The sequence below is a fragment of the Miniopterus schreibersii genome (genome assembly GCF_964146895.1).
Source record: "Miniopterus schreibersii genome assembly, chromosome: 14".
Classification (NCBI taxonomy): domain Eukaryota; kingdom Metazoa; phylum Chordata; class Mammalia; order Chiroptera; family Miniopteridae; genus Miniopterus; species Miniopterus schreibersii.
In genome coordinates, this window is record NC_138114.1 from 32290058 (window position 1) to 32353591 (window position 63534).

At 37.9% G+C, this 63534-nt stretch overlaps 2 protein-coding genes across 2 annotated transcripts; both read left to right on the forward strand.

Annotated features, from left to right (window-relative positions):
* Nucleotides 1–1018: 1018 nt before the first annotated feature.
* On the forward strand, nucleotides 1019–19850 carry LIPK (lipase family member K; the record flags this gene model as incomplete). Its single annotated transcript, XM_081158685.1, has 9 exons — nucleotides 1019–1123; nucleotides 3106–3220; nucleotides 5126–5324; nucleotides 6503–6612; nucleotides 7801–7937; nucleotides 11926–12072; nucleotides 13901–13972; nucleotides 16516–16587; nucleotides 19043–19850. The coding sequence occupies 9 exons, from the start codon at nucleotides 1019–1021 to the stop codon at nucleotides 19274–19276; spliced, it is 1191 nt and encodes a 396-aa protein (XP_081014811.1). The 3' UTR covers nucleotides 19277–19850.
* An 11682-nt stretch (nucleotides 19851–31532) lies between these two features.
* LIPN (lipase family member N) lies at nucleotides 31533–47871 on the forward strand (the record flags this gene model as incomplete). The annotated part of the gene is made up of 10 exons (XM_081158609.1): nucleotides 31533–31608; nucleotides 32861–32976; nucleotides 33579–33696; nucleotides 35827–36025; nucleotides 37600–37709; nucleotides 40249–40385; nucleotides 42198–42344; nucleotides 43971–44042; nucleotides 44584–44655; nucleotides 47638–47871. The coding sequence occupies exons 2-10, from the start codon at nucleotides 32869–32871 to the stop codon at nucleotides 47869–47871; spliced, it is 1197 nt and encodes a 398-aa protein (XP_081014735.1). The 5' UTR covers nucleotides 31533–31608; nucleotides 32861–32868.
* Nucleotides 47872–63534: the final 15663 nt, after the last annotated feature.

Below are 63534 nucleotides of genomic sequence, written 5' to 3' on the forward strand. Positions count from 1 at the left end.
TCATATATGATTTAGTCTGGATACTTGAGGCTAAGGGTCTCACCTTTAAGAACTGAGAGTCCCCTGGAATTTATAATGTCTGCTCTCTTCTTAGTCTAACAGCCTTATATGCATTAGTTTGAATCAGCAGGGTGTCAGTGTGAGACGCATTCATCAGGGTGCCATCATAGAAACAGGTCAAAGAAATTAGAGGACTCTTGGAGTATCATTAAGGAGAGATACCTGAGTCAAGCAGACTTACCCAACAATTACAGTTAATAATGTGAGGCTCAGATAATGCCAAGCAGGTAAACACACCCCTGGAAAGTTCAGGCAAACACGACCCTGGTGAGAAGTACCTGAAGAAAGGCTGTTTGGTTAGGACCTGCTACTCCCACACAATGGACCACACAGACTCCTTTTGCCTGGGTGTGTCACCCTACCAGAGCCAGATCCATTACACAGAAGAATGAAACTAAGGCAGTGGGATGGGCTCTCTGCCAGGGCCGCGAAACACAGCCTGTCGTGAGCAGGACACTCTTGTGCTACCTCTCGGGACCAGGCTCAAGCAGCGCATAGTGCTAGCTACCTAGTTCTCCCCTGCGCCATCATTGCAAGACACGCTAATAAATTCCTTTCCATGAAGGCCGTGCCAATGCTCACTCCCGCCGTCAGAAGAAAACTACTCATTTATTTCATAACTAGAGTTATTAAATCTCCTTTGATTAATATATTGGTCATTATATTTCTTTTTCTGCAAACTATCCATTTCCTTCTCCTGTCCAGTTACCTTTGGACACTTAATTGATGTTGGTGTCTTCCTTTCTTCCTCCTTTCTTTCCTTATGAAAAAGTTACCATTTTAGATTTTTCATGGGATGAGTCTTGAATAATTAAGCATTTTACTTGTTAAAGGACAACTAGAAGTCTGTTTCTACTCCCTCCCACAGTAGTGTTGTAGAAGAGTACACCAAATTTCACTTTGATAATGCTCTTTGCTGACAAAAGTATTGATATTTCCGTTCGCAGGAAGATCCCAAATGTGGCAGCTTTTAGCAGCAGCGTGCTGGATGCTTCTTCTGGGACCTCTACATGGTTACCCCAAGAAAGGAAGCACCACAAACCCTGAAGCTCAGATGAATATTGTAAGTCATTCATTAAGGAAAAAAATTAAGATAAGGAGTTATGAAGCTATCATCCTTTTTGTTATAATTGGCGTGCTTGCCTAGTTTTCAGCAGTTTTAAATGGACTGGGTCTGTGCCTGCCCCTGGTCCCTGATGCGAATAAGTCTAACGGTTGGCAGATCTGGTTCAAGTTGGGGGGTAATTGTCCCTCTCCTGGTGGCTGAGCTGCCATCTGAAGGCGGCCGCCTGAAGAAGTTCTGAGTTCACGCTGCTGGTCTCTGCAGCATCCCTGAGTTCCCCCCGGGCTTTCCGCAGGAGCAGTGTCTGCCATCTGTCAGCTCTATGACTGTGCCCTTCAGGTTAGTAAGCCAGGGCTGGTTTCGGTGGTTTTCAACCAAAAGTATCTCAACATGAAGGAATTGATGCCAGAAGTGGAATGAAACGCAGCAGAGTGACAGAGTGGAATAGAGCTGGGGGAAGAAAAAAGACAAGTGACCGAGGCCTGCTCTGGCTCTCTTCTAACGGGATACTCCACACTCCTGTACACGCTTCTACATACTGATGCACCCACACCGGTGTGTTAGAAGGTTAAGGACAGAACTGTCAAGGTTTTAAATGAGCGTCTCTTCTTGTCTCTCTCTGCACCGTATCCGGCAGGTACCCCCATCTTCTACCGCCTGCTGAACTCACAGTCTGTGAATATATGTCCTTAATCCAAGTTCCCCCTTTCCTCCCATATTCACACACATGTTCTTCTCCAGGGTCTAAATGCTTTTAGGTTCTTAATTATTCTATAATGATAATAAAAATAGACATGATCAAGCACTTACTTTGTGCTGGGCACTGTGCTAGGTTCTTTATGTATAATCCTCACAACAAATTCATGAAGAATTACTGCTATTATCTTTATTTTACAGTTGAGGGAAATGAGACACAGAAAGGTTAAGTAATTTTCTAAAAGTTGCACAGCTGATGAGAGGAAGAGTTGGAATTCAGTGTCATGCTGTTAGTCTCTAGAGTCTGAGCTCATAACCACTGCTTCACATGGCCCCATAATGTATGCCTGGCATGGGCAAATGCATAATTTTGTGGTAAGGGCATGCTTTGGAGCTAAACTTACTTTGGCTTTAATTTTGTCTTTATCTTTTCCTAGTTATACAATCTCAGACAGATTTGTTAATCTTCCAGAAACTTAGTTTTCTCAACTGCAAAAAGGGTATAATTTTCTCTGAAAGGCCACCTATTAAGATGAATAAAACAGGAGAGATGAACTGTCTTCTATGCAATAAACAATAGTTCCCCTCTTCCTTGCATGGCTGTGGCTCGTATATCTTTTGTTTACCCCTCTAGATACACCCTGTATTCTTTCCCACCATTTTCTTTGTCCAAGAGGCTGATCTGTAAGAACTAGGTTGGCAAATTCCCTCGAGCTTTGGTTTTCAGTTCATTTCATCCAACGGAAACCTTGAGCAGGAGATCAGAAGGGAGGAGGAGAGTGACGTCAGATGAGTTATTGTCCTGGAGGTCACCTTAGGCAGGCCGTCTCCCTCCGCTAAAGGTCACACTCCCCTCCCTGTGGCCCTCTCTACCTGACTTTCTCGTTGTGATTCTGGTAGCCACTTCCTCGCATCTCCTTCCAGGTAGAAGGGTGGGAACAGCTCACTTGTCACTAGCCACAGGGCACTACACAGTCCTCTGTGGTTTCCCTCATCAGATGACCATATAATTTCTTGTCAAAACATTTTGAGAATGAGCTAGGGTGTGTTAATAATGCCAGGCCGGGAAACCCAGGGTGTGTAGCCGCCCAGCCTCGCCTCGCCCAGGCCTTTGCATGCATCCATCCCCTTCTGAAACCCTCCTTCAGCTCTTCTGACTTCCCTGCTTTATCTGTCTCAACACGCAGAGGAAGCTAGGCTGTGACTGAGGGCGCTGCATTGCAATGCAGGAATAAAAGTCAAGAGGTTACATCATAAACACATGCAATTTCTTTTCCTCTTTTCAGAGCCAGATTATTTCCTACTGGGGCTATCCTTGTGAAAAGTATGACGTTGTGACAAGTGATGGGTATGTCCTCGGAATTTACAGGATTCCTCACGGAAGAGGGTGCCCGAGAACAGGTAGGGTTTATTTGTTATGAAAGGGACATTGGCTAAAGCAGAGACCCCTAGATGCGCCGATACAGCAAATCAGCTTTTGCTCTGAACCTGAGCCCGGGGTCCCCCAGGAGAGGAGGAAAACCATTGCCTCCACCTCTCCCACCCCCTTTCGTGGGTCTAACCCTCTGGCAGTTGTTGGGAACTGTCAGCACACTGCTTAGTTAGCCTTTCCTTCTTCACTTTGTCCTACCTCTTGAAAAACACAAAAGGGGAAGTTGGTCTTACTGTAGCGATGACCCCTTTCCAGCTTGCAACCAGAAACCGAGAGGTCCTTGTGATGCTCTCCCCGACCCCTGCGCACGCCAGCCCTGCGGGCCTGTTCCCTTCGCCTCGCGCGTCCCCCGGCTCCACCGTGGCTCAGGCTCAGGCTCGAGCGTTATTGTCACTTCTTGTTTCAGCTGGTACAATAGCTCTCTAACTGGTATTCTGTCCGTCATAGCTAGTCCTCCACCCGGGTCGGTGGGATTTTATTTCTTAAGTAAATCTGCCCCTATTAGTTCCATACTTAAATTTAATTCAAGAGCCATTTCTAGCTCCCTACAATATAGGTTGATATCTGTAGAGAAAAGAGAGGTCCATCTGGTAGGAACTCGACTTTCTTTTCCGATTTTTTTAGTTCCCTTTGTTCTTTGGAATGTTGTACAACAAACTCCCTAACATCAGAAGCATTAATTATTTAAAGAGAAAATCTAGACCGGAGTGGTGTTGACGTAACAGACCCATCGATTCCCCAGAATAACTCTATTTTCTTTATAAATGCTCATGAGAACTTTGTTCCCACAAACTTTTATCTTATGGACTCTGCTAGGCAGCTGCCAAAATGCATGGGATGGAAAGCTGTCTCCAAATTGAGAAGCTGCCTGAGGGCTCAGATCAGAGAGGGGCCATGGACTATGACTGCTGTTTGGCCGTACTCAACTTTAGTAGAATTTGGAATACCTCTTCTTTCTGTTTTCTGAAAAGGTGGACAGAGGGGCTGAGTTCCTCGTTCCAGATGGCTGAAGGCTCTCTGAGAGTCCATTCTAGCGCCCCCAATCTCAGGAAGCTGGTGTAGCACCAAACATAACCTGAGGGAGCGTCACAAACGGTTTATAAAAGCCCCCCAAAATCCCCGTCACTCCTGTCTCCTCTCTGAGTTTTCAACACCATTTCCCAGCTTCCTTCTGTTTCCTTTCTGTTTCTTAGTCAAACTGTTTCAATTCTACATTATGAATAGGATTTTTATATCAAATTAACAATTTTACATTGCATAACATTTCACTTCAGTCCTTGAATTTTTGCTCTCTGAAAGGACAAGTCAAATTAAGCAGTGTGTGTAGAATCTAGCATAGTGCCTGGCATTCAACAAATGGCCTTCGCATGGTTTTTGTTGTTATTTTGAGAAAAAGTTAGCTTTGTTATGAGATACTTCTTGAGGAACAAAATACTATTAATATGAATAATAATAGAGCAAATATTCACTGTGCTGGGCAGTCTTTTACGTATTTTAACTCTAACTTAATTCTCGTGACTACACTATGAGGTAAGGTGTTTTTGTTACCCATTATGCAGATAAGCGAACTAAGTTAAGCATAAAGAGGTTAATACATAGTAAAGTAGATTTTGAACCAGGACACTCTGACTTCAGCACCTATAGAACAAAACAATGCATTACATATAATCCAAATTGTATAAAGAGAAAAATAAGACACAGAGAAGATAAATAACTTGCCAATAAGTAGTTCAGAAAGGACTAGGACCTAGGTTTGCCTGGCACCAAATTTCATCTCTTAATGTCTCTTCTATACAACAGGAAGTCAGGAAAGAGAATTTTCTTGTAGACACTGAGGAAGCTGAAGTGAAATTCTTGTTGCCTATGTTTTGCAGCTCCAAGACCTGTTGTGTATTTGCAACATGGCTTAGTTGCATCTGCCACTAACTGGATTTGCAACTTGCCCAACAACAGCTTGGCTTTCCTTCTGGCAGAATCTGGTTATGATGTGTGGATGGGGAACAGCCGGGGAAATACCTGGTCCAGAAAACACTTGAAATTTTCACCCAAATCACCAGAATTCTGGGCCTTCAGGTAAGAAGATACATAGTAATAAAGCATGTACTTTATTCATAAATATGAATGAACACCCTTTGATTTTTCTCTTTCTGTCCAAATGCATCCAATGGAATTCACAAGAAAGAAACAAACAGTTCCTCCTCTACCCAGACTTTCTTTACAGGCTCTGAAAAAAATGCATTTATTATTGCATTTATGTTTGTTTTTAAAACCCCACTTGCTGGTGGATGTGTGCATGTACATGTGTGTATGCAAAGTATATATGCAAAAAAATAAAAATGCAAAGGTCAGCTTTAGAAAGGTTGCTTCCAAGACTACCACTTTGTCCATGTGGACCCCAAAAGAAGTTGACATGGTACTCTTATTAAAGAGGAAAAATGAAATTGATTAAGAAATGGGACCCGAAACAAGGTTCTAGTTGAAAAGCCTGAGAACCACTCATTCATGATAAGCCAAGAGTGAGCCTAGTCCTTGTACGCAGATGACACTCAAATGTTTACTCAACAAGTAGTGAAAGAACTCTGCCCTCCATAGGCTGGCAGTGCTGAAACCTGCCCCTGGAGCCAGGTCTTAGTCATGGAGTCAAACTCCTGCCTTTGCATAGGAGCTAAGAACCATTCCTTGAAGGTTATTAAAGCTGTTTGTTCTTTCGCCTCATTCCTGACTTATTCCTGGAAGTGATTTTGCATTTCCTAATTCCACCCCCAGTGCAGTTGTGTCATTGAACTATTGCAAATTACAGGATGATTCCCTAGGTGAGTGTTTTCCCAACTACACACATGAAAAGAAGCACCCGAGGGGATTGATAAATGCTCAGATTACCAGGCGTCTTTCCTGTTTCAGCCTTTCTGGGCTGAGGTCTGCAAATCTGTTTGCTTTATTCTAGGTAATTGTTCTTTTTAAGGGAGTTTGGTAAGTCTGCTGTAGAATTTAGTGAAATATGACTAGCCTTTTAAGAAAAGCCTTTGTAGACCTTTGCAAGTCAGATTTTTCTGATTCCATTTTCTTAATAGTGTTACTCTTGCAATTAAGGTGACATCCTCAAAAGTCACAGAGACCTATAATATCATATATTCATTCTAGTCTTATATTTAACAAAGCTAATGTCTGCAATGAATGTTTGAATTTTGCAGGCTTACCCATGAGAAGTGTTTTCCCAATTTTGTTGTGTTTTTTTTTTTTTTCTTTGGCAGTTTGGATGAGATGGCTAAATATGATCTTCCAGCCACAATTGATTTCATTGTAGAGAAAACTGGACAGGAGCAACTCTTCTATGTGGGCCACTCCCAAGGCACCACCATCGGTGTGTTTGGGGCAAGTGTGATCTGAGAGTGTCAGAGGATCTTCTTCCATATTCATGAAGGGGGTCAGGATTTCTTCCCTCTGTGCAGTCTCTTGCTTGGGGAGTTGAGTTAGGAAACCATCTCCTCTGACTGATTTCTGAAGATTAAATTAAACGAGGACCACAACAGTGATTTCCTTCCTGTAGGACTGAATCTGTAGATTAATAAATAAGCCAGAAGGAGAGAGAATTATTCATTTGTGTACACAACAAGTAATTTTCAGACACTGGGTTAGATGCTGGGAAAGCAGAGGTAAATATGGTATATACATCTTTCCTTTAAAGAACTCGCAGTCTAGCGAGGACACCAAAAAGAAGACAGAGAATTACAAATCCCAAGGGCTATAGGTCACAGTCAGTGTGCCTTTCATTTCCCAGGGTCACTCAGGTAGGCCGGGTGTGGAGGGGGCCTTGTTGACAATACCAGGAGGCACTTCACGCCCTTCAGTGCTCCCCTGCAGACTTCAACAATGCCAACAGCATTTCCACCAGTCTCTTTTCTGTATCTTAATCCTAATCAGGTTTCTAGTATAAAGTAGGTTTCTCTATACCTGAACTATACTGTGCACCTTACATACATTCTCTCATTGGGAACTACAAACAAGTGAGACCATCATCCATATTTTACGAATGGCTGAATATAGAAATCCTTTGTCGGGGTGATCCTGACAAATAATACCTCAAGTTATATATATATGTATATGTATTTTAACCTTCAAAAGAACCATTCTATGAGAATTCTATTTTCCACATTTACAGACTAAGAAAACTGAGACACACAGGGGAGGTAACTTGCCCGTCTTCACACAGCTAGTGAATGGGAAGCCAAAGTTATAGCTCAGTTTTGTCTGATACTAAAGACTGTGGTTGAGCGAGAATGGCCCTAGGAGTTTGCCTAGACATGCCCCACAAGGGCTGTTTGAACCCTCTCTGCAACTCTTGTACTCTCCAGGGACAGAAAGCACTTTATTCTGAATTAGCCAATTCCATTCTTGAGAAGTTTAGAAAATCTTTTCCTACAAATGGTGTTAACCCTGAGTTATTTTGTGTTTGTTTTGTTGTTGTTTTTAATATAACTACTTCTGTCATTGTTTAAAAGAAATTAAGAATTGTTTTAAATTTGTAAACTCGCGTCTTCTTCCCTTTCAGCTTTCATAGCATTCTCTACAAATCCAGAGCTGGCTAAAAGGATTAAAATATTTTTTGCACTGGCTCCAGTCATTACAGTGAAATACACCCAAAGTCCTTTGAGAAAATTAACAACTCTTTCCAGAAAAGCAGTTAAGGTATGTGACCTTCCCCAAGTTCAAATCTGTAGTAACTAAAACTAGCTCTGTTCCCACTAATTTCAACAGAAGAAAACCAAATGACACTTTACAAACCTCTGATACTGTAATAGGTGCTGGAGATATCCATGTAGGGTTACTGATGCTGTGCAATTTAAACAATAGAGTTCAGGAGGCCCACTCTGATGCCATTCTACCCTATTGTGTTCATCAACGTCTTCTCTCCTGTATATCATTCCTCAATTACAGACAAAGAAAATGCTGATTTGAGTAACTGATTTCTTTAATTGAGTAGGTTAAATTTCTCTCCAATGGCCCCTGGTTTCTGAGGGGCAGTATAGAGTACTGGCTAAGATCACAGCATGAAGCCAGATGCCATGGTCTTTGGCCCCAGATGTTTCTGCTAGCTGACAGCTAACTAAGCTGATCATTTACTCAGTCAAGGAGAATTGGTCTAGGCAGGCTGGTGTGTTTTCCTGTTGCATATTAATATGGGCTTCTCCCATAGTAGACAAAAGGTAATCATAGTGTATAATTGAAATCAGTGATTTAAATTAAAGCAGATAAAACTGAGACCATTTTTATAGAATCCAGGGATTTTGGTTGGTAAGAGGTAAGCAAATTAGCTTATGGTGAGTCAATTCCATACCTATGTAACCCAGAAACGCAGCAGCAGGAAAACCACCAAACAACATGGAAAATGCTCACATTTTCCTCTTGGTACTTTGGCCATAGAGATTCATTCTAGCCTGGTCCCCTGTATTGGGAAAATAACGCAATTCAGAGATATTTTGAGCTGGTGGGCTCTTCCTATTTTTCTCAGTTTGCAAAACTTTGCTTCAACCTTTCACGTGCTTTGATAAGCCTGTGGTATACTGCAGTTCAATTCAATTCTGTGAAAAGATGTCTAGGAGCTATTATTTCAAAAGCATAGCATCAGGAAACAGCTATGTCTAGAAAGTTATATTTCAGCTGATTCATATGACTGAAAATTAGGGTGCACGTGAGAGTTGTGGGAGACTTGACTAAGGGGAGAGTAGGGAACAGTAAATAGAAAGCAGTTACTCCATGTTAAGGAGTTTAGATTTTGTTCTGTTTGTAATGGGAAGTCAGTGAAAAATGTTAAGCAGAGAAATGGCTTGATCAGATTTGTACTTTTAAAAAGGCTGCCCTGAAAGAGCTTTAACTGCAATAGAGGAACTACCATATGTAATCCACTAATTCCTAGTAGAAATTCCAGCATTCTAATGACAGAGGCAGGGGCGGGAGGGGGGGAAGGTAGGCAAAACCAGAGAAAAGTGAAAATGTTTCTAGTTTTTGGAATTACATAAGACTTCTTGGATGAGGTGGCATTTGAGTTTGGGCTTAAGGGCCAGATTTCAATATATAGGGTGGTGTAGGACGTCTTTCCAAACCAAAAGGATAACATGAACACCATTGAAGTAGTAAAGCTCAAGCCATGGGAAGCCACATGTAACTGACTTTATTAGAGCTTTACATTTGTAAAGAAGGGAATGAAAAATAATATTGAAAATGTAGGAGTAAATTCTGAAAGGATTTGAATGCCAAGTTAGTAAATTTGGAATTTATTCTATAAGTAATGGGTGACCAGGATAAATATTTGCACGTGGGGAATGGCATGTATAATGCTCTTTTTAATGAAGTTTCTCCTCATAACCAAATGGAAGTAGATGGGAGTAAAGGACATCAAGAGGGGCAAAAGATAAGGAGAGTGGTTATGGGATTATTGCTACACTTCAGCTGATAGATGTTGAGAACCTGAGCCAGAGTTGTGCAAAAAAAAAAAAAAATCTACAGGATTTGACAATCAAATAGGCATTGTATAAACTTTGAAGGGATGGAGCTTTCTTTCTCTTCTATTATTAGCCAATGTTCTCAGGCGTATTTGGAGAATGGCTTCCTCTTTCAGTGGAGAGCTGGACTGAGATGACTCTTTCCCTACCTTTAGAGAATTTTTTTTATTGATCTATGAGTTCTTTTCAATCACTCTTTCATTTCAATTCAATTCAACTCAATTTACATTAGACACCAGCTAAAGGACTTGAGTCAGATAGAACCAAGTTCACATTCTGATAAGTGGTTAATATCCAAAATATTCTAAGAACTCATATAATTCAATAGCAAAAAGCAAGTAATTTAATTTAAAAATGGGCAAAGGACCACAAATGTTTTCAAAGAAAACATACAAATGACCAATAGGTATATCAAAAGGTGCTCAACATTATTAAGCATCAGGAAAATGGACATTAAAACCACAGTGAGATATCACCTCATACCTGACAATAATAACCTCATACCCATTAGAATGGCTATCATCAGAAATAACAAATGTTGGTGAGAGTGTGGAGAAAAGAAAACTCTACATACTATAGTATTGGTGGACGTGTAAATTAGTTTGGCCCTTATGGAAACAGTATACAAGTTCCTCAGCAAATTAAAATATGAAAATGAAATAAGAACATAAAAATGCCAAAAGAAAAGAAGAAATACTTCTATCTGCAACAACATGGAAGAAACTGGAGGGCTTAATGCTAAATGAAATAAGCCAGACAAAGAAAGACAAATACTGTATGGAATGACTTAGATATGGAATCTAATTTTTAAAAGCAATTTTGTACAGAGAATAAAATGGTAGATGTCAGCACTCTTTTAAAAAATAGGTTCTATTATTAAATTATCATGTAGGTAGTTACATAGGAAGAATTACAATGTGTTAAGTGGATTAAATAAATTTTCAGATATGATGTCCAAGGGTCCCAGTGATTGTGACAAAGTGAGTAAGAGGCCAGAATAAATTAGATAATTTCTGCAATAGTTAATTATTGCTTTCCAGACATAAAGAAGTATGATTTGAACGAGTTTAACATATCGTAGCCTCTCCCTCCTTTACTTGCTTCCTCCCTCTCTCTCGCTTCCTCTCTCTGGCATGAAGGGTTATATTAAGTCATGACATATCATATACTTCATCAATATTCCATGGAATATAAAATATTCCATTAAATGAAGATTACCTTTGACTGCATAAGATAACTATTTTTCAAACTCAGAATTTAACACATTGTAACCGGTAGGAATTCACTAGATCTAGTTTACCAACGATAGTGTAAGATATTGTAGTGCATTAGTGCAATAAAAGTAAATGCTAAGTACTGGTCTTTAGTTGTAATTGCCAGTTAATGAAGGATTCCAGAATATGAGATATGACAGTTTTCTACTATAAATGGGTGTTTCCAAAAGTTTTAAGAATCAAAAAATATCTTTTCAGCTTTATATCTATATTATTATCCTAAGATTATAAAACTAAGTTATTGGAAAACAAAGGCAAGATTGGACTTATAGCACAGGAATTATATACTAATTTATGTTTTAATTTCAAGGATTCTTAAATTTTAAAAGATAAGTCTAACTTACTTGCAATATTGCTTGAAATTCCACTAGTAGAGATTCACTTCTTTGAGTTAAGCTTTTGCCTCTAAAAAGAGTTTATTAAAAGATTCTGGAACGAATGACTCATTAAGTCTTTATCAGTCACTAAATATAATAATAATAATATTGTTTTTGGAGTGTTTACTATTATTTTCACAACAGCCCTACTTAGGGCATGTTAAGTTTCTATTTTATAGTTGAGAAAATTCAGGATAATAGAAATGAAATACTTTACTAAAGTATAAGAGACAGAGTCCAAAAATCAAACCAAGGTATCACTGACTTTAAAGCCTTAACAGTGTTCTATGGGGACTAGTATCTTAGGGGGTGTTAAAAAATATGCTAAGTAAAGGATCTTGGGAAAAAGAGGTGAGTTGGGAGAACTACAAAGACAAAACTTAACAGGCCTCTCATTTTCACTGAGGTCTAAGTTGTAAGCAGATATCATCTTCTGTCTAGTTCTTGTCTGAATTACCACTCATTTTTCATTCTTGACATGCACATATATGGAATTATATCATGTCTTAAATTGAACTTGCAGGTGTTATTTGGTGACAAGATGTTCTCTCCTCATACATTACTTGAACAATTCATTGCCACCAAGGTGTGTAACCGGAAGCTATTTCATCGTATCTGCAGCAACTTCCTATTTTCTTTTTGTGGATTTGATCCAAAAAACTTAAATATGGTACGTGTAAGTAGTTGGATCCAGGAAAGCAATTGTTTTGTTAAACAATGGTTAGGAGATTTCATTCTAAATTGCAGAAAAAACACGTTCAAAGTCTGCTTTTTGTCTCCCGAAGTGTAATTAGCACATTCATGGCTTCCAACCAAAGCTGAGAGTCCACTTGCTTTAGTAGGAGAACTTTGGGAGGAGGTTCCTTGCTGAAAATTCTCATCAACTCTTGCTATTGGCCTAAATGCCACATTGAGAAGCCCTTCACTTGGTTTATAGCAATCACTTTGAAATTTATCTTGCTGTGCTTGAGCCCTATCTTTGACCTACTGAAGTAGACTTTCAGGGTGTGAGCTCAGGCATCCCTATTTTTTAAATCAATTTTCTACTTTCATTGGTGATGTGGAAATAGCCATTTTGTGGGCCACTTCTTTAATCCAAAGGGACAAAGGGGTAGCTCTTCAATGACAGCTACACATTCCCTGTTCAAGGGATACTGAGAGGAATAAATGTCAGGGCTCTCGTCCAGTCCTCTCCAGCTTAACTGAGATCCTTTCCTTTTTTAGTTACCACTAGCTGACCCAAAGAGGAGGAATGGGAAGGAGAGTAAGTTACTGTTTACTCCCCACCTAGAGAGGAGATACGTTTGAAATCAGAGAGAAAGCTGAAGTTGATTTCTGCCTATGTCACAGATTCCGCCCAGAGACTTGTATCCCTCTGTCAGTGGAAAACACTGATTAACACTTTCCTTGCTCTCAAGCAAGATTTATAAAAGATCTTTTATGCAAAGCATGCCTTAGCCACGGCCTTTGCACATTCCTAAGAAAACTATGCTTGCCTATCACTTAGATGGAAGCATTTCATGCAGGCAAAGGTAAGTAAAAAGATCTTTAAGCAAACTCAATAGAGATCATTTAAAAAGCACCCTCTCAACAGGGTTTAAGAGTTTGCTAAAGAAAGACTTCACAAAATAACACAGTTGAACATGAATTGGGGGCCCTCATTGTACATTTATATAGTCAGATTGACTTTTTTTTTTTCAATGTTGAGGGCCGGACTATGGAGTATTACAATGCCTGCAAGAACTTTTACTTTAGTAGAGTATAACCAAGAATACCTAAGTAGAGCATTTGTAGAATTACACATGTCCAGAATTCAGCCCTAGAGATTTTAATATTGATTCATAGATTTGGGAAGCTCATAAATAGTTGCTTTTTTTTTTAAGTTCCAAGATGTTTCTGATGTTCACTTTGGTGGAAAAATAACTTTTTGTATACTATAAAAACAAAATGCAATTGAAAATATGAAAAAAATCAAAGGTTTTTAATATTCAGAATAAATTTAAATGTTAATGGCAGTTAAAATATTGGATGGATTACGTCCCACAAACTTTCAAAGGGCCCTGTAGAATATTTACCACATTTTAAAAATCAGAAAACAGAAAGGAACATTCAGATCTGTTCTCAATGTCTTACAATGAACGGCTTTCTCTGAATGTCCTTTGGGACACAACACTGGGTGAAGAAGGTCAATGAGACTTTTATTCCATGACTTTCTTGTCCACTTAGACCTGTCCCAAGTGAGGCTGGAAATAAAAGGTGGGATGTCTTTGACCCGTGGGATGCCCTCTGTGGGCTTTATGAAGACACTGCTCAGGACAGAAGAACAAAGCTAAGGGAAGGGAAAGTTCCTAAAGATGGGTTTCTTTGGTTAATAAGTCTTCAGAGGGTATGCTATATGTTTATTTCTAAAATAAGAACAGAGAAAAAATACTCAAATTGACTTGTGATGTGATTATATGATGAGCTTCCAAATGAGACATAATCTCTTTACTTTGCAGAGTCGCTTGGATGTTTATTTGGCACAGAGTCCGGCAGGAACATCTGTTCAGAATATGCTACACTGGGCCCAGGTACATGCTTCCTGTTTCTGATATGATGCAAACATATCTCTGCAAGACCCCCAAGGAGTGCTCCCAGAGAGCTCGCCACAGGGTTTTGCAAGCACCTGCCACTGTCCAGTTGATGTTTCTAGAATCATCATCAACTCATGTTGATTTTCTTTACTCCCCTTTTGTCTTCATGTCTTCAATGTCTGGAGTCTGGGCCTGGTTCCCAGATATTCTAACTGAATTCTGATTCTTAGATTAATCCAAACTGCTTTTTCTAGAGAAAGTTTGTGTGTCTTCTTCTGAGAAACCACTAGCTCTAATAGAACTTTATATGTCATGGTATAGGCTATTTCAGAAAGCCCTCATCCTCCAATGGACATATGCACCATTTCAGAGTGTGAAAATAAGGCTTTATTCAGAGAAAATTAAATATCAGGGAGGGATTAAAATAGACATGGTGTCTATTTTTACCCTCAGTTTAAGTTTTTTCTTTGTTTGTGTATTACTCTATTACTCAATATTTGATAATCTCAAAGATAAGTCAAATTCTATTAGTAGAGTTTCCTGACCCAAGTATGTATGACAGTGTGTGTGTATGGGGGTGGGGGAGAGATAAGTACTTCCCAAAGTTTTACTATATCTGAGATCTCTAGGAATTTGCATTTTAACCTTTACTCTGATACATTTGTTCCTTGCTTTAAGGTTTAAGATCACTGCTATAGGTAGCCTGAAACACTAGTTGAGGATTTCTGAAATTCTTTTTTTTTAATATGTCTTTATTGATTTCAGAGACAGGAAGGGAGAGGGAGAGAGAGAGAAACATCAATGATGAGAGAGTCATTGATCGGCTGCCTCCTGCACGCCCCCTGCGGGGCTTCGAGCCCGCAACCTGGGCATGTGCCCTGACCGGGAATCGAACCAGGATCTCCTGGATCATAGGTCGACGCTCAACCTCTGAGTCACGCCGGCTGAGCTCTGAAATTCTTTGAAGAGTTCCACCTCCAGAAGATAAGCCTTCATGTTTGTATAGGAAAAAGGATGTTGGATACATAGGGCCTCTTAATGGTGAGGAAAGACATTCTCTGATGGGCATGACCTTCCAGGCAATACAACTTTAACTTCATATTTATTGAGCACTTACTATGTGTTCTTCTGCTATTTATATACATGATTTCATTCAGTATCATCAAATTCATTCTCATAACCATCTTTCAATGAAAACATTGATATCCCCATTCTACAAATGTCATAGCCAATCCCTTATACATCTCACAGCTGACTCCTCTTAAAGAGCCCCCTTCTCTGACAGGAAGTCCTCTTTAGGATAGAAATGAAGATAAGAGGGTAAAATATTTGGTCATAAGTTACATAGACAAGGATGAAGATGACGGTAGTAATATCAGTAAAAAGAGACTTGTTGAGCATTTCTGGGTCCTACATGTTGTCATGCGTTGCCCTATTTAATCTTCACAACCTACAAGAAGAATGTTATTGTCATTCGTATTTCACAGGTGAGAATACAGGTTTAGAGAAGATAAATATCTTGTCCTGGACCACAGATTAAATATCTCGTTAGACCTCGTTTGAACCGGGTCTATTTGACGCTAGAATCCAAGTTCCTAACTAGTACACTCTATTGCTTCCCATTGTTGAAAATTTGCAAAATTTCGATAGCAGAAGGCTTCTGCCTCTGTCAATATAAATCTGGTGGGAATCATTTAAAGCTAAAAGTCAAGTTTAAATCAATGAGTGCGAAAAAAAGAAACCCTTAGAGTAGTCTGAGGATAATTTAATGAAGTGCTTGAGGTAAAGGTAAAAATGATCTGTCTCTTCAAATCGGCATGTGTGGCAAATAACTGGAAAAGGAACCACTAGGCGTCTGAATGTTTCTGTTCTAATATCTGAAGTCTAAAATTAAAAAATGCAAAAATGGGCATGCATGGTGTCTCAGACATGCAGCCTGTGGCCACGTTACTGATAACGTGGCAGGATGTTTGGTCCTGCAGACAGGAGGCAGACACAGCCCTGCCACATCTCCCACAGGAAGCACTGGGAGTGTTCTGTGAACAAATGTTCCTTTCAATAGTAACACAATTGTTTAAGAGTAGGGAGTATAATTATAATATCCTAGACCACCTGGTAAGATAATAAGGTTTAAAGCTGTTTAATAATAAGGGCAGTCATTTTTTAATGTAGGAGATGTATAGATGGTGCCTTTAAAATATACATAAAAATTCCTTAAGCCAAGATTTTTAAGAATCATTCAATTCAGCAGCTTTTTAAACTTTTCTGTGTACAGCATTGTAACATTTAAAGGCATTACTGTCTAAGGATTTTCATTGGAAAATTATAGGGGGGAATAAAAGCTTGATGACCAATTTCATTCATTAGTATCAACTTGCATCATTTTTATTATTTGGCTTATTAATCTTTGTTGAATTTTAGCTCATGTGCTAAAGAGTGGGGCATAATGTCAATCTTTTCTATATATTTCTTGTTTACTGTCTTTAAATGTATGTTTTTTATATCATTTTAATGTGTTTATTCTTTTTATTTTATTATAGGCTGTTAATTCTGGTCTGTTCCAAGCTTTTGATTGGGGAAACCCTTATCAGAACATGATACACTTCCAACAGGTAACGTAATAACAATCATCAGTTTCATACTGCAAATGAACTGATAGATACAGGGTGGGGCAAAGTAGGTTTACAGTTGTGAGTACACAAAACACAGTTTATTCTTGTATTATTAATTGTTGTATTATTTTCCATATGAATAACTGTAAACCTACCTTTGCCTCACCCTATATAATATCCATTCATTAAGCACTTACTAGGTTCCATTCAAACTATGCCAGCTATTTTATATAGATCAGGTGTGACTTATTGGTTTCTTAGCATGTACCATATCATTATTTTTTATCTTCACAATGACTTTGCAAGGTTCAGAGAGGTTAGGTAAATTGTCAAAATTATTTAGCTAGTAAAAAACAAGATACGACCCAGGAGTTACTGGATCTAAAGTCCATTCTTCTTCCACTATACTTACTCCTTCTAAAAAAAAAAAGAAGCACTTGAGACCATATTTTAGAGAGACATAAAGACACATAATTTCTGTTTCTAGAGCATATTCTCTACTTCATATCCATCTCTCATAAAATGAGCTAACACTGTCTTATTAGTTCTTTGGAAAGTTGTTTGCTACTAATTTTTTAAAAACAGTACAGGATCATTGAAGATACAACAGACAGAAATATCCCCTTTAGGAAGAAGCAGTGCTATCAGCCAGAGAATGGTGTGTCAAGATATTTCTTGACATTATGAAAACTGGTCAGGGTACATGCCTAGGTTGCAAGCTAGATCCCCAGCAGGGGGCGTGCGGGAGGCAGCTGATCAATGTTTCCCTCTCACATTGATGTTTCTCCTTCTCTCTCTCAACAACCAAAAAAAAAAAAAAAAATCAATTAAAAAAAGAGATACATGGCTTTTACAAATCATGGATGTAGAAATTTGGAAATTTTTTGAAAAGCAAATTATCAGTGCCACCACAGTAACTACAATAGTAAAAATGCATAACTTCAACTGGTGTAAAAAATCTGATTTTTCTCCTAAACTGTTATAGTTATATGTGTGTGTGGGTGTGTGTGCCCAAACACACAAACATGCTATGTCAAAGTACCTTTTACTTTTGTAATTAACCAATTCCTTGCTTTAGCAAGAGTATATACCTGCTTTAGGAAAAGCTGTCAGATGATGGCCTCACCCTGTACGACTCAGATACCTGTTTGGATGAGACTTGACTCATAGGCATTAGCTTTGTCATATGCTTGCAGATTCTATTTTTTAAAATGGTGATTCAGGTTTAGCTATGACTGCTTTACTTAGGACTTTGGGAGAAAATCAGAAAACCCAAACAAACTGAGGGTAAACTGTATGCTTGTTTAAAAAGCAATAAACACAGTCACAACGATAAGTAACAACACTATAAATTAGACAAGTGTAATTACCGAAGTAATCACCAATCTTTTATTACTAAGAAAGTTAAAAAAAAATCTTGGCCAAAAGACACCATGTATCACTTGGACCCTAATCTTAACATTCATTTTTGCTTTGTCACCTTTCTAGGCTCCCCCGTTCATCCTTAGCAGGACATTAAATCACTGCAGGATAGGTATTCGGATTTCAGGAGCTCCTCAGATCCCCTTTGTGCCCTAGAGCCTGCTAATATTTGTAGCTGCCTCTGTGTTGTGTCGTCATATTTTCTTTCTCTGTATCTTTGCATTTAAATATCTGTGCTTTGTATCACTCTACTGAAAAAGCTGTAGAGTCAGGAAAAGCACGTTCTTTCCTCGGTTGCACTCTGCATTTGGGCCCTGCGTCAGGCGGCGCTGAGCGCATCCTCCCCTCGCATGCAGTGCCGGTGGGAGCTAGTCTGCACCCACCTCCTTCTCTGCCCCTCGCGTTGCCTCGCACACCCGCACATTCTCATTGACCGCTTGGCCCCGGGCTCAGGGCCGGCGCCTCCCAGTGCTACGGGCAGGGGCGATGTGCTTTAAATACTCAGGGACGCGGAGACTCAGACACCAGCCCGTCAGCTGGCAGTAACGCCTGCCTGAGTGTCCCCTGCAAAGGGAGTGCGAGCTGCACAGTCCCTGAGTCGGGGCTGCCTCGGGCCTATTTCTGGTTCTCTAAGAAGCCTCTCCCTAACAAAGGTCTCCGTGGAAGAATATTTATATTTGTCCTGTCTTAGCTTATTCACAATTTTGTTTGAAAAGGACACACTCCCAGTCCAACTGCTCCCAGAATGATGATCCCCCACAGAAATAACAGTCTCTTTTCTCTAGGATTCTTTTCTATTTTCCCAAAAGTGCAAATCAGAAATAGAATGGTTGCCTTTTTAAATTTACAACTCATATTGTTGCACCAAAGTGTTTTCAAGTAAACTGAATATTTTAATGTTTACATATCATTAAGTGTATCCTGATTGAACATTTTTAACATTTAAAGTGCATGCTTAAAAACTGATATTGTTACCTCTATAAAGTGAAAACTCTTTTTTTTTTTTCCTTTCTGTCTCTTTCGTTGTATTTAGCTTACACCTCCCTTATACAACATTACTAAGATGGAAGTTCCAACAGCAGTGTGGAGCGGTGGACAGGACAATGTGGCTGATCCCAGAGACATCGATAATTTACTGCCTAACATTACCAGACTTATTTATTACAAATTTATTCCACACTACAATCATGTGGATTTTTACCTTGGACAGGATGCACCCCAGGAAATTTACCAAGATCTAATTAGAATGATGGAGGAATGTTTCTAAAATTAAATACACTTATCTTTTTCTAAGCAAGCAAGTTTTCATGATAATAATGCCGCACACAGACCCGAAGGTGCCCTTTCCAGTAATTTTTACCTCCTTCTGTCCATGCCTTTGGTTAGTTCGCACTCCTTGAGTTAGGGAGGATCTGAGACTTGCTTCTGGAATTGGCAAAGGTGCTGGGATGTCAGTTCCTGATTCTGTTATGTAAGAAACCATCTTAGCAGGCGGGAGCAAGAGCTTCTCCTTGTTGGCTTGCTGAAGGAAGCAGATATGACAAGGAATCCCACCTAGAAAGGAACTGGGTCCGGCTTCTAGGATCTGCAGGGGGCCACCAGCCAATAACCTCCTAAGAGTCAGGACTCCATTCATCCAGCTGGAAGGCAATGAATTCTGCCTAAAATCCGAGCGAGCTTGGAAGCCCCTTCTTTCCCAGGAAAGCTTCCAGTTGAGAAAGCAACCTGGTCAACACTTGGATTACAGCCCGGTGACACCTTGAGCAGAGGACCTTGTATGCCATACCCTGAGTACTGACCCGCAGAAACAGTGAGGTAATAAAATAGATTGTTCTAATGGCTGCGTTTGTGGTAATTTGTTATCAGCAATAGTAAACTACTACTACTGTTAATAATAATAAACTATTATTATTGCTATTGTTATTATTATTATTTAATCTCTTTGGTTAGAAGGTTGAGAGACTCTGCCCTTATTTCCCTTTGTCTTAGTTCCCTTGGCCTGAGGAACTTCCCTCCAACATTGCTTGCTTTGCAGATCTGCTAGTGATCGATTTTTTTTAGTGTTTGTCTGAGAAAGTCTTTAGTTTGCCTTCATTTCTTCATTTTTTAAATTGTGGTTAGGACATTTAACAGGAGCTTTGACCCTCTGAATGGATCTTTAAGTGTATACTACAGTGCTGTCACCTATAGGTACTGTGTTGTACACAAGACCCCTAGAACTTATTTTTCTTGCGTAACTGAAACTTTACACCTGTTGAACAACCCTTCTTTTCCCCTCCCCCAGCCCCTGGCAGCCACCATTCTACTCTTTATATCTACAAGTTTGAGCATTTTATGTATTTCATATACATGTAGTATTTGTCCTTCGGTACCTGGCTTATCTCACTCATTATAATGTGCTTTACGTTCACCTGTGTTGTTCATATGGCAGGATGTCTTTTTTTGAGGCTGACTAGTGTTGCATTGTATGTATACACCACATTTTTCCTTAGGTTGCTTCCATACTTTGGCTATTGTGAATGTTGGAATAAACCAGGAGCACATATATCTTTTCAAGGTCCTGATTTTATTTCTTTTAGATATATGCATAGAAATGGGATTGCTGGATTACATGGTAGTTCTATTTTTAATTTTTTGAGAAACCTCCATACTGTTTTCCATAGCAGCCACACCAGTTTGTATCCCCACCAACAGTGTATAAAGGTTCCAATTTTTCCACATCCTCAACAACACTTGTCTTTTGTTTTCTGTTTATAGCCATCCTAACAGGTATGATGCCATATCTTATTGTGATTTTGATTTGCATTTCTCTGATGATTAGTGATGACTGAAAGAAGACTTACAACTGTGAGACTCCTTCCCGAGGAGGGAGGGAGGAGAGGGGAATGTGCACATCCTTAGAAAAGGTTTGAGAGGCTCCCAGAATCTCTGGCTGGGCTGATTGGTGAATTATTATTTTGCCTTCATTTCTGAAAGATATTTTTTTCTGACAATAGACTTTTAGATTGACCTGCTCGCCGTCTGACAACTGTTGTTTATTATTTTCGCTCCAATTTTCTAACTTTTATGGTAGGATGATAACTCCAAGCCCTGTTATTATTCTCTCATAGCTAGAAGCAAAAGTCAAGATTCTTTTTAAAAATTATATCATTCTGTTAATCTGTAACCAGTATAACTTTACATAAATTATAAAGAAAATGAAATAAAATAATATATAACTTAAAATTTTTAAGTTTTCTCTGTTTCATCTAAAATTGTCTATTTTACTATCAGTATGTCGCAAGAAACTATGATTGATTTAACCTTCTGAATCTAGATATAAGTAGGCACAGTCATAGAGAAGTGACTTGCCCAAGGCATATAAGTTAGTAAGATACTATTAGAACTATATTTTCAGAATGCTGATCAAATGTAGTATTTCTAGAACATACTTTCTCTGCAAAAGCTTTACTGCTTCCTCCTTAATAGTTTTAATTACAAATGTTTCCAACGACCCATCTTCCCTGTTATTTTTTTAAATGGGGTTTTCACCATAAAATATCAACATATCAGAATTTACAATAACTCTGCTTTTTATTTTATTCCATCAAATCCTAACTCCCTTATCTATCTTTGAAAATTTCCCATAATCTGAACTTCACCTGCTTTTCCAGTTATATTTTGCCTCTGCTTCCTTAACCAGATGCAAATCTTTTGTTCAAAAAAGATTTGTATACTCAAGTCTTCCCACACATCTTTCTCACTCTCATTGACAGAATTTGTCCACACCGTTTGCCTTAAACTGAATGGAAATATAATTAAATCATAACATTGCATTTCTTAATCAAGTAGGATTTTCTTGTTTCTATTGCTATATCTTGAAAATATTTTTTTAATTTATAATTTATTTTCAGTAGGAATCTCAAGGTACATCACCATTGCTTTCATCAATTACATCAATTTAATAGTTTTAGTTTGGTTTTGTACTACATGCTCAGGATTCTGAACACTGGCAGCTTGTAGAAAGGAGAAAACTTTCCCATGGAATCATTTTTCAGTTCAACCATAAGCCTACTTTGTGCAGGACTTGGGATGTTGGACGTCTCCTTAGAGATGGGTAGTCTTTGTAGTCCCTGCCAAAGAAGTTTCTGAACAACTCCTCAAAGTTACAGGTTATTAATTTAAAATTTTTACCCTGCATTTCTTATATTTTGGGGGCCAGAAATATGAGCTGGAAGAAGGAAAACATGGCTCTTACCCTTATGAAATTTCCCATCAATTTCCCAAAATATGATGGAAAATTTCAACCCAGTAAGGATAGTAATTAAAATAATGAACATTATTTAGCACTTATTATGCACTTATTAACTTATTTAGCTTTTATTAAAAATATGGCCTAAGTCATTCATCCCTGTCCATATCTTTGAAATACAGGTACTGTGCTTGTCTATTTTGTAGGAGACCACTGAAGCTCAGAAAACTTAAATACTTAGTTTTTGTAACTCAGATCAAATATTTAAGAATTTTAAGCAAATCTGGGTATTGAGCCCAGAGTTTTCCAAAATCTGAATCCTAGGCTCTCAAACTTTCTTGTTTTTTCTCCCAATAAGAAGTCTAAGATATGTTGTCCAGTCACAAAAGCGCCTGCTTATTAGAGGATTTTCGAGGCTCTGCACAGTGGACATGACCAGAATTTAATACAGACAAAGTAAACAGAGTAACTAAAACAAAATCTGTGTTACCAGAGCTACAAAGAGGGAGGGACTAAACCAGCAACAGGGGCAGGGAATGAAATGGGCAATGCCAGACAAAATAAGAGTGTATGGAAATATGTAAAGTAGGCCATCCAATTTGCTGAGTCAAAACCAGGTCGACAGCTTGGCTGATATTCATCTGACAAATCTGTTGTGATGGCTTTTGCATCATTAAAATGCTACACCATTTTAAGGTAGCAGCTAGGAGTCATCCTCTTGACCTTTCCTAGTGTAACTCCTCTCAGTAAAGAGCTGCCCTGCAACATCAGAGAATTACCACCCAAGCCTCAACAGAACACTCCTCCTTTCTATATTGAGTAAATCAGAAACTTTGAAAAGTCACTATCCTCTATAAGCAAAGGCCTTTCATTTATCTTCACACCTGAGATTTCTTACATGTGACTAGACATTTTCACATTTTTGGTTCCATCAACCCAGTCCTTTTACTGTTGGTTCCATCTGTTGTATCCTGCTCACCAGTATGGTGTCAGATGGATACATTGGTTTAGTGAAATGAACCAGTTCTCTCTTAATCCTTCCTTTTAAGGATATTGTAGGTACTACCAATAGTTATAAAGATCATCCATAGCAGAAAGTCGCCCTTATTTCTATGGCTCTTCATGTTTGTTTCAAAGTGTTTTACAGGCATAATTACCTTTCCTCTTATGGATTGAGAGGTATGATGGAAGCAATATAGAAAGAATACTCATGTTAGTGCTAAACTGGAAGTTCTTGATCCAGCTCCACTAATTATTAGCTGCGTGACCCTAGAAAAGTTCTTCATCACTAATTCTAGCAATTTCCTTTTCCACAAGATGGAGGCATTCATTCCTGCCTACCCCACATGCTGTCATGAAGACCGAAGATATTCATGAAGAATATTTATATAGCACAGCACTCCAACATGGGCCTTGAAGTCCAAATTGTTTAGGTTTAGTTCCTAGCCCATTATAATATTTATAACCGTAGACAAGTTAATCACTCTAATCCACATTTTACCTATCTGTAGAGCGGAAATGATGTTAGTACCTCTATTATTGGGTTATTGTGAGATAATGCATTAAAAAAATTGAACACAATGCCAGTTACATAGAAACGGGTTAATAAGTATTACTTATAAAGTGCTATGTAAAGATAAAAGCTTAATATTTTTAATCATGACCAAAGACCTACATGGAAAAATACAATGCTTACCTGGCTGGGGGCGGCTCAGTGGTTGAGCATCAACCTAGGATCCAGGAGATCGAGGTTCAATTCCCAATCAGGGCACATGCCTGGGTTGTGGGCTCGATCCCCAGTTGGGGGCGTGCAGGAGGCAGCTGATCAATGACTCACTCATCATTGATGGTTCAACTCTCTCCCTCTCCCTCTCTTTTCCTCCCTCCGAAATCAATAAAGATATATTTTAAAAAAGAAAAAGAAAAACATAATGCTTAATTTACATGGGAATTAAGTACAGTATGCCAAGACATTAAATAACATACTTAAAGTCATATTTAATTATAAGACCTATTCCCTTGTCCTCTTTAGACTTGGATATATTTGTCTTAATAACATTATTAAAAATCATCTCTACCTATTATTTTGAAACACATAACATTCTTCGGGCACTATGTTCAATACTTTTGTACATTTTCTTGTTTAATTCTAATAATACTGAAGATGGACTCCATATTTCCCCATTTTACAGATAAAGAGACTCAATATTTGAAGAGTTAATAACTTTCTGAAATGATGGAGCCACCTTTTTGGGGGGCTGGGGGAATGTACCCAAAGCTGTCTCACTACCTGAGCCAGCACTGCTAATTAACCATGATACTATATTACTTCTCACAGTGTAATATTGCCAAAATAATAGTATCTGTTAATCAGTTATTCTCTATATTTCAACAATCAATTAGATAATCTCTAATGTTTTATCCAATGCTGTACTATCTGCTATGGGGAGAGAAGGGGAAGAGGTATTGAGTGCATGCATGGAGACGGAAGATTAATATTTATTATTTTTTATTAAATTTATTGGGGTGGCATTGGTTATTAAGATCATATAAGGTTCAAGTGTACAATTCTATGATACATGATCTGTATATTGCATTGCACGCCCACCACCCAAAGTCAAATCTTCTTCCGTCACCATGTATTTGACCCCCTTTACCCTTTACTACTCCGGTAACCACCACATTGTTGTCTGTGTTTATGAGTTTTTACTTGTTTGTTTTTCTTATTATTTGAGTGCCAAGTACTATACATTATCTCATTTAATTTTCACAACAGTTCATGAATTAGATACTAGCATACCCATTTTACATACGAAGAAGATAAGTTCCAGAAATAATTAAGGCACCCAAGGTCAAATAGCAAATAACTAGCTTGTTACCCTAATTCCCAAGAGCACTTCCATACGCTATCAAGGTTGTGATCTGGGTATGGATAAAATCGTATGCTTATGAAAAGTAAGAGAAGCCTTGGGGTGTCCGCAGACAGAAAAAGGGCCAGAGAGTGTGGGGTTTATCTGATTTCCAAATGAACTTGGGTGGGAGACCAGCTGCCTTATGGCAGTATACCGGGCTGCCTCATTTATGATTGCGCTCACCATCACCCAGGCACAGTCAGGGATTAATAAGTAGTTGTTAAATGGTTGCTAGTAACCTCTCCGTCTTACAAGCACTTGATTGGGTCCTGTGGAAATTAGGGTACTTTTAAGAAGCAATTAATATATATTTGGCTGACTCATTTCTCAAGAATTCCTTGGCATAAATAAGGAGCTATAGATGTAAAGGGGAGGGAACTGAATGAGGTCTGAGCCTTGGCAGGGGAAGGCCGGCTGACAGGGCACCAAAAGGCTTCCCAGGGAGGCATCTTTTGAGGACTATGGCATATCAGACTGGCATATCGTGATATTTGATCTTGTTAGTGCCTTAGAAATGACTACACTTACACATGCTGAGTCACATAACTGAAATTTATAAGTTACAAAGCATAAACCAAAAACATACTTTTAATTTACATTAAAAACTATAGCTGTCAAAAAAAACCTATCAATTTGTATGCCAAACTAATGGATTCTTTCCCTGTAGTAAAACACATAGGAAGTCCTAGTATAAAAATGTTGCTTGGTGTATAAGGGGACCCAGCTAGAGATGAAGGCAGTTTAGACTATTTGGAACCACAAAGCTAGCCACGGATAAATATTTTCTCAGTTCTACATTAAGGACTCAGTCCTCTTAGAGACAAGCGGTGAGTTTGTGCTGATACCCATGGTCTCCAAGCAAAACCACTCAAGAAAGTTGCTATGTTAGTTACACGCGTATGAAACCACTATTACTTATACAATCAATACTCAGAAGATTTAGATCCAGGAAGCTGTCAAACTTGTAAATGATTTTAAATGCTAGCATAATCATCTTGGTGACATTTTCTCCATGGGAAAATCTTAAATCTTTAAGAAAAACTTTTAAATGATAGTTGGCATTTGTTGTTGGAGGAGAGTCAGTGTAACAAGCTGTTCTTCTAGATTTGCTGACCTTGAGAGCATTGATGAATATTGTGCTTTTGAAAAAGGACTGTAGCTAAATTTTTGTGCCCATGTCTTTTCTGTTAGACGGGTCATACTCAAAGCTCAATTGAGGAGCAGAGGCCAAGTACTTTTGAAGTTATGCTTGATGATTCAGATAGTAGGAAGTTTGGTAGGCAGATATTTAATTCAGGTCAAATATATGATACAAAGTAAGTCTCTGGGGTGAGTACTATACAAAAAAATAAAGAATCTGGTTGAAGTAAAGTTTTAGAAAAAACAAGGGTAAGACTGATAGAGCTACTAGTCAAATGTGGCTATCAAAGACTTATATTGTGATTAGTCCTAGTGTATGTGCTGTAAGTATAACAATCATCACATTTCAAAGACTCGGTGCAAAAAAGAAAAAAAAGAATGGAATGGAAAGTCTTTCAATAATAATATTGATTACATGTTGAAATGATAATATTTTGGATTTATTGGTTTAAATGAAATATAATGCAAAAACTAATTTTGCTTGTTTCTTTATACTTTTAAAAATGTGAGTGTAAGTAAATTAAATTATGTATGTAGTTCACATTACATTTTTATTGGACAGCACGGGCATAGAGAACCAAGAGTAAGGTTATTATTGCCTAAGAAATCTGGTTATTTGTAGAAAAACTTGAGTAGTTCTTCATTTATAAAATTTTTATTACGGTATGGAGAAATTAGAGAATATAGTGTGTGTGAAAGATCAGATCGTGCCATAGTAGTCTTCAAGTTTGAGGATAATTGGAAGGCTGAAAAGCAGAAAAACAATGGTCGAGTAGTGATTTTTTTATATTGTATTATTGTACAATGCAATGTGAATTTACTTTCCTGTGGATTTATTTTCTCCTATTAAATTTACTATATAAAAATGTTAAGAAATAATGTCCTTTGAAAGATACAGAAGAGGAAAGAAATCCATTAGAATTTATAGCCAAGCTGGTAGAATAATATCATTAGTATTCCTTGTAAAGTAATTCATTCATTCATTCATTCATTTATTCATTCACTCAGCAAACAGTTTTGATGTTGACAGTAACTAGGAGAGAGATAAAATCAAGATACTGTAATACTAAAAGCCACCTACCCATTTTCAGGAATGCTAGGGGAGATTTGAAGGTGATTTAACAGCAACTTAACAAATAGAAAATTAACTCCGGAAAGAAATAGGAGCATGTATCAAAAGAGCCACTGTTATCTCTTTACACATTCCAATCACCATTTATTTACCTTTGCAATTTGATAACACTGTCTAAAACTAGATCCAACTTGAATTTCTGGCTGTGTGTTCTGCGTGTGATTTTTAAAAACAACCCCCATTTGAATATACCTCCTACAGGAATTCAAACACAAAATGAGCTCTAGCAAATACCATACCACACATTAAGTAAGCAGCCAGGCAGGCAAACCGGCTTGGAGGAATGGATGGCGTGTTTCCTCCCATTGCATGGTATGGTCCTTCCTCTTCATTCTCACAAAGCTTTGACCTTTGCCATTGATAGTGTCCTGATCCTGCCACTCCAGACTGTGGATGTCATCAAAGGCAATAACCAGCACTTTCGGTAATAACTTCTCTTTAAATGTAAGTGATCTTTCTTTTGAGCATTTTGGTTTGGGGTTGGTAAATGTTCAATTCGCTTATTATGGCCTCTTTTCAAAAACCTTCAATATTGCACTCACGATGGATAGAATTTTTTATTTGTCATTTCTCTCTTCTACCTCTTTGTCATAGCTATACTGTATTTGAAGATGGGTCTAGTATAGTGGAGCTGAAACGGAGATGCATTGATACCAACACTAAAGAGAGAATGCTCCACTCTAATAGGTAATCTCAAAAACAACATTGTTTCTTATAGATATCATGAACATTGACAACTCTGCTTGTGGGTAAAGAAATGAAAATTTAAAATGTAATTTAAAGCGCCTTTCCTAGAGCCAAAATGTGCTAATCAATCATTTTACACACACACACACACACTCTCTCTCTCTCTCTTATGGCTTTATGAGCACTGTTTGAATTTTAGGATACATAACGAATTACATAGATTTTCTGGTGAGCTAGCAACAAATTCTGTGGTTCTGTTCATACAAAGTCCTTTCCTCCAAGGCAAAATTTGTCTCAAGGGTATAAGGTTTCAAGTTATTCCTTTTTCCAAATTCTTATTTGTTTCTATTTTGTTGGTTATGCTTAAAATTTTTTAGCTTTGAGTTGTGTTTGAGGGAAAACTATGCCCCCTTTGGTACAGTCATGTTGGCTAATAAAAGGCAGTCCTTGGAGAGAAAGAAGCAAACAAACAAACAAAAAGATGAGACTTAATAGCAAATGGGTTTTGAATTAGAACACTGGAAGAAAATAGTAATCATTTTAACAGGTACTAAGTTCAAGGATCTGTGCTCAAACATGTATTTTTAGCTGTCTTCGTCATCAAATGGGCAGCCGTCATGAAACAATTTGCTGAGGCTGTGATATGATCCTTGGGTCACAGGACTTCTGAAAAGTTGCCCCTTAGTCTACATTTTGCCCAACATCTTTCCAGCTCTAATAACATCTAACTTTATTTTAAAAAACAAGAACAAAAAAACAGGGAAATTTTGAGCTTCTAGAGAGTAGGAGCTATCACTTTATATTTCCCAGAGCCGAGGAAGAAGTTTCAACATATTTCATTTTAATTCATTTCAATATTTTAAATAATTACTAAAATAGCAAACTTACATAAGAAGAATGATGAAAACATTGTAGAAAAATTATCTTTATTTATTTGATATGGCTTTGTATCTATCAAAAAAAAGAATTGGAAGAATTCTCCAGATTATTTAAATAATCCTCAGATAATCTTCAGAATTGTGGACGGAATTTGAGGCAATGATGTAGAAATTCTTCTGAGATTTAAGCTGATCTACAATCTGTACAAGCCTGAGAGGTTTAACTATATTCATGCTATTTCCACATTAAGTCATGGCAACAAATCAACACTAATAATAATAACACTGCTTCCTAGAACTCTCCAGAGAGTCCATTGCAGTTTTGTTGGAAGGGATCATTTTTAAAGTCATAACCCACGAGAAATTCCAGACAAGTCCACACACCTTTGCCATTGTTGGCAAAGTATGGTTGGGTCTTTCATCTAAGACCGAGTATGGACTGGCACATGATCTTTCCACCTAGTCCCACAAGCTGAGTGCTTCCTTTCATTCCACATTTGTTTAAATGGCATAAAATTTCTCACACAAGTGGAATAGATTCTAAGATTTGGACAAATATGAATAATATCTGTGTGTGTGTGTTTTTGTGTTTTTTAAATTTATCTTTATTGTTGAAAGAATTACAGATGCTCCCTTTTTTCCCCCATTGACCCCATTTACCTCGCACCCCTCCCTCCCCACCCCAGGCCTTCACCACACTATTGTCTGGGTCCATGGGTTATGCATATATGCATATCAATTATTTGGTTAATCCCTCCCTACCCACTCCCCCACCCCCGCCTTCCCTCTGAGAGTCAACCACCCCTTCCATGCTTCTGTGTCACTGGATCTATTTTGTTCATCAGTTTATTTGGTTCTTTAGATTCCACATATAAGTGAGATCATGTGATATTTGTCTTTCTCTGCCTGGTTTATTTCTCTTACCTTTGTTTTTAAAAGAACTTGAGAATGAGTCCAAACTGAAAGAACTAAAGCTCCTGTACCATGCTGGGTAGCAACTTTACCCTTCTTCCTGTTAGAAAATGAAAGGAATTTCCTTACTGCTTGGGCTCTCCAGGCATGCAAAGTGAAGTAGAAAACTGGGGTACATACTCCTCCGTTATCTAGTATCAGGTGGGGCTTAGAGCTAAATTGTCTTCATTCTCCTTAGGTCTCCACCTCTACCTTGTTTAAGGCAGCAGCTAAATGGTTTGTGGGTCAGCTCCACAGTGGTTGCTGCAAACGTTGGCAGCGCGGTGAATCCCTTTAGCAATATGTTCAGTTTCCTCTGCCACACTGCTAGTTCCAAACTTTTCCTGGACTCAAGAATTGGGAGTCAGGATGGCCTCAGCTTGTCAGTTTAGTTATAATCAGTCACATCCTTGGACACTGTCAGTGATTTTCAACCTTTTTTATCTCATGGCACACATAAACTAATTACTAAAATTCTGCTGCACACCAAAAAATGTATTATTTGCTGATCTGACCAAAAAAAAAATAGGTATAACTTCCATTGATTTACACACAAAAAATAGTAATAACCTACCCTTTCTGCTCCAAGTGATTTAAAAAAAAAACCAGGTGGCAATATATGTATACTATAAGGATTTCTGGTACCAAGAATTAACCAATCTGACTCAATCCTATTATGTGATATGACCAATAAGATCCAGCTCTATTATATGATCTAAATATTTATGGTTCAAGATTAGGCATTCACACTGGATGGCTATTGTGTTGGCTGTTGTCTTTTCTTTTACTTGACAATCTAAGGGAAATGAGGTCAGTGCCCCTCTCTAAATAGTCAGGTCTTGCATGTCTTAAAAATTCTTGTGGCACCCAAGTTGAAAGTCGCTGCACTAGATGGTTGACATCAGTATCTTCACATACAATTGATCCTTGAACAACAAGGGGATTAGGGATCCTGAATCCTTACCTAGTTGAAAATCTATCACTTGACTCCACCAGAGCTTAACTACTAGTATCCTACTATTGACAGGAAGCCTGCCGACAACATAAACAATCAATTAATACATATCTTGCACATTATAGGTATTATATACCGTATTCTTACAATAAAGTAAGCTAGAGAAAAAAACAATATGTTATTAAGAAAATCATAAGGAAGAGCAAATGCATTTACAATATTTATTGAAAATTATCTGCATACAAGTGGACCCATGCAGGTCAATCCCGAGTTGTTCAAGGGTCAATTGTATATCACCTCATTTGACCCTCACAGTAATGCTGTAAGACTGAGAAGGTAGCTATTATTATGTCTGATCTATTGTATTAGGATCCTGAATACATTTTACTTCACCATTTGACTCATTGGTTTCAAAATGTTGCTGAACCCTCCCAACAGCAATAGACACTCAGTGGAAACATAAGGACTCAGTCAAACTGGTTATTTGGCATCATATAAACCATTGTTTCCCAATCCACAAGTGCATTGTGGCATTTGGTGTGTTAGGAAGACGCCCTGGGTGTGTCACAGTCCAGGGTTTCCCCATTTCCAGGGATTTCCTGTCTCTCATCTGTCTAGTTTCTAACTGTCACTGCATCCACGTCTCATTCTTCAACCTGATGTCACATGCCGAAGATCAGAAGTTCCTAATCCATAGGATTCCTTGGTAACAGGTAAAATCAAGATTTATCACAACCAGGAGGCAGCTGGGCATGGCAACCAGGTGTCAGGGCTCTGAAGGGAGGCTGTCTGCGTTCTTGTCCTTGTTCTGTCAATTGTGACCTTGGGCAGATCTTAAATCTCTCTAAGCCTTTGTTTTTTTCATTGATAAAAATGAGTATAATAACAGTAACTACCTCATGGAGTTTCTTTGAGGTTTAAATAACATATGTGAAGTGTTTAGAACAGCACAAGCCAAGCATTCAATAGATATTAGTTACTATTCTTTTCAAAAATGTTTAAAATTATATAACATTTACAGATATAAAATTGTCTTCAACCAGATAGCAAATGTATGGAAAGTTATTTCATTTCAAAAGTAAATTCAGAATTTCTAGAAGTCCATCATTAATCTGTTATAGCAAAGGCTCTCTGATATTACTTATTCAATGACTGTGCAGTGAAAGAGCTTACATTGCGCTTAGTGCTTTATATGCCACATAGTCTTCTTTCTAACCTATAATCTTCTCTATAACCATGTAACATTATTATCCTCACTCTACCATCAAAGAAACCAAGAGACAAAGCCACTAAAAATAACTTGCCCAAGGCTAGGAATCTTGTTTGTAGTGAGCCTGAACTTCAACTCAGGCCACTGGCACTCTCTCATATGATGAGCTCTTTGCACTGAGACGATGTGGTCTTGCCTTTGAGGAGACATGATTTAAGCGATGCCAAAGAGGATAGGTTGCACATTTATTTAAAATTTGCCTTTGGGTGTTCACAAAGGAAATAATCACATCACTAGAAACCTATTGTAAGCTTGTTTGTTTGGTTGAAGCTTCAGTTCTTGTTTGTTTTGTGGGATGCTGAGCTAGACTATAGGATATCTCCACTTTTAGCTTTGCCATGGTGTGGACACATGTCCTGTGAATCTTTAGGTGTTCTGGCAACTCATAGGTGAGTAAAGACTTAAAATAATTGAAAATTTTTTATAAAAATAAGACACAAAAAATAAATTCATTTTAGACTAAAATTTCACAAGATTAAATTCATTTTATTTTTAGAACTGGACTATGTCAAGGTATTTTTATGTGAAAAAATAGTTTAATAATGCTCAGAGTTAGCTCACTATCTATGTTCCCTTCTATCCTTTCTCAGCTTTCTCAGGATGATAGTCAAATTTTTATTAGGGTATTATTTTCATTTTGTTAATCCACTCTGATATATAAAATTAATCTGTGATTATTAAATGTTTTATGTCAGGCATTCCCATGATGTGGCTGTTTTTAACAACAACCTGTTTGATTTGTGGAACTTTAAAGGCTGATAAATTCTTTAATTTGGAAAATGAAGCAAATCCTGAAGTGTTCATGAATATTGTAAGTCATGGAAAATTCCGGAGAACATCAAATAAAGCAGATTAATGGGTTATAAAATTATTAAAGGTCCTGTTGTAGCTGAAAATCTCTGATAAGGAGACAGATAAAACAGGTGATTTTTAACATTTCTCCAAGAGTCAAGCTAGTTAAACCTGCTCTTTTGGCTGAATAAATAGTACTTTCTAGTAATGCAAAGCAGAACTGTATTTTTATAGACAATATTTTAATAATATCAAAATTTATATTTTAAGCCACCTGGATGATATTTATAACTGCTCTCTACTGGGCTATGATTTTATTATCTTTAAACCAATAAGGATCTCAAAAGACAATTGACTTGAGAATATAGTTTTGTCAAAAGAATGGATCGATGTTAAATATTTTCTCTCCCCACTCCCTTAAAATGCCAATAGTAGACATTTTCTAATATTCTACTTACTTTTTTATCAAGACTTTATGTAATAAATTAATCTTACAGTTACCTGGGGCTACAGATTACAGACAATTTACCCCTATAAGCATACACCAGACACTTTGTTCTAATTTTTTTTGATAACCTTTCTAGAAGATGTTTAGCTAATGCCTGTGTTTTCACTGGGCAGAGCGAAGTAATCACCTATAATGGCTACCCCAGTGAAGAGTATGAAGTCATCACTCAAGATGGGTACATCCTCAACATCAACAGAATTCCTCATGGGCGAAGAGACACTAAAAGCACAGGTACGAGTTGTGTCTCTCCTGATAAGAAGGACTGGATATAACTAAAATGTAATGCTGGCTTTTCTTTAAGAGAGTGACTGATTCATCAAAGTTTGTTTGAATTTTGCATTACTCTTTAAATGGTTAACAGGGAGTCTCATTCTTTTTCAATTCTCTGAATACCGCAAGAAACTAAAAATACAAAGGGCAAGACTGGTCTTGTTGACTGCAACTAGGCTTGCTTGTTTGGGTGTAAATGCAAAGGTGGGGCCTACATTTTGTGAGCTCATAGTGAATTTTCCTGTGACACATGTGATAAATTGCTGTATTCCAAGAAAGCGGATTTCCTTACTGTTGGAAAGGGATTTGCTGGGTTGTATAAAGTTAGCCGTAGGGTGTACTCAAAGAGTCTCTCTGGTCCCTCACTAGAATTAATAGGCCTCCCTCTTCTGGATTAAAAATTCAACTTAAATGATTGGCATTTCTGAAACTTTTTCCAGGAAAGAAAACTTTAACATTCACATATGCTTTAACCTAAGGGACTAATGATTTGTGGAATGAAAGAGCATGGTGTTTGTTAATATGGCTTCATTGGAGAATGAGTAGCCAGCCATGCACAGCAGAGGGGGAAATGCCTCTGAGGAGGGAGAGAGAAAAGTAAGCGAAATCTCTGCAAAACCTCAGTGGCAAACCATTTATCATGACCATTTTGCATCATCTCTCTCAACATCCATGTTCAGAGGCAGCTATAATCATGTTGTTCGACATTTTCTCCCTCTCAGAAAGAAATTTGTAATCTAAGAGTTTTAAAAAAAGGAGGGGGGAGTGTGATGTGAGTAGGATTATCTGTCAAAACATGAGACACCCAGTTAAATATGAATTTCAGAGAAACAACAAAGGAACTTTTCATCTATGTCTCACTTGAGGGTATAATACTCAAATGAAAACACTATTCATTGTTTATCTGAAATTCAAATTAAATAGGGCTTCTTCAGTCTTTTTCTTTATCTTTTTTGTTTGTTTGTTTTTGGCAAAATTAAATTTCCTTCGGGCTTGGGGGAGAAGGAACTATAAAATACAAAAGGAGAAAAAAATTGTAAGGAAAAGTTTTGCTTCAGGAGGGAGAATTTGGGAAGATTTGGAATTAAAAGTAATTCTAAAAGTGTATTGTTCCAAAAGCTTTATATTGATTTAAATCAGTTGAACTTCCCAGCAGCCCTATGAGATCAATACTGTTAATAGTTATAATTTTACAGATGATGAAACCCAGGCAAACAGGTTATGAAATAGACTTGAAGTCACACAAATAGCAAGTGACAGAACCAGGATCCAACCTCAGGCAACCTGAATCCAGAGTCTGTGCTCTTAACAATGAATTTATTGTGCCGTTTGGGAACATTTCACCCTGGTCCTTCCCATCACCCCCAGTGAATACGCTCTCCATTGGGAATTTGAGAGTTGGCAGAGGGGTGTTGAACTGATTTTACTATTGTAACTTTCAAATGCTCTCCAGTGGGTAGAGGCTGGGTGTTCAGTTAGAAGCTTGGTGGGAAATTAGTGATTGTCCATTTACATTCACCCCCTCTTCCTCCCTGGAAGAGGCACAGGACTCTATTAAATGTGATCACTTTCATGTCTTTGTAAGCCAAACCCAGAAGATATGTAAATATGAAAACATGGAGCAGGGCAGTTATAAGCACAGACTTTGGCATGAAACAGAACCAAGCTTGAGTCCTGGCTCTGTACCTTGTTAGCTGGGTCACCCCTTGGGAAAGTTACTTAATTAGCTTAAGTCTTGGTATCCACACCTGTGAAACAAGGATCGCCAAAATAGTAGCTACTTCATAGAGTTATTGCAAGAACTGAATAAGCTCAAGCATCGTCAGTTAGTCAGTGTAACACCAGGTACAAAGTATGTGCTCAAGAAATTTGTTATGTGATCATATAGCCCTACACTAATGACAGGGAAAAGTGAGTGCTGTTTTTGGTTTTTGCTTTTTCTGGTGTGGGGCATGTGTGTGCATGTGTGTATATGTGTGTGTGTTTGTATGTGTATGTTTCTATCATGTTCCTGAGATGCTTTATTTATCATAAATTATTTTCTCATTCTCTGTCTATCTATCTCTCCTCTCTCTTCCTCTCTCGCTCCAGGTCCCCGGCCAGTTGTGTACATGCAGCACGCCCTGTTTATAGACAATGCCTCCTGGCTTGACAATTATGCCAATGGAAGCCTCGGATTCATTCTCGCAGATGCAGGTTACGATGTCTGGATGGGGAACAGTCGGGGAAACACTTGGTCAAGAAAACACAAAACACTGTCAGTGACTGAAGAGAAATTCTGGGCCTTTAGGTAAACCGTATCAAGTTGGAGACAAATTCTTTGAATATAATAGTGTGAATGATGTGAATAACAATCTATGATATTTGAAGTCACACTCTTTGTAGTAACATCTCAAAGGACAGAAACAGCAAGAAGCTTTGATTCCCACTGATTCTTCCATAGTCAAATTATATCATTTTAACAAGATTATTTTAACATCCATTTCTATCCAATGTATGCATTAAAGGTATGTCCCAAGAGAGACAGCTCAGGAAATTCTTATGACCAATGTATGCGTTTGCTCAATATTTACTGAGTGCCTACTATATGCACTACTGTAGCCCTGAGCATTCAAGAGGGAACAAAGTCCCTGCCCTCACAAAGCTTCTATTCATTCTAGTGCTACTAATACAAGTCTTTTCTCTCGGACAGCCAATGGATTTCACAGTGGTGTGTATCACTACTGTATTTTATTTAGAGAAACTGTGGTTGAACTGTATAGGATTCTATTTACAGAAAAATTCCAATTTGAGGTCTTTCAAACCTTATTAATGGGCAATGGAGAAGAATCCTTTGATACAGTTTCAGTGAAAGTGGTTTCTGCTGCCACCAGAGGTCAGGCTGGTGCCCACAGTAGCCTCCCCCTCACAGGCCTAAGCTCCCTGTTCATATGCAAGCCCGCTGCTAGAACAGAGTGGGCACTCCTGCCATAGTAATGAAATGCCCAGAACCCACTGGCAGGCGGAGAAGAAAGGAAAGATAGAATAAATTGTTAGGGTCAGAGCTTTTGGTCAGTGTGGCAAACATCGGGAAATATTTTGTGTCACTGGTCCTTGGCTGGAAGCTTGGATCTTGTTTACTGTAAGGCATCACAATTCCCATACTTGGGAGTATAGATCTAGAGATTTCCTCACATGCTGTTCTAATAAGCAGTCCTCTAAGTCATGAGGGACCTGACTCAACTAAAAGTTATGTACTAATTGTTTTGTATTAATGCCAGCTGAACTGGTACTATATGATTTGGGTACATGTTCAATACATATTCCTTTATACGGACAGGAATATATATTAACAGCAGCAACATCTAATTGGGTGCTTACTGGCAGCCAGAGTCACTTCTTTAATACTATCCAACCCTTCTAACATCCCTTATATGTAGCAGGTGCTATCATGTTCATTTCATAGATAAGGAAACTTAAGCTTAGAGCATTTAAGTAACTAATCAAAAGGTAGTACTTGCTAGAATTGTGATTTACAACCAGTTCTGTTTCCAAAGTGGGGTATTAAAATGGCCCTAAGTGTCTTAAGTCCCCTGGGGGAGTCTAAAGTAGAGGCACAAAAACTAGCTGTGGGAAGGGAAGGGAAACCAACCCAATGGAAGGGAGTGATACGAGTGAACTTCAGATACTATACACAAGTCTTGAAATCATTCTTGTTATTAGAAAGTAACCCACATGAATGCAGCAAACAAAAGCTACAATAGCTTACATACAATTGGATAAATAATAAAATACACACCAAATAAGTGTAAAAAGTAAGTGAGCAAATGCTCTGAATTTCAAACTTACTTGCGAGTATTTATAAGCCCCTGTTTTGTTTTGCAGTTTTGATGAAATGGCCAAATATGATCTCCCGGGAACAATAGACTTCATTGTAAATAAAACCGGGCAGGAGAAGTTGTATTTTATTGGACATTCACTTGGCACTACAGTAGGTATGTTTACAAAGGTCAATGTTTTACAAGGGTCAGAATCTTGCAAGAGTTCACCTTTAAATTGGAACAGTTATTGCCATGAATAGTGTCCTTAATTCTCTGTCCTGTGCTTAACCTAAGTGGCTATAAGCCTGAATTTCAGAGACTGTATATAAGCCAAATCTTTCCTCCATTTCTGACCAACAACAACACATTTGTAATGGTGATGTAATTTCCCAGAATAACATGTACCCCAAATCCAAAGAAGCATCTAAAGAGTAAGTTTCTAGACTCCCTCTGAGCTGAAAATGTAAAGCCTAATGACATAAAATAATCCCTTAAGAATATAATCACATCTTCCTCACAACCCACATGGGATTTAAAAAATAAATTAATAAAAAGGAGGAGCTTATACTTATATTTGAACAAATTGAAAAGATATGATCACTTTTTTTTAGTTGAAATATGAAAGCTTACTATAATAAATCAACTGGGCTTATCTATTTAGCATATAATAAATGAATAGAATAGAATAGAATAGAATAGAATAGAATAGAATAGAATAGAATAGAATAGAATAGAATAGAATAGAATAGAATGATATCAATTAGCTGTAAGAGCTATGTAGAATTTCTTTTTAAAGTCCAAGACTTTGAAAACATACTTCTTAATGTTTTCCTACATTTTTTTGGGGGGGGGGAGATCAATACTCTAGTTCCAAATAAAAATGTAAAGGGATCCAGACAGTTAAAAGTGTGAATTTGCTAGTGATCTTCCACTGAAGTTTCCAATTTTAAGAGATTATGTGAAAATTAAATATGAGTGAAACTGTGCAAGAGACAGTAAACATTCTTACAGTTGTCTCATAATTGCCATTACTATCAACAGCAAATATATATTTACCAGTGCTTTATACTGACTGGCATCTTATAAGCTTAAAACAGGCAGGGAGCATCAGAGAGCATTCTTCTATAAGAGTATCAAAGAATTAATAGAAGATGCCCCTTTCCCATGCCCCCCCCCAAAAAAAACAATGGTCACTAACAGGTAAATAATTACACTATCATAGCTAACACTTATTGAGCATTTACTAGGTTTAGGACCCTGTGTTTAGGAACTTTCCCATAATATCTCTCTTTAAGCTTCAGAAGAATCCTAGTATTATTATTATTTCTATCTCACAGAAGAGGAAACATAAATTCAAAGAAATTAAGTGGATTGCTCAAGGTCTCTTAGCACATAAGAAACAGAACAGAGATACATACCAGGTCAGTTTGACTTCATCCATGAGGTGCTTGGGCCTTGGATGGAGCAGGAATGACTTGAGTGGGGTCTAGAAAAGTGGGTAGGACTTATATATGCTCTTGTATCTGTTCTGCAATGAAAACGGAAAGTTTGATTATCAGTGATCTGCATTGCATTTAGGGCATATAAAATTTTAGTGAACATTATTTGCGTATTGGGCAGAGCAATTTTTGTTTCATCAGAAGGGTCCACTCTTTGCAAGGCATTTGGCTACCCAGACCCCAACTCACTAAGTGATAATAAGGCCCCCAGTCAGTATGACCAACAAAAAGCTCACAGAGATCTAGGGGGAAGTATTTTGCCTGTTGCAGAGTCTTACATCAATTGCTCAGTCAATTGATACAAAGTCAGCTCTTTTTTTGGTCAGGACAGTTTCAATAAGAATTTCGGGGGGGGGACAGCTTCTACTATGGCCACACACACCTTCCTACCTACCCCCCCCCCACACACACACACAACAGAGGGGACCAAGAAGGCACCCTGGAGAACCAAACACAGAAACTCCACATAGCTGCTTCTGTGTGGTGCTGATTTCCACCCTCACCCTCACCCTCACCCTCACCCTCACCCTCACCCTCACCCTCACCCTCACCCTCACCCTCACCCTCGTGGGGCTAGCAGCGGGTGCAATGCTATTGCTTAATTATCAGAGCAAATGGAGACTCCTGGTTCTCCCAGGGACCACGGTGGACCAAGGAAATCCCCTTCCCTCTAGGAAGCAGGAATAAGTTCTAGAGGGTTGGTAAGCATCAGGTGAAGCAGTGGGAGCAAAGAAATCTCATTCCATTGTGAGAAAGAGAAGCTGGAATAACTTGATGATACTGCAGAAAGACCCTAGTGACTCACCTCCCATGAACTGACTCTTTCCTTCTGGAAGCTCTGGGACTCATTCCAGCACCTCAGAGATGGGGGTGAAATGACCACATTGCCAGCCCTCACCCCATGCTTTCAAAGTGAGGTTGTCCATAGTTCACTTGGCAGTAGTTGTTTCAACAGCTTATCTCTCACTTTCCCCAACCAAGTTAAAGTATCCAGAATTTAAAAATAAAAATTAAAAAAAAATTAAAAAGGGAGATTTGAGAGCAGAGAGGACTGAAGACAGATTGTCTCTGCAGAATAACTCAGAAGAGTCTCCCAATTCATTTTCAAGATCATCACAGTAGAAAGATACAAATGACAGAGTCCCACTTTTCTTAATAGAAACACTGCGTATTTCTCATTTTTACGAGATTGTCTTGTTCTCCTGTTCTCTCAGGGTTTATAGCCTTTTCCACCATGCCTGAGGTGGCACAAAGAATCAAAATGAATTTTGCCTTGAGTCCTGTGGCCTCATTCAAATATCCCAAGGGCATTTTTACCAGTTTTTTTCTACTTCCAACTTCCGCAATCAAGGTAGGCTCCCCATTTCACCAAAATATATTTGAGGGTCTCGTTTTGGATCATAGATCTTCATAACTTTTAAATCTGTGATGAAGTAAAAGTAGGAAGTTTAGATAAAATCTGTGGAAACCAGGCTCTGCAACCATGTTCTTATTTGTGTGTGTGTGTGTGTGTGTGTGTGTGTGTGTCTCTGTACCACAGTATCCAGAGTTCTCATATACAATTTACTACACTCAGTCATTAGCAGACCTGACTATACACCACATTGCTAGCTGAGCTGAGTGCTATGTCAATTTAAAGCTCATTCGTAAGTTTTCTTGTTCCCTTCTTACTCCACTGGGCAGGTCAATGAACGCACAATGCCCAAAGGGAAGATATTTTTCTAGTTTCATATGATAACTGACATCCCTGACTTTGATGTTAGATAAATTTGAATAATAGAATTCTTTCCATCCAGGTTCTTGTTCTAATTTACTAAAGTATTCTAGTACTAAGTAAATACTAATTTTCCAAAGTATTCTATGATTCTAAAGACTAATTGTCTTACAACTCAATTACGTATCCAAATATTTATTGGTTATTTTACAAGGATTGGAAAAGCAGTTTGATTGCTAATTGTAAATTTGGAATTTTATCCATTAAAATTACTTTTCTATTTGTTTTTTCTTTCTTTTAAAAGGTCATTGGCAAGATGAACATAGCTTTTTACCAAGACTGCACCTTAAGTTTGGGGTGAAGGGTAAAATGAATTTTGGTCAAAGTGAAGGCAAGGAGACCAATTAGGGTACCACAGTAATTTACATATAAAATCAGGCCCTGGTTTAGGGCGGAGCAGTGGAAATGAAAAAAAAGTATTTGTTGAGCTAAGACAAGGAAGAATTTCCATAGGACCTAATGATTGGTTTGATGATAGCTTGATTGCATTGCTTACTTGAGCTCAAGTGATGTAACTTCCCTTCCTGCAGTCGATAGTTCTGTTGTAAAGTGTGTTGATATCAGTGTTGGATGTTTCCTATATTTGAACAGAATGAGCAGACAAATTAGGTAAATTAAATTCCGAGATGGACACATCTATCACTAAACACACCAGCTTTGCATATGCATTGCTTTGCCTACAAAGATTGGGTCTAAGGAAAATATTGTCCTTGGCTTATCTGCTTCATATCTCCTACTGTCAAATTTCCTGCCATTTTGACCCCCATCCCTGGCCCCTCCTGCCAGTTCATAATATCTGTTGCCTGCAGAAGCTCCAGTCCTTTCATCAGAGACTCCCCACCCAGGCTTACTTTCCCAAGCCCTAGAAGTTTTAACATGCTGCCTCCCACGACATCTATTTTTTTTCTGTCCATTGGCACCCCCTCTTTGGTGCACCATTCTCTACTTTTCAGCATAAGAACTAACTAATCTGGACACTACTAGTAAAACAAGGCACACATGGGTAATAAGGAAAACCCTGCTTTTCCTTCTTAGTCAAGGCAATCTTTAACCTTAGGGAGAAACTGTTCTGCTTTTCTTGCCAATTTCTGAGAAATTAAAAATGAAACCAATTACTGGTTACAGAATACAAAGAAGCTTCACCATGAAGATGTGAATTTGGGGTGGAGGGCCCTCACTGCAATCTCTTTATAAATTATGTCTGGTGATCTTCCCTGGGTGCAGACGGATTCATAAGTAGTTCCTTTGCCTGGATGACTTGGTCTCCTTGACTGCAACAGCAAATACAAATACAAATAGATCCCCAAGAATTCTTATTTCTGTGATGATGAGAATGTCGAAAAGTTTGGAAACAGTTCTTGAAAAGATAATTATTTTTTATTTTTACAGAAATTTTTTGGTACCAAAGGTTTCTTTTTAGGAAACAATTCAGAGCTGTCACCTTTTGTCAAAATCTGCAACAATAAAATATCATGGGTGATATGTAGTGAAATAATGTCCTTATGGGCTGGATACAACAGGAAAAATATGAATATGGTATGTATAAGGATTATGGGACCATTGGATGTTTTAGAAATTCCAGCTTTTTGTTTATTTATTTTGATGTATCTATTACACTACATAAATTAATATGATATTCTAAGCCCTTAAATGCAGAGATTAGCTATGCATAGATTAGGAATTCAATGGACCATGAATGTGAAGGTTGGGAAAAAGAATGAAGAGGCAGCTTCATCCTTCCATCCCTGGTCAAGTTTAGGAAAATGAATGTTCTGCAGCGGGTGTTAGTTTCACATGTTCATAATCAGCCATCACTTACTACAGTGAGTTTGACAGTGCATTAAAAAATAAAATCCTAGAATATAACTGAAATTCATAGACACAGACAACAGCCTGGTGGCTACCAGAAGGACGGGGGTGGGTGGTAGTAAAGGGCAAAGGGGGCCAAATATATGGTGACAGAAGATGATCTGACTTTGGGTGGTGGGCATGCAATGCAATATACAGATCATGTATCATAGAAATGTACATTTGAAATGACCCTATTATCCAATGTCACTCCAATAAATTTAATAAAATTAAAACAAAATCCTAGAAAAGAAGAGAAGCACATACAAGCATTGAACTTATTTCATGCGTGCCCTCGCATGTTGGACGACTTTGGCCTCAAGTAAAACTCATCTTTTAACTCAGAAAGTATGACAGAAAGGAATGGAAATGGAATCCCTTTTCTATGAACAAGCAGCAGTCCCGTGTCATCAACTCTTTGTTTCCTGTTATTGAGAATTCAAAGAGGAGGAGGAGTTGACATCTGCAGGGGAGTGTTGTTGGGTAGTTGCCTCTGTCATTCCAAATGGCAGCCAAATTAGACTGTGACAGTAAAGCTAGCCCCAAACATTTCTCTGCCACCCCACCTTACTCCTGTTCATTAAGAAGCTAGGTTGTGTTAGACTAAAAACTATGAGGGCCGTTGTCCAAAGCCTACTTATTCAAAGGTATAGATTTTTAATAGTTCTCTTGATTAGTTTTCTTATATTCTGAGATATATTATGATTACTATTATATCTCTGTAATGTTTACAAAGATTGAAGTACAGTGCACATAGAAATGATTGTTTATTAGCTTTTCTTTTACAATATTTTATTTTATTCTCTCAAGAGCCCTCCTAATTGGTAGCATGAATTTTAGTATCTTCATTTAATAGATGGAAATACAGAAACTCGGAGATGTTAGATAACTTGCCCAAAGTCACAAAGATTATAATCAACAAAGTTAGATCCTGAAATCCAGGTGTTTTGCTCTACTGATCGGTGACAGAGCATGTCCATACATATGCACCCCGCCACCCCTGCCCCCTTGCACACAACTCCTTTCCTCCATGAAGTCCGTTGTTGCTTCTTCTACTTCAGAGTAAACAAATGATCTTATAGTTCCAGAGCCAGGGCAAGTTTGCTCTCCAACCACCCATGCCACTGGCCTGCCCACGGTTCACTCACGTACAAGGGCTGACACACTCAGATCTATCTGGATGATTCACCTCATTATTTTCAGAAACCCAGTATTTGTTTACTAATTGTTAGCAGAATTGTTTCCTCTTTCTGAAAGACATAGTTTATTTCAGTGGGTGATTCTTGCTGCAACATGTGGTTTATTTCCTTTCAGAGTCGGATGGACGTGTATATGTCACACGCTCCCACAGGATCGTCGATACAGAACATCCTGCATATAAAACAGGTAGTGTCTTCACCATGGAAAACCACTCCAATCCTTATTTTCATTATACATGAAAGGACAGAGTTAGCAGGCCTGCTCGAAGAAGCTTAGCAGCTGGTTTCCAGTTTGTCCTTGACACTGTCTTAAAGGTTTGACTTCTGTGGGTTTTAAGAGAAAGGGCAAGGTATGGTGTAGACCAAGTAGGTAGCATAAATGATCCCCATCTTAAATCAGAGCTTGTAAAATAGCCCCTGAGCTAAAGCAAGAGGTAAACTGGGAAAGTCTCGGGGATGTGAGCCTTCCCCAGAGAGAGAAATATCTGAGATTTGACTTCCCCCTGAGTTTTGGTTTTCCATTAGCTTTTCCTTCAAACCAAGGGAGATCATTGCTCTCTCTCTGTTGACCTTGGTCTTCATAGTGGTAAAAATGTATTTCCATCTTTCTAGCGGTCCAGAAGCCTTGCTTTCTTCCCAGTTTACAGTGTTTTCCTGAGACTTGCTGTTAACATTCATGATTCTTATTCTGAATTACATTGCCAAAAAACCCCACACATTTATTTCAGCTTTACCGATCTGATGAATTGAGAGCTTACGACTGGGGAAGTGAAGCTGAGAACATGCGTCACTACAACCAGGTGAGTTATTCAGAATGCCCCCAGAAGGCTGGTTTTGAGACATTATAATAAGAATTTGAGAGTGAGAAGAATCCTACCTGGCAATTGGTGGTATTCACATTGATAGAGCTTTTTAAAACTTTTCTAATTTTAATACATACTCATTGAGAAAATCTAGAAAAAAAAGAAGTCTATGCTAAGGAAATTAAATAATTTATAATCCCTCCACCCAGAGATAATTCAATGTATCAATATTTTGTTGCATTTATTCCAGTCTTCTCAGCATCACAAAGCTTAACTTTTAATATTTTTTTATTTATAGTTATAGCAAGACATAATCAATGTTACTAAGATGTTTTTTAACATAATTTTTTAATATATATATTTTTATCGATTTCAGAAAGAGGAAAGGAGAGGGAGAGAGAGAGATAGAAACATCAATGAGAGAGATCCATTGATTGGCTGCCTCCTGCACACCCCCTGCTGTGGATTGAACCTGCAACCTAATTGGAATTGAACCGCAATTTCCTGCATCAGAGGTTAAAGCTCAACCACTGAGCCACACCGCTGGGCTTAACATAATTTTTAATGGCTACATAATAATGAAAATTGTTTTATAAAAATCTACAAAAATTTACAGAGTAATGAATACACATTTCTTGATACCAACAGCAAGAATTGGGATACCACATGAATGTTAAAAGAGTGTTATCCATCATGAAGACTTGAGTCCTAAGACATCTTTTTCCTTTTAACTTTACACACCCAAACTTATAGACTCCTTTGGCCCTTCTGTGCTTTTAATCAATGTTGCTGCCATCATTTCTTTTCTCAAAGTCTGAGTCTGGGCTTCTCAGTATGAACTAAACACATTAAATTAAATTTTTCCAATGGTTTCCCAGACTGACACATTTAAAGCTATTTTTAGTGTAAATGTAGGTCAATTAAGTTGCTTCTGAGCATCAAAACAGTCTATCAGACTAGCCAGTTTCTCAGTAATGTGTTGAATTATCAAATAAATGATTCTGCTAGCTCTTAAGACAACTGCAAGAGTTATGCATATTTTTATTATTTTTCACCAGCTTGATTAAAGTGTTACTTAAACACAATAAAATTCATTAATTCCTACATGAACTCAATGAACTTTGACAAATATATTCATTTGGGTAACCACAACACAATCAAGATCTTGTAGAACATTTCCATTACCACAAAAGTTTGCTCCTGCCACTCAAACTATGTACATTTGTAAATGCATATATTCACAAATGCTTAGAAAAGGGTCAGAAAAAAAAACAACAACAGATGTTAAAGTGATTACCTTCAGAGGGGATGAAAGGAAGAATGAAGTGAATGGACATGATGGAGTAAAGGAGGTTCTATTTTGGATTTACATACTTCCGTTGTCATCCATTATTTTTATTCAGCATATTATATATTGTTTACATTTATAAGAAAATGGAACAAAAACTATCACAAACACAGTTAAGACTGTTATAATCTAGTTTTTTTTCCCCCCAGTTTCATTAAGGTAAAATTGGCAAATAAAATTTTAAGATTGAAGTGTACAATGTGATAAGTATGTGATGGTGTAAATGTCCTGAGAATTTATCAATAGTTAGTTAGCCCTGTCCTACTCCAGGCCCATCCTGTTTTATTTGTTTGTGATTTTAGATCATTTGAAGTCAATTTTGTTACATTTAATTTCATCAGTTTGCCCTCTCCTTATGTTTCCAGCACAATCTCTGTGCCCACTCTATTTTTTCAAGAATAAGAGGATTAACACATGTAAGCTCCATGAGAGTAAGGATTTTCTTCTCTTTTGTTCACCAATATTTTCTCACTTAGCAAAGTACCCAGCATTTACTAGGCCCTCAATACTTATTTGTTGCATGAATAAGATTTCTTAACCTCCCTCTTACCCAACTAAAATGTCTCTGTCCTCTTGATTCTGCCCTTCCTTTCTGGCTCAGGAAATGAAGATCCTCTTATTTTCCAAGTTCGCCTGGTCTTGTGCCCTTGACCCCATCTCTTCTCATTTCTTCTTCACTCTTACTCATTTTATTTTCTTAAATGAACTCCTGTCCATTATGAAAAACAAACAGGTACCATAGTCTCCTTGCTACTCACTCCTCTACTTGGACTTCATAACTCAATGATCTCTAAGTTCTTTCCTTCCCTTTTTGTTTGTTCTCTTTGCCCTCTGCACTGGCTACTCTCTATTTCCCACCACTCTCCAACTGTCAACATTCCCCCAAGACTCTTTACATCTCTCTATCTTTCTTTCTTGGAGAATTTAGCCATCTCCATAGCTTCAATTATCCCCTTCTGTGGACCGCCCATACTGCTTGTCTAAATTTTTTTCAGGACCTATCTGTCACCTATTTCTTCTTCAAGTCATTTCACAAACTCATGCCCATACAACGCTCCTAAGGTAGAGCTCTGAGAAATGGCCCCGCTTCATCCCCAAAACTTCTGAAACATGTCCTAATACCTTATCCTGACATTTAGACTGACTGACTCCAATCTTATATCCTACTGTAGTCTTTCAAATATTTTCTTCTCTCGGTATACATTGGACAGCTTGCCATTCCTGACTGTGCCACACACGCTCTTCCTGCCTGCTAAGAAGCCCTCCCACCCTCCTTCCTATCTGTCAAAATCCAACCATCACTCAAGAGCCATTTCAAATGACTTTTTTTTATATGAAGCCCCTAGTTGGGAATAATTTCTTCTTTGTCTTCACTTCTGTTATCTTTATGGAGTGTTTTATGGCATTTATCATACCCTATGTTGTATGCAAATGTTTGTTTGGTTGTCTGACCTTGTTTCTCCAAACTCCTTGAAGATAAGGACCATTGCACATGTCCTTCCTATTCCCTCAGTGCCTGGCTGAGCTATGGAGTTGGTAGATGTTGATTTGATAACCTTTCTACTTAGTTGAATTTAGCTGTTGCTGTGAGGAGCTTCCTCTCATGAGTGCCTTTTCTCTCTCTCCCATAGAGCCGTCCTCCACTGTATGACTTGACTGCCATGACAGTGCCTACTGCTGTTTGGGTTGGTGGAAATGATGTCCTTGTAACAAGCCAGGATGTGGCCAGGATACTCCCCCAAATCAGGAATCTTCATTACTTCCAGCTGTTGCCAGATTGGAACCATGTTGATTTCATCTGGGGCCTCGATGCTCCTGAACGGGTGTACAGTAAAATCATAGATTTGATGAAGATATATTCCTAACTGCAACAGATCTACTTTTCAGTTAAAAGTTGCTTCCAAGCCAGTGAGGCTTTGGGAAAAATAACAATCAGCAGTGAGGTCTACTCCAGCATCCTTCACCACCTTGTTGATGTTGCTGAGTGTTTCCTTATCATGGATTCTCAATGAGAAACTATTTCAACTGTTCTGCTCTCTCTCTCAGAAAGGTCCACATCTGAAATCTCAGAATCTTTCCCCCACAGTCAAGGCTAGGCCCTCTTTTTCATTCAAGTAGATCTAGTAAACTTATCTTTGCTAAATGTACGGTTGAAAGAGGAATTAAAAGAGGCTTTTTCTTTCCTATATCAAGTATATACAGTCACTTCATGAAAATGATACCTGAGTCCACCCTCTTTTTCATAGGATTGAACAAAAGCATAGGCGTGTTGGCCTAGAGAGCAAGGCTTGTCAAGGCAGCCCTTTGGGAATATATTTTGGGGGACTGTGGTCCTGTGGCTTACTTGAAGTCATATTTAGGGCTATAGTCATTATGGTCATCTATATACAAACCATGAAATAAAACCTGGTCTGCACCAAGCATGAAAGAAAACAGCAGAATGAAAAACCAACAGAATTTAAGTACTCCAGGAGCTTGTTTTACTGTTACAAGCTTTGGGGGGGGGGGGGGGGGGTGGAGACAAAATTGGGAATGACTAGGATAAGGTAAATTACTAATTATTAAACCTATACACTATAGGTCCCTGTCTTTAAAACAAGGTGAAATTAATAAAGCTTTTTGATAATAGTGTACCGGAGCTTATTGTCAGTAGGCAATAGCCCTAATTTATGACATGAGAAATAATTCTCTCTTGTTTTGCTCTAAAGATAAACTCAACTGATCAACCATTATGTCTTTGCTATCAAAGTAGAATTTATACTACTGCATTTGTACCTAAGTAACATTTAAAGCGTTCCCAGAAAGCCTAATTTAGAACCATCAAGGAGAGGCACTTGGAATACCCAAAATCTTGCTTTATTTTAGTCTCTAAATAATGCCAAACATTGATTCTAGGCTTTAGTAAGAGTTCCAAGAATAGCATGAAGTTTTAGTATCAGTTTAAGCTATACATTTACAATGTATGCATTTTATTCTGTTACATATGTTTTATTTCAATAAAAAGTATTTTTTAAAAACTCCAAGCTTCACTGCTTTAAATTAAACTAAGAGGTACAGAAGAAAATAATGTCCCAATTTTACCATACCAGTACTTTTTATACCCCAGCTCTGCATATGGTAACAAATATATTGACTATCATAGGTCTGAGTAATAGCTTATTCTTTGCTAAGGGTTTTACATAATATATCTTATCTAAAACTCATAACCCTATGAGATAGTACTATGGTCATTTTCATTTTACATTTGAGAAAATTGAAGCACAGAGAAAAATGAGGCATAAAAGTCAAATATGCACAAGTGAAGGATTTGTGATTTTAACCCAGGAAGTTTGATATCCTCAAATCCACACCTCAGCATACACTTGTATAAATATGTTCAGATGCTATATAAATGACAATGGTCATATTTGTATTAACCTAGACCAAAATTACTTGGAAAATTAAAGCAGGAGATGGGAAAATGATATATATATTTTTTCAAACTATAACCATCAAATTGAGATGAGTGACTAGAACTACCATACGATCCAGCAATCCTACTTTTGGGTATGTATCCAAAGGAAATGAAGTCACTATTTTGAAAATATATCTACATTCCCCTGTTTATTGCAGCATTATTCACAGTACCAAGATATGGAAACAACCTCAATGTCCATCAGTGAATGGTATATATACACATGCAATGGAATAATATTCAGCCATAAAAAAGGAAATCCTGCCATTTGCAACAACATGGACGGACCTTGAGGACATTATGCTAAGTGAAATAAGTCAGACAGAGAAAGACAAATGCTGTATCATCTCATTTATATGTGGAATCTTAAAACATCAAACTCATAGAAACAGAAAGTAGAATGGGGTTGCCAGAGAATAAGAGGTGGGAGAAATGAGGAGATATTGTTCAAAGACAAGCTTTCAGTTATAAGATGAAAAAGTTCTGGAAATCTAATGTATAGCATGGTTACACTAGTTAATACTGCTGATTACTTGAAAGATGCTATGAAAGTAAAGTTTTAATGTTCTCACAATAAAAACAACAAATAGTAATTATGTGAGATGAAGGATTTGTTAACTAACCTTTTTTGTGGTAGACATTTCACAATGTATAAGTGTATTAAGTCACACATTGTACACCTTCAATTTAAACAATGTTATATGTCAATTATATCTCAATAAAGATGGAAAAAAATTGAGATGGGTGAAAGATTGCTAGTCAGGTCAATTATAGCACATTTTTCACTATTCTTTCTGAAATATCTGGATCAGTTGCAAGAAGGCAGAAAGTCTAATAATCCTTCATCGATGAGTAGCTTGCAGACTTTGTAATATGAATTTATGAAAATTTGATAATATTTTTCCTTTTTTCTTACTTTTACATTTATACAAAGCAAGGATCTCATGCTCACAACCTCATAATAGGCTCACTAGGTTGCTATAGTTTCTCAAACTTAAATACCCATTCATAATTTTTATAGAAAAATACAAGCAATTAAATTAATTTTAATCAATATGAATTCATGTGCACTGTAAATTCTTCAGTGAATTTCTTTCAGAAAGTATAATCAGTTTCTTAGAAGTGAAACTGGACTAAAAGAATGGCTTTCTGAGACTCCTTTATCTGAGAGCAAGGAAGTTATTTGCCCACCGGGCACTTTGCTCAGCTCTGACCCCTTTCCCACTCTCTTTCCACAGGAAGCTCATTCACAGCTCCCACTACTTCTGAAAAATTTTCCCTGAATCTCATGCCCCTAAATTAATACTTCTTCTAAATCATTTTTTATTATACTCCAGAATGATCTCTTTGAAGACTTTCATGTAAGTCCATCTTCCTAATAAACTTTAAGTAGTTTGAGAACAGGAGCTGTATCTTTCTTATCTTTCAACTTAAAAAAAAAAAAATACCCTTTTTATTTTGAAATGATATAGGGTGATGGGAAATTGCAAAAATAGTACAGAGAGGTCCCAGGTACTCTTCACTCAGTTTCCCCCAGAAGTAAGATCTTATATAACTATAGTATACTCTCAAAATCATGGACTCAACCTTGTTACAAGCCACAGAACTTTTTCAGAGTCACCAGTTTTACATGCATTGTGTGTGTGTGTGTGTGTGTGTGTGTGTGTGTGTGTGTGTGTGGTTCAATGCAATTTTATCACATGTGTACATTGTGTAACCACCACCACAATTAAGATATAGAACTGTCCATTACCACAAAAATTTCCCTTGTGCTCTATAATCAACAACCACTCCACCCCACCCCCCAACACTCCTGAACCTAATCCCTGGCAAACACTAATATGTTCTCCATCTCTATAACTGTATAAATGAAATCATGCACTATGTGAGCTTTTGATACTGGCTTTTTTTCACTCAGCATAATACCTTGAGATCCATCCAAACCCTTAACATCTATCGAGTTTGTTCCTTTTTATTGCTGGCTAGTAGCCTAGGGATCCAGCACAGTTGGTTTAACCATGTGCCCACTGAAGGATATCTGGGTTGTTTCCAAGTTTGGGCTTTATCTTTTAGCTTTTCAGTCCTTAGCCAGGTGACTTGAAAATAGAAAACACTCAAATCAAATTCATTAATTTAAATTAATTCCTAGCTCCACCCAAAGCTGAATTCTCTAGTAATAATATCTCTAATGTATATATTGCCCTAAGGGGAAATGTCAGTTTTTCTACAAGTATCCATTAACTTGACTACACAATCCTTCACTCATATCTTAATCTGACATTTAGAGATTGTAAAACACTGATGCGGTTCTCACTGCATCCTTCAGTTCTAAGGTAATTTAAAAAGTGCTAGAGTGAAAACAGATTACTGGTAGTATTCTTGACAGATGATGAAACACTTCTTCCAACCAGTGTCAAGGTATGACAGGCCTTTGGTCCCATCTAAATCTCCGTCAGCAGCATCACATCTCCCACAGAGCCAATCCAAATGAAAATAATAACAACAATAATATGGAGCAGTCATTTAAAATCTTACATGAAGTGTGAATAAAAGCACCAATGTTTTTCTGTGCCTCCTACCTTTGTCATTTTAATTTGTGTGCAAATTGCTCTCCTAAGCAAACCAGTCAACTGGGCAGAGAAAGTTAATTTATTTGGTATACTACGTGCCCTTTATAAGCTTCATCAAAATAAGCACTTAAAAAAATAGCTCCCATGTCCCACAACTGCATCCCATCCCCCCAAGAAAAGATCCTGGAAACTCTACTATAAGTAATGAGCCCCAGGTCCTACACCCTCAGAGCATGTCACCCACAGCTTGGGGTGCAGAAGCTCTAAACATCGAAAAGAGAAGCCAACAAAATAGAATGGGGGTGGAGCAAAGGAAAAATTAGTAACCACATACTTTATAAGATGTGTCACAAGGACATGTGGAAACTGCATGTTTATTTGTTATAATGAAATAATATTTCTATTACAAAAATAGTACATGTGAATTATAGAAAAATGAAAATGTTACAGAAAATTTTTAATACTAAAGTAGCTCCTATAAGTGGATATTTTTTGGCATTGCTGTAATACACATCCATATTTCTAGTTATTTAAGGCATCAAAAGCAAATACAGAAAGTTTCATAGCTGCAAAAAACAAGAACAAAATACCCAGCTCTTTTAAAATTGAAACCATTTCATTTTCTAAGTGATCAAAGACCAGAGAAAGACATGGGAAGTACAGGAACTATTTACTAAGACAGAATCTTTGCTGCCTAGGCAGATTATATAAAATGTAAAGAAAAACCTTTTAAAATCTTTCATTAAAAGAAGATCAATAATCTAAAATATGTCCTGATTTTTAACAGAAAGAAATTAAGCTGTAGTTTTGTATCAGCACATTATTGAGCAAGTCTTGCTAATAGTTGTTGCTCAGGAAACTTTCCTATACTGAGGATGCCATCAAAGGAAATCTTTGTGTTGGCAGGAATGAAGCTCCCACCCTAAATGCTTCTTGGGGAAATTCCTGGTGAAGTCTCTGAATTAAATTTAATCTTCACCATGAAGAGTTCCTTGAGCCTAGCCATTCTTACACTATTACTTCCTCACCCATTCCTCTCTACCTTCAAGGCGAAAGAATCATTCCTGTTTGTTTATTTATTTTTATTGACTTTATTGGGGTGACATTGGTTAATAAAATGAGACAAGTTTCAGGCATACAGTTCTATAATACCTCATCTGTGTATTGTACTGTGTCCACCACTCCAAGGCAAGTCTCCTTCCATCACCATTTATCCCCCCTTTACCTTCTACCTGTTTAAACTTGGCAGCAACGTAGTGTGACTTTTCTAAGAGCTTAGCCCTCTCCTACCTTACATTTATTTACATTGCCATGATTTGTGTCTACCAGAGAGAGACTCCCTGAGTGTAGGGACTTACTTTACCTCTCAGCAAGTCTGAAAGGAGATTTGCACATAGCCAGTACCCCACAAATGGTATCCCACAGATTTTTCCATAGGTGATTTGCATTCTTCATGAGTGAGAAGGAAGACCTTCCTCCTTGTCTTGTTGACTCACCCTCTCCCCATGTACAGAACCAAACAAGAGGCAGAAAAACACTGTGTCAGTTCCTCAAGGGAAGCCTCACTCAGAGCTAAATGAGGAACAGAGTCATCCCTAAACGTCCCGACTCTTCCCTAATTGTTAGTAGGATGGTGTTCTCCCAAACTGTAGTCATTCACATTCCTCCCTCACATTTGCCATATCTGCATGCCACCCATGATACTGCTATTGAAAAGTCTCAAAATCAATTTGCTTATTTAAATTTAATAAAAAAATTTTCTGAAGCTACTATAAATGGGAGGAAAAAGTATTATTTGCCCCAACTTGAAGATAACCATAAACATTGTAGCAATGAAAAGCAGAAAATTGATAATAAAATACATAGATGCCATAACCAGTCGAGGCACTTGAGTTTTAGAACTGCCTTCTTTTTGTTCAACATGTTTTCTCGATTTGAATGGGAGGTTAGCAAGAGCTAGAAACAAAGACATAAACCAAAGTTTGACTTTCTCCTTGGTGCTCTCAGAAGGTTGAAAGAAATTTGACAGTGAGTCTCTGGTTGGATGAATAATGCCCCCCCCCCCCCAAATTTCCATGTCCTAATTCCAGAAAGCTGTGCATGCGTTTCCTTGTATGACAAAAGAGACTTTTCAGATGTAACTAAATTAAGGTGGCTGAGGAACTTGAGATGAGAAGTTTATTCTGGGTTATCTGAGTGGGCCCAATGTAATTACAGGGGCCTTCATAAGAGGGAGGCAAGAAGGTCAAAGTCAGAAAATATGACAATGAAACAACTAGAAGATGCACCAAGAGACAAGGAATGCAGGCAGTCTCTGGGATCTGGGAAAGGCAAGGAAACAGATTCTCCCAGAAGTCTCCAGAAAGAATGCAGCCCCACCAACACCTTGATCTTAGAGTTCTGATCTTCAGAACTGTAAGAGAACAAACATATATGATTTTAAACCACTGAGGTTTTGGTAATTTGTTACAGCAGCCATAGCAAACTAATACAGAGACAAACTCTCATACTATGTGATTCAGTGTTATTTATACCACACCTGTGTGTCAGTGAAAACATTTCATAGCCCCTGTGGTGTACGGCCTACACTTGGGGAAACACTGCCCAAGAACCTCCACTAGGTCACCAGGGAAAACGGTAGCCATAGACTAAAGCCACTGCAGAAGAATTTAGGGCTGAGGCAGCGAAGCTGGTTGCTCAGATGACGGCTGATTACAGGGAAGCGCTGTGTGGTCAGTGTCCTGCTTCTCCCTCTATATACTTTGACCTCCCTTTATACCGCAGCCTCCGAGCTGAGGACACACCACTCCTGGATCAGCCCTCCTTCAGCAGATGGCCTCTGTGCTGAGGTAGGTCATGGCCTGCTTCTTTCTGCTCCTAAACTGCACTGTCTTTCCTTTAAATTAAAACAGGCTTGGGAATGTTTTCTTAAGTTAAAAAAAAACTTCTATTTTGCTTTTGTTCAATTACAAAAGTCAAATCTGTTTATTATAGACAATTTAGAAAATAGAGAGAAACTGACAAAGAAAATGACAAACAATATCACCACACACAAAAAAACACTACTTGGTTAATATTTTGATAGGTTTCTCTCTGGTCTGTTTCTGTTCATGTTTGTTTATGACTTAAAACATTCAATAAATACTATTTAGTAGTCTTTATAAAATATATTACAAATAGTTTTGCATTACCTATAATAAATGTCTACAATATATTTGTAATGACGGAATAGTATTCTACTGTAAAGATGAACCAGAATTTATCAAACCATTTCATTCATATGACTTTATACCATTTCCAATTTTTTACTCTGGTCCTTATAAATATTTTTGTTCACTACTGATGCCTCGTAGAAATAAGTTTCTGAATTTATATTTAATTTTTTATACATATTACCAAATTTTCCATCAGAGAGTTTACATTGGAAAAAAAAGGGGGGAACATTTTTAAAGGGAATTAATTGCAAACTTGAGTGAATAAAAAAAAAAAGAAAGAAATCATCGGTAACCTTTTTCGGGAAAGAGCAAGAATCTTTTTATTTCATATTTCATATGTTAAGCAAGAGAATACACTTGCCTTTCCCCTTGACTTGATCATTTGTTGGAGAAAAAAGAGGGCAGAAAAAGGTGGTCTGGAAATGGACTAACTTTTTAAAGGGGGAAAAAGAGTAGGGACATTTTTCCTAGGGGTATTAGATGAATGTAGAAACTCTCGTGGTGTCAGTGTTTTCAGGCGAAAGATGTAGCAGATGGACATTCCTCGTTACGGAAAATGTGAAAGGTCTGTTTCCGTCTTGGCCTATTTCAGAAAAGGTGTCCGGTAACACCCAGCCAGCAATAGGTTTGATGGTTTAATCAATAAAGACAATCACGCATGTAACCTAAGATCATTTCTGCTTTGGTTGTCCGCGCAGATTGTTAGACGGGAAACTCCAAATAACTCGCTTGCTAAGTGTTAGCAGGGCGAAGCCGGTGGCAGCCTCGCCCCTGCCGCCCTGCCCGCCGTGATGCCCCGAGCGCGGCCTGTCGCCAGGGTCGCCTACACTTTAGTATTCCCGCTGAAACAGGAGGTAGACGTTTCCAAGGACTCGGCTTTATTTTCAGTTTTCTCCACCCCCAGCCTACAAGCTGATGTTAATCCTAACAACAAGGATGGCAACAGTAAATGGCAACGGCACATGGAGAAGCTTCTAGGGCCAGGCACACATGATCCCGAGGCTTCACAACAATGCTGCAAGGGAGAGTTATTTATTAGTAATAATAATAATAATATATGTAAGGAAAACAGAAAAGTGTCCAAGGGCCCACAGCTGGGGAGAGGCACAGTTGGCACTGGAGCCCGGGTCCGTCACATCTGCTGTTCTCTGTTGCCTCTTGTAGGTGGGACTCCACACTAGGTGTCACCTGTGGCTTGAAGTTTCACGGTATTTTCAGGCTCTATAACTAAACCTACGTACCTTCGTGCTTGCCCCTTTAATGGCCCTGGGAAAATTTTTTAAAGAAACAATGATACCTAGAGTCTTTTATGATCCTGAATTATTCCAGCTTTTATTAGGTATATTACAGATTCGAAAGAGCAGAAAAAAATGTTTTTGTCCCATATCTTTGAGGACGTTGTTTTAACATCGTTTATAAAGTTTCTGGATTTTTTGTTGCTTGGTTTGATCTATTTTGTTTGGTGTGAATTAATGTGATTAAGAATAAGCTGCGTATCCCCTGCTGGAAAGATATACCAGGCACATTGCAGACAATCAAATAAACAGCTCAGGGCAGGAATCCTTGGGGAGAATCTTCTGGAAATAATAGGCCGTACGTCAATATCAGTGACAGGGCTAAGAAGGTGACCTGCTGCTATGCTCTGGAAATGGAGAGAATCACAAAAGCAAGAATGCACAGGAAGGAGAAGCCACCTCTGAATACGGAGACACTTGCCATTTAATTCTTTTAAAGGGAGAGGGTGGCTGTCGCTGGGGTGTCCCCTGAATGCTAATGAGGTGAGAGAGGGGCCTCTCTCCTGAGCCTACATTCTCTTTGCTCTTTTTATTCCACACCGGCCCTGGTCGCCTAAGCCCCCAGCATGCTGCAACTGATCTTAAATATTTGGGCAAGTTGTTTCGTTCTCCTGGGTCTGTTTTTTTCTTTTTTATTACCGTTGGCATACCATATTATATTAGTTTCAGGTGTACAACATAGTAATTAGGCATTTATATAACTTACAAAATGATCCCCCTGATAAGCCTAGAGCCCATCTGACACCGTACATAGCTATTAAATATTATTGACTGTGTTCCCTATGCTGTACTTTATATCCCTGTGACTATCTGTAACTACCAATTTGGGATTCTCAATCCCTTCCCCCTTTACCCCATCCCCAGCCCCCTGCCATTTGGCAACCATCAAAAATTCTCTGTACCTATAGTTTGTTTCTCTTCTGTTTGTTCACTTATTTTGTTTTAAAAATTCACATAGAAGTAAAATCGTGTGTTATTTGCCTTTCTCTGTCTGACTTATTTCACTCAGCATAATACCCTGTAGGTTCATCCATGTTGTTGCAAATGGCAAGATTGTATTTTTTTGAGGCTGAGCAGTATTCCATTGTATATATGGACCACTTCTTTATCCATTCATCTGTCAATGGACAATTCCTTTGTTTCCATACCTTGGCTATTGTAAATAATGCTGCAGTGAACATAGGGGCGCATATGTCTTTTTGAATGAGTATTTTGGATTTCTCAAATAAATATAGCTGGGCCTGTTTTATGCATAAAACAAACCAGCTGATCTGCCAGATCTTTGTCATCATCAACAGGCTATCCTCCTATAAATTCAATCACTTTCAAAATCAAGGTTGAAAATCCATACACTTCTGCACCCTCCCAACCAGGCAAATTCCAGTCTCTGCCCCTTTCATGTCTTCGGTGAGCCTCCCATGGCTTAGTTCCCCTCGCCCTTCATAAAGGTTTTTGCGCTTCATGCTGCTTCCTGCCTGACCCCAAGCCCTAAATTTGAATCCATCCAAGCCTGACTCTCCCCTCAAGTGCTCCAGGGCTAAAGTAATCCCCAGCCATTTCTCCACCATACCCATCAAAATTTTCAAAATCTCAAAGAGTAACAACATAAGTAGATATTTTCTAATTTTTTAAAAGGACCCAGATATAATGTTAGAGGTGAGAGAGATTACAGAAACCATCTCACTTAGTTATTTAAAAACATTTTTAGAAGCAAAAAATATTTTCAAAAAAATATTACACAGGGCTCCAAAAAGATAAAATAAATCAGTAGTAGAAGGCTAGTATATATTTATCATACCCAATAATTTATAACCTTCACCCATTATAAAGCTACTTTGGTGATTTCTCAGAATTAGAATTAGAAAAGATTACAAGCCACAGTACTCTGGTTGCATTAGTCTTGGCTGACACATCAGTGCTCTATTTTGTTTAGCTACGTGATATGATGAAATTTGCACAGAAAAGTAGTTGAAGTCATAATTGTTTTTGAACAACTTCATTTCTCTTCAATTATACAAAACAGCAGAGGAGGTTTCACTCTATGGTCCTAGCACAAGTTAATGGATATGTAGTCACTGATGTGATATTTGATATACAACACATATATACATTTGAGATCACATGTGTAGCAAGATTAATTAAATAGGTGAAATTATATTTGAAAACAAGAAACCAGGCTTTCACAAAACACTGTTTGAAAACTATCAATCTAGTTCCAATTGAATTTGATACATTCCAAGGCCTAGAAGGGGAAAGTGACCTCCTACGGTCATACAAGTTGCTACCAAGGGACACCAGGCCCTAACTTCAACTCCAGTGCTCTTTCAGCTTCTCTTGAATGCCTCATTAACCAAGACACTTTGTTTTTTGTTTTTGTTTATTTGCTTTTTATTAATGGAGCTTCAGGCCTTATGACAAGACAAAGCAAAAAATTTTTTCGTAATTAGGGGAAGAAAGATGTTTGGGAGCAAAGGAATTGACTTAGGTAGCTCCTAAATTACTTATCTACCTTCCTGGATAAGTTAATCCTACATCTGATTGCTAGCAGGCTTATTTATCTGCATAAATTTACTCACATGTCTTAGATCACTTTAATTTCAATACTTATACTTCTGCTGGTTTACAACAGGTTGAAAAACACTAAGACAACTCCTTTCCCTAATGCTATTTCTCAATTTGTCCTAAGCCTGCAATACCAGCCCAGACCCTCTGCTCCAGAAACCATGAACCAGTTAGGCTGCAGAGGAGCTGAGACTCAATACTCAATCCAGGTCTATTTGGACACAGAGGCAACCTTGATGCCCTAATCTTCCTATATTTGTGTAAACACACATGAAAAAATATCCTTCCTTTGGCCACCATCCCATTTCCAGCCATGTTTCACGTCACCCAGATGACAGCTGGACTGCATACAGATGTCACTATTTCCCCAGGATTAGAAGGCACCTCAGAGACAGACACTCCGATTTCTGCTCCTCTTTATCTTTCACCAAAATGCGCTCTACTAGGAACTATGTCTAGCTAGCACTCTGATTTTTTTTTTTTGAACTAATTCTTTTATGCAAATATCTTTCTTCAAGATTTGCAAACCTACTCTACTTTGTCAATTCATTTCAAATTTTCTTTCATTCTTGGCACATTCTTTGGGAAACTGTTTTGATGATAACTATAATGAACCTGTTAAAAACTGAAACATTGGGAATGTCAAGATTGAAAGATTCCAAAATAACCTTTTTTTTTTTTTCTAACTGTGAAATGTACTTAGGAAAACTATTTTGCTGTCATTGAAGCAATTATAGAAGTTCAGGTCCTTTACCTCTGTTCTTATGCCTCTGGACTGAGTGACCTGGATGCTATCATCTCAATAAATTATAGAAAGTTTTATTTATCAGAGTATTTGAAAAATGCCTTATGGATGGCATTAGGTGATTCACGGCGTTTTCCACTTGGCATAATGCAGACCAAATCCATGGGATCTGATTCTCTAGGCTTTGCTATATTTGTTTGTTAAACGCAGTCCATATTTATAATACTTAATGGATGTTTAAGTCCAGTTTGAGATGAAAGAAAACTGGGTGAACGTAAATCATCATTAGCAGTTGTAGAAATGAGTAACCCCTGTAGTTTCTCCTTATACAATTTTAAAACTTCAAACAGGTTGTGGTTATTATGAATCATCATTTTACATTTTTTATGCTGGTGGGTTACAGGGATAGCTTTAACCCTTAAAAAACAGTTTTATTTCACTGTCTGGGACCAAATTCCTCTCTGTGGAAGGAGATGGAATAATTTGCCTCACAGGGATTAGAGCTTCTCTCCCTGCAGGTAGGATGTCTGTGGTCTTGTTACAGTCAGTGCTTTGGAAAAAACCACACAATTAGTATATGTATTTGTTGTCCAGAGGATCAATGTGTCCTACAGACGATGAGAATAAAATATTGCATTTGTGGAGAAAGGGAGTATCTCATGGAAATGATAACGAATAAAGATCACATTTTTTCTCACCTGGAAAACAGACAGCTACTAAATCAATGATGACAAGCTTTTATGCCAAACAACTTTTGAAGAATTTAACTGTTACAAAAAGTCAATAATTTTAAATGCTGATTTTAAAAAGAACATGTTCATATACCTTTTCTACAGAGCAGTTGTTTTTTTAAATATATTCATCTACTGTGATGACTCTAAGCCGAGATTTATCAACCTCAGCATTATTGGTATTTTGGGTCAGTGAATTCTTTCAGGGGCAGTCTGCACTGTGCATCGTATGTAGGATGTTTAGCAGCACCCCTGGCCTCTGCCACTAGAGTTCAGTAGCATTCCTTAGTGGTGACAACCAAAAATGCCTCTGCACATTGTCAAAAGTTCCCTGGAAGACAAAATCACTTCCAGTTAAGAAGCTGCTTGAGAAAAATCATGTAAGCTTTCACGGGCTTCAGGGCTTTTAACATAGGATGAAAGAGGAAAGGCGGCATTCATAACAGTCAAATCAGAAAAGGCTATATAAGTGACACTGGCAAAACTAAATAACTGCTTAGAAAAACTAATCCAGATTCAATACGGATCCGTATTGAAAAAATAAATTTTAAATGGTCCAGAGTTTTAAATTTAAAAAATTTAAGAAAATATAGGATATATTTTTTAACCTTGGAGTAAAGAAAATCTATCTAAAAGAATCAGAAAACGAATATGAAAATTTCAAGAGACTTAACTTCATAACATTTTTTTTAATCCTCACCTGAGGATATTTTTTTTTATTGCTTTTCAGAGAGAGTGGAAAGGAGAGAGAGAGAGAAAAAAACATTGATGTGAGAGAGACACATGGATTGGTGGCTTCCTGCAGGTGCCCTGACCTGGGCTGGGGACTGAGCCTGTAACTGAGGTACTTGCCCTTGGCCAGAATCAAACCCGGGACCCTTCAGTCCATGGACCAAGGCTCTATCCACTGAGCCAAACCTGATAGGGAACTCCATAACATTTTAACACTTCTTTTAAAAATATATAGATATAGATATATATATATATATATATATATATATATATATATATATATATATATTTATTTATTTATTTATTTATTTATATTTTATATATATATATGTGTGTGTGTTTTTATTGATTTAGGGAAAGAGGGAGAGAGAGAGAGAAACATTGATGTGAAAGAGAAACATCAATTGGTTGCCTCCTGTAGGGGCCCCTGCTGGGGATTGAACTCACAGCCTAGATATGTCTCCTGACCAGGAATCAAACCCACAACCTTTTGGTGGACAGAACAATGCTCCAACCAACTGATCTAGGACAGAACTCATTTTTTGAAAATATAAACAAAATTGATGAAACTTTAGCTAGACTAAGAAAAAAAGAGAGATGGCTCAAATAAAATCAGAAATTAAAGAGGACACATTACAACTGATACTGCAGAAATGTAAAGAAACTACTATGGACTATTCTATTTCAACAAATTTGATAACCAAATTGAATTCTCTCCCAGTTTCAGGGTTTTTTGTTTTACCTTTTTTTTTTTTTTTTAACTCTTGTGTTTTTTTTTTGTTTTTTAAAAATATTTCATTTGTCCTCTTTTGTCTGTTGCAGTTTTTATAGTTTTTACACTATAATAGATAACTTTTTAGAAATATCTGAAGTTAATGAAACAGTACTGTATATTCTTGAATTTTCAAGAATTTCCATGGCAAGTTTAGGATATGAATATTTTATGTTTTTAGAAATTAACACCTCAAAAAAGTATGCCTTCTATAATCCCAGAAACCTCAATGTTGTGCAATTGTTATTTTAAAATCTTGTCTTTTCCCCCTTTCCTAAGCTTAAAGGCAAGTACATTCTGTTATCTTGTTATGCAATAATGTTCAAAGTATTCCTCAAACTTCTAAATTTTTAAATTTAACTAAATTTGTTTTAGGAAAGTCCAAAGCATTAGGCAAGAGAGGCCATTCATATGGGAAAGCCACTGGAACAGTTTGGTTGGGCCTGCAAATTGGGTGGGGCAGGGTCTCTGGCAATATGAGCCCCTTGGTGGAGACTCAGGTATGGTGTCCACCTGCTGGCTCTATGGTGGGGAAGGAGGTGTCTCAGAAAAGGAACAAAATGGCCTCTTACAACACTATTCTCTGGCAGAAACCTGCCCCTCCCAGCTCTTGCCGTGATCCCAGACAATTAAGTTCCTCCCTGTATGTCGCTGGTTTCTTTCAAGCCACTGTCCCAGGGCTGGAGCTCAGAGGGAGTGAGTCTGAGTAAGTCCACGCCCTGATCCTTCAATGGGAACTGCCTGGGATTCCAGCAGCTCTCTGTCTATCTCAGGCTCAATCCCTGCTGGTTTTTATAGCAAGAAGCTGTGGGGACTTCTCCTCCTGGCCCTGGAACCCTGGGCTGGGGAGCCTAGTGTGGGGCTGGGTCCCCTCGCTCCTCAGGGAGGACCTCTGCAGGCCTGATATCCCTCCTGATTTTTGTCTGCTGCAGTTGGGTGTGAGGTAAGCCTGTTCCTCATCTCTGCCCTTCCTACCAGTCTTGATGTGGTTTTTTTAAATCCCTAGTTGTAGAATTTCCAGTTAGATTTCAGGTCGTTTTGAATGATGGTTGTTCTGTAAGTTAGTTGTAATTTTAATGTGAAAAATTATTTTAAATTTTAAATCCAGGAGAGAACTTTTAAAGAGACAATTCAGAGATTGATGTAATTGCTTTTGATAGTATCTGGAACTTTGTCCTTGAATGGGGCAGAAGATATTGAAACATATTTTTTCCCATGTGGTAATAATAATATACAATTAATTAAAATACCTAAATTTTAGTTCTGGCCTTGTCACTAGATAATGTTGGGCAAGTCATTTAACATGTCTTCACATTTCTAAAAATGAAAGAACTAAACGATATTTTCTTTCCTCCTGGCTATTTACATAACATTTAAAAATCCTGAAATGTCAACAGTAGGCACCAAAGTTATTTTCTACAATTTCATGTTGCGTACATAACTTCAGAGTGT